The 72089-nt window shown below is 40.5% G+C and overlaps 1 protein-coding gene across 1 annotated transcript; it reads right to left on the bottom strand.

Annotated features, from left to right (window-relative positions):
- Window positions 1-52273: 52273 nt before the first annotated feature.
- Window positions 52274-58590, bottom strand: LOC133826517 (acetyl-CoA acetyltransferase 1-like). Its single transcript, XM_062258802.1, has 6 exons — window positions 58468-58590; window positions 58197-58267; window positions 55015-55114; window positions 54829-54939; window positions 52660-52746; window positions 52274-52363 (listed from the first exon to the last, which is right to left on the bottom strand). Exons 1-6 carry the CDS (start codon window positions 58588-58590, stop codon window positions 52274-52276), a joined length of 582 nt encoding a protein of 193 aa, XP_062114786.1.
- Window positions 58591-72089: the final 13499 nt, after the last annotated feature.

Here is a 72089-nt window from a genome sequence, read left to right as displayed (position 1 = left end):
TTGATTTTTTTTTGTTTCCTTTGTTTTTTTTAACTTTTACTTAATTATATAAATTTAATATTTACTTTTAAAAAAATACTGAAAGTTCCATGCATATATTTTTGAGAATATTACATAAAGTGACAAAAAAGCAACTTTTTTAATATTTGACTGACACATAGGTTTTTAAACTTTTTTACTGTTCATTGTTTGTTTATCACACTTTTACGGACTCATCCCTGCAACCTCAGGTTTCGTGTCTTCGTCCCTAGCTCTGGTGCCGCCCCAAATCACTACCCAAGCAAACCCTCCCAGTTCAGACCTTGCTCACCCAAGCAGTTCGCACAGCATCGACCTCTCCCGCGATCGCCTCCTCGCAGTCTCCAGCTTCGTCGCCTCTAGCTGCAGATGTCATGATCTATGATCGCCTCGACAAGGCCATCAAATCCAAGCTCCAGCAGCTCGAGAACCCCGACCCTTGTTTTCTCAAGTACGGGTCGCCACACCCGACCATCATTGACCACACACAGATCCTCTTTGCTCTGAAGACTAAGATCACCACTTTGCAGATTTCTTGGAGCACATGATCTTCAAGGGGACCGAGAAGAGGACGGCGCGTGATCTGGATGAGGTGATTGAGAACATGGGTGGACATTTGAATGCCTACACATCGAGGGGTGCATCTGGGCTCGATTTTGGGGCTTCAGAAACGATGGAGGCTAAATGTTATGGGTTGATGGCTGTTGGGCAGTGAGGGATGGGTGCAAGTTCTAAGTTTTTTCAGTGTTGTTGTTGTGAGAGTATTGCATTTAAGTTTATTTCTTTTATATTTGTATTGCAGTGTGCTTTTTCTTTAAAATGTCATGGGTTGCACTATGTTGTTGTGGGGTTGTTGTTTAGCTTGTATGTATAGTTGTTTTCATGTTGGTTTTTAGTTTAAGTTTATATATAGTTGTTTTGTTGTTGTGTTGATATCTAATTGTTGTTTAGTTGTTTTCAGATATATTTAGATTTTTTTTAAAAAAATATTAGCATGCAGTGGGTTAATGTTTAGTTGTTGTCTTATTGTTGTTTTTTAGTTGTTTTATTGACACCATATTTTTATAAATATATAACCTTAAAAAATGTATTTTCTAAAAACTGAAGGCAGTATTTTTGAAAAAAAAGAATGAAGGACCATAAAAAAGTAAAAAAAAAACACCAAAAAAAGTATACTTTTGAAAAAAAAAACTCTATATTTTTTTGTAGTGCTTTGGAAATACTTATCATGTTTATATCATGAGATTAATAACAATAGGTGCACACCCAGTGCACCCATTTGTTGATTTTGGCTTAGGAAGTATTTTTTGCGAATTTTTTTTGATGACCCTTATATTGTAGTAATTTAGAATATTATGCAAATTTTTGAAATTTTTTGAATAATTTATAGTGCCAAAAATAAGGTTTAAACAAGTTACTTTCCACCTGCACAAAAAAAATAGTCATGCGTGCAACAAATTATTTGAACTTTGTTTTCTACACCGTAAATTGAATTTCTCGAAAATTTGTAGAATGCTCTAAATAACTATAATATACATGACCATAAAAAGAATTTGCACCGAAAATACTTCTCAAGTCAAAACTAGAGGGGATGCACCAATGTGCCCTTTTTGGGGTGCACCAAAGAACTACCCATAATTTTATATATTCTTTATATTTTGGAATGTACTTATGATTAAATATAATTTTTTATTGCTTTAATTTAAAATGATTGGTATTCAATTTTTAATATATTTTTATAATAAAAAATCATATATTATGTAAATATAAATATTCTATATCAATTAATTCAGCTTAATTTAATAAATATATATTTTAATTTGGTCTAAATGACACATGATACAATTAATAACTTTAATTTATTTTACCCCACTAAAAAAACTTTATTTTATTGTAATACAAATGTCCTTTTTTTTCTAAGTTAGAAAACACATCAATAAGCCATTCATCATTTTTTTTCCCTTTTTTCTAAGTTACTTTATAAATTTGGATAAATACAAAAGTCATCCTTTTATATTCTTTTTAACTTTTCTTTCAGTTTAAAAAACGGGGACATAAATTTTAAGTACATCTTACTTCTTTAATTGTTTTAATTTACTAATATCAGATTTATCAACCAAAATAACATATTCTCATCCAATACAATATATTTTTTTTTCAAATTCACCTCTATTTTTTTTAAATATCCAAACATGCATCAAATGGATTTTCTCACTTATTGGACTTTCCATTGTTGTTATTTTTTCTTTAATTTACTTTTTATTAGTATTATTCCTATCAAAATACACTTATCTATTTGATAAAACAATATAAAACACCACTTAAATTAAATTTTGATAAAAAAATTATTTTAAATTTCTAAATTATTTATACATATTTTTTAAAGGAAAAAAATACCTACTACATTTAAGAAACTAAAAAAATATACGTATTTAGTATTGTCTAAAAAAAATGAGCAAATATAGAAATAAATATTATATTAGGATTTATGAAACTTGAAGGGATATATAAATAATAAATTAAAAAAAAGAGAGAAATAAAATAAACCTTTTAAGCCATACATATATATATAAATATTGTAGAACTACATAAATATTTTTTATATAAAATAAAAAAATAAATTGATGGAAATAGACTAAAAATTAATTTTTATATACATTATATTACAATTAATGGGATGCGTGCCCAAAGCTGTATTCATATAAATATATATATATATATATATATATATTTTCTGGATAAAAGTGTTTAGATAAAGAAATTTTTTAGTTTTAATAATTTTTTTTAATTTTTTGCCTTCAACTTTAACGAAATATTCTTATGTAAATAAAATTAAACTTAAATAAAATGATTTAAATTTAAATAAAATTAATTAAATAAATAATTAAACAAATTAAAATAAAATATTTTTGAGATATTTTACAATGATAATTATTTAAAAATAATAAAATAATATATTTTATAACTTAAATAAAATTTAATTAAACTTAAACTTAATATTATATTAAACATATAATATATAATGTTTTGTTGCCACTGTCAACTCCAAAAACTAAAATAAACATAAACTTAAACAAATATAAAGAAATAAATAAATTAATTAAAATATGATATTTTTAAGATATTTAATGATAATTTAAATAATTAAATCATATTCATTTAAAAATAATAAAAGGCATACATATTTTTTTTTTATCTTATAAATTTGTGTGATAGTTTGTTTTTTATCAAGTGATTGAAGACATTGTGAGATACATTATAAACTAAAAATAATTGACGCATGTATACTACTATCTACACTATAATTTTTTCTATTCTTATTTTATTTCTATTATTAATTTATTTTTAAATATTATTGTATTTTATATATATATCATGTAGGCATGTAAATATATCTATACGTTATGTTTATATGTCATGTATGTAAAGATTATTGTTATGAATATTTATATATACTATAAAACTATAATTCATTCTATTGTATAAATATTTTTAAAAGTAGTGAACCATTTTTATTAAAATTATAGACAATGTTCACAACTTAAAAACTAAGCAAATGTGTTTTGCATGTTGCTTCTACTTAGTATATATATATATAAATATATATATATATTTATGTTGACGGTGAGAACTCGTCAACTAAGTTGAGTTGGAAGAAACTATCAAATTAGGATTGTCAATAAAAAAGCTATAGAACTCAAAGCAATAACTCAAGAATTATGACAGAATAACAATGGAGAAATCAATCAATCTTTCATTAACTCTCCAGCCTTTGCTACAGTAAAACTTCCAACAACCTTTCAGGTGGTGTTCCAGTTCATTTTATAGTAGGCTCTAATGGCCTTAGGTGCATGGTGGTCCAGGAGACTAAATGGTACATAAGTACTATGTCAGGGGAGTGGCTTCAGTGGTTGTGGTCGTACATCAGTACAAGAGCAGGTGTCAGGAGGATGTCTCCACTACTTGTCTGTACCCATGTCTGATGAGTGGTGACAGGCATAGTGGCGCAGGTGGTAGTGGTGTCGACTCTGACTCCTGGCCGTAGACATACGGGCCATCACTCTTATTCCAACACTCCCACTGGTATGGGTGTCCGTACTCAGTACTAGATCGTACAAGTACGTTCCATTCGACTCATACCCGGGCCCCTAAGCATTGGGGTCCCAAGGTATAGGGAATGGGACACTAGGCGTGTGCACATGTGATAGGCATGGGTCCTTGATGGATGGGTGCGAGGTGAGATGACTTCCTCGTGAGCCCTTAGGTGGCGAGGTTCCTTTGACGTGTGGCCCCATTCGCGTGGCCACTCGGTGTTGGGGCTAAGTGAGATGGGTGTGCCGCGCGCCTGGGGCGTGGCTAGGCGAGGCCACCCGTGTGCACCAAAGGTGGTGTCCGAGCGAGGCGGTTGAGGCCACATGGGCGAGACACACGAGGGTGGCGGAGAGGGGTCGAGCGAGGCCATGGTGCCTCTTGCTGAGGTGGCCGAGCGAGGCCAGCCGTGTGCACCAAAGGTGGTTTCCGAGCGAGGCGGTTGAGGCCACATGGGCGAGACACACCAGGGTGGCGGAGAGGGGCCGAGCGAGGCCATGGTGCCTCTTGCCGAGGTGGTCGAGTGAGGCCAGCAGTGTCGTGCCTAGGCGTCCAAGCGAGGCGGTTGAGGCCACATGGGCGAGACGCACCAGGGTGGCGGAGAGGGGCCGAGCGAGGCCATGGCGCCTCGCGCCGAGGTGGCCGAGCGAGGCCAGCAGCGTCACGCCTGGGCGTCCGAGCGGGGCCGTGCGTGGCCATGGCGTTTTGGCGCCTACGTCGTGTAAGTGGGGGCTTCATGTCATAAATCTCATATTTTCCCTTGGTGAGATTTTGTGCATCAACACTTCCCCCCAGTCTAGGAGAGTACCTTTAGGTGCTCTTGTAGACTATTCAACTTAGTTCTTATAAATAGGCCTTCATGCATGGCTTAATATTTCCACCTTACTTCCTTGTCTTAGTGGTTTAGAGAACCCTTCCTTTGTCAAGAGGTAGGGGTTCAATCACCCACAACCCCATTTTTTCCATAGTTTCATTTGTTTTATTTTTTCACTTCATTTCATTTTTATTTTTTACATATGAGCTAATTCTTGGTGTGTCTATTTAGTGACTAACACATCTTTCTGGTCCATTCTTGCAGACGCGCATTTTCGACTCTTTGGTGCTTTTCGCTCCTCGACCTCCTTTGGACCCCAACTTCGCTCTCTTAATCGCTTGGGGTATATTTTCTTTCCTTCTCCCTTTTATTTTTTATCAGGTCCAAACTAGCAGTACTCGGGATGGGGTACCTTAGCCTGAGCTTGTAGTGAGTTTGACCATATGCACGCCCCTCCTCTTCTTTTTTTTTTTTTTTTTTTATATATATACCCAGTAGTGGGCCATTTAGGGCGTTTGCATCTAGAGATATTAAGCCTATTCCTTTGTGTTTTGTAGCCTTTCCCTCGTTTATACTTGAACCCCTTTTTGCTGTTGGGATGTGGTTTCATGGCCAGTGACGGCCCGTCCGACATACCCCCAGGGGTTGAGTTTATTGACCTGTCCTCAGACTCAGAGTCCCCTGAGGGCAACCCTCACCAGGACTATGACTCCTTAAGGCAAGCCCGCATCCACCACCTTGAGTGCATGGCTGAACTTAGGCGTAAAATTTGGGTGGTGGAGAGCGAAATCGACTCGGTGTCGAGAGGAGACGGAGGACCTTCCCCCCCAGACCTTAGTGACCACGTAGTGAGCCTTAGGATGACCCTTTTTTAATTGCAGTGGGAGTTAGAGTTTATGGAGGGACACCTTCCGCCTGAGCCTTCCAGCCCACCTTCGCCTGATGACCGTCAGGGGCTGCTTATGCTTCTCCTCAGCCCCTAGTCTCAGTTTTTCCTAGCTTAGAACTTCCGCCGTCGCTCCCTCGATGGAAGACTCTTGCTAGGAAGAAAAAATGGAGGGTCAAGTACTCTGTCTCTTCCTCACATTTTTCTTTTGATTTTGCAGATATGCCGAAGGCACGCCGACAGGTGTCTACTCACGAGCAGGACGACGCCCCTTTACTAGCGTCCGAGCTGGTGTCGCGCGTGTCCGAAAACAAACTGATAAACATCATGAATGATTATTGCGTCCCTCCAGATTATGCTCTATATGCCCCTTTGGAGGCGTGCCGGGCCGACCGCCCTAGGCTCGGCTTCGTGGCCCTCAACGAGCAAATTCTAAAAGCGGGTGGCACCATTCCGCTGCACCCGTTCTTTGTTGCAGTCCTCAACTACTTCGATCTTGCCCCGCTTCAGCTGGCACCCAATGGCTGGTTGACTTTGAGCTGCCTTTTCATCGCATACATGAAACTGTTGAAACGTGCCCCTATGGCCACTGAGGTACATTTCCTCTACAACCTCATGCCCCTCCACAATTCAAAAGGCTTTTACTACTTACAAAAAGCCAACAGCGGGGCCTCTTTGATAGAGGGTTCGGTGTCTAACCCGGGTGCTTGGAAGCGGGACTTTTTCTTCGTGGAAGGCCCACTCTCTGTCCGTGAGGAGTTCCGGAACACTCCCAGTAAGTACTCTGAGCATCAATTCCTCTTTTTTTTTTTTTTTTTGCAACTTATGGTTCCGTGCCTTACAATCACACCGACAATGGCTCGTATTGCGCAGAGCGATTCGCCGAACCCTCCGTCGTCGGGTTGGAAGCGAAAGACATGAGACGGTTCCTCACCGCCAACCCTGCCAGGAAAGAGGTGGCGCGCCTTTTCACCGTAAAGAATCTGAACCGCTACAAGCTAACTCCCGTCTCTGACCCCAAGTTGCCGTGGACCATCTCTGGGTCCACGAAGATGAAGGAGACCTTGGCTGAGCCTTGCCCGGATGACGATGAGAATGAGGAGGGCTCGGATGAAGCCCCTCTTGACCGCGGGGGATTCACCAGCTTCCCCCATCTCCTGGGGGGTGCCCCCCATGTGCTCCCTATGATCCGAACATAGCCCCTCACTCACAAGACCAGCAGGACATTCCGGGGTGTAGTGTTTACCCTGACCCTGAGGGCCATGACGCCTTCCCTCGGGCTCCTCTCGACCTTGGATCGCCGGGGGTTGATTACGTCGGCCTTACGGACCTCCCCCCCCCCCCCCCCCCCCCTTGGTCTATCAGAGCCTCGGCCTTCCACTTCCACCGCGCCTCCTCCTGCATCGGCAAGCGGGTCGTCTGTCCCCATCCACCCAGGTGCCCCTAGTACGGATGGGGAGCCCTGGGTGACTCGGATGGCAACGTCGTTCGGACAGCGATACATCCAGCTTGCCTCGGGCCTCCCTGTATCCGACTGGAATGGCCTTGGGAACGTGGCTCAGACGGACCTTGGGGAGAACCTAAGGCGCTCCATGGCTTGGGTGAGTCCCTGCTCCTCGCGTTGGCCCTATTATGTATAGGTGTTTATGAATATATTCTTTTTTTTTTCCTTTGTCACTTATTGCTGCTGTTGCTAACTTTTTTTTGTGCAGACCTATACGTTGGCTATGCAGTTTGTTGACTCGTCTAACAACCTCTCCGCGTCTGCTGCTGAGAGGAACTGCCTTACAGCCCGAGAGCAGGAGCTTGAGGAAGAGCTTGTCAGAGGTCCAGACCCAATTTGTCAGAGGTCCAGACCCAATTTTCCAACTTGTCATTGAAGAGGAAGGAAATAAGGGCCAAGACTAAGAGGTTAGAAGGCAAGGTCACTCGCTTGGAGCGTGAACTCCAGGAAGCCAAGGCCACTGCGGACGCGTCTCAGTAGAGGGTTACTCAATTGGAGGCCGAAGTCGAGGCCCTCAGGGCCGAGCTTCAGTCGGCGCATGAGAGGAATGCTTCCTTGGAGGCGGAGAGGGCCACCACCGAGCGCAGGTCCATAGATCGTGCCCTTTACAATGACGAGGTTCCTTTGACGTGTGGCCCCATTCGCGTGGCCACTTGGTGTTGGGGCTAAGTGAGATGGGTGTGCCGCGCGCCTGGGGCGTGGCTAGGCGAGGCCACCCATGTGCACCAAAGGTGGTGTCCAAGCGAGGCGGTTAAGGCCACATGGGCAAGAGACACCAGCATGGCGGAGAGGGGCCGAGCGAGGCCATGGTGCCTCTTGCCGAGGTGGCCGAGCGAGGCCAGCCGTGTGCACCAAAGGTGGTGTCCGAGCGAGGCGGTTGAGGCCACATGGGCGAGACACACCAGGGTGGCAGAGAGGGGCCGAGCGAGGCCATGTTGCCTCTTGCCGAGGTGGCCGAGCGAGGCAAGCAGCGTCGCGCCTAGGTGTCCGAGCGAGGCGGTTGAGGCCACATGGGCAAGACGCACCAGGGTGGCGGAGAGGGGCCGAGCGAGGCCATGGCGGCTCGCGCCGAGGTGGCCGAGCGAGGCCAGCAGCGTCGCGCCTAGGCGTCCGAGCAAGGCGGTTGAGGCCACATGGGCGAGACGCACCAGGGTGGCGGAGAGGGGCCGAGCGAGGCCATGGCGCCCCGCGCCGAGGTGGCCGAGCGCGGCCAGCAGCGTCGCGCCTGGGCGTCCGAGCGGGGCCGTGCGTGGCCATGGCGTCTTGGCGCCTACGTCGTGTAAATGGGGGCTTCATGCCATAAATCTCATATTTTCCCTTGGTGAGATTTTGTGCATCAACAATTTATATATATATATATATAAATAACCACATATGGGTCTTTCAACCACCTATGGCCATATTATTAATAAAAATATTAATGTAGTTTTTTCTAGGGGTACTCAGGAACTAAACCATTTTAATTACTCCAAACCATTCTAATTACAAAAAGTTGGATGTACAATTACAATTGGATTGGAATAAATTTGTAAAGTTGGATGTTAATTAGATTGGATTAGATGACGGATGAGACTATGAAAATCTAATTAAGAATCGATCAAATCCAATTACAATTAAGAAAATATATATTTTTTATATATATCATATTAATTATAAATGTATTTAATTTTCTTATCTTTTTTCATAGTTTTTAGCACTTTGGAAATGTTATTGTTGTTGTTTTAGTGTTATGTTATTATGACACTTTAGTTATTAACTGTGAGACATTAGTAATAATAATTTAATGGACTTAATGTTGTAAATTTAATATTTCAAAGACTTAATGTAGCAATTGTAAAGACTTAATTTAGTATTATCACTACACAGTGTCTAGTTTTTTTTTCTTGTTCATTTCTTTAATATTAAAATTTAGGTTCAAAGATAAAATAAACAATTCAATCCGATTATAATTAGATTGTATTGGATTTTTAGGCTAAATTAGATCGGATTGAATGATGATTTCTAATATCCAACTTTTAATTGGATTAGATTGGATTGGTTAGGGATAAAAAATATTAGAACGGATCGGATGAGCACCCCTAATTTTTTCTATTAATTTACTCAAAATTTATCCAATTAATTTTGATAACTAAACAATTATGTATTATGTATTTTCCTAGATCCTCACACATTTGATTTATATTATAGTCACTCAAGGAGTCATGATAGTTGGATAGGAGGGACTTTTTTTATTAATTTTTAAATTAGTTGGTTGTTCCAGCCGTTCTATATTGTGTTTGTGTTCTATTATTATTATTATTATTATTGTGTGTGTGTTTTTGTTGATAATATAATATTCTAATATTGATATATAAATATATATGTATAAACATTACAAACATTTACAAAGGACTCGGTTCGAGTAGTTGTTCTCTTATTCTATTATATATAATATTTTTAAAATATAAAAAATTACCCTAAAATATTTAAATAATATTATTTGTCAAACATTTATATAAGAAAGTAGTAAAAATAATAATGAATTATTCCTAAAACAAATGAAATTCTCTACTAGTCATAAATAAATGCACTGAATTGTAGTGAGAAAAAAAATATATTAGTGCTTATAATCATTTTGAAAACTTTTTCATAATAAAATGCTGCATGCATCCCTACTATCATGAAACTTTATGTCAATTTGGGTTTGAAATCTCACACTACTGGATCGACAAAAAGTGACTAGATTCATTGCATTGCAACAACCTTTGCAATACTACATACATACATACATACATTATTATTAAACTAATTAATGTTTAATAGCATTTTTTTAAGAGAGTTTAAAGGGAATATATTATTTTGGTCCCTTGGTTTAAGCAAAATTCTAGATATGCTTCCCAGTTTTCATAAATGTTAAAAAAAAAAAAAAATTATTGTTCATACCAAAATGACACCCTATACTTATTTTTAGTTAAAATTATTTTTTCAAAAATACTTTTACCTTCATTTATATATTTTGTTTATAATTAAAATAATTTGTAGTAAATTAATAATATTTAAACTTTATTTTTAAAAACATATAACAAAAAAATGAGAATAAAATATATACTTGATTTTATTAATTGTAAGTATTTATATTATTCTATTTTACAAAAAAACGTATGTATTTTTGTTGACGACATTTTTCGTCAACTAAAATTAAACAAGGGCAATTAAGCGTTTTTTAATAATCAAAGAAGAAAATAAAAGAAAGAGATTTTTTACGTGGTTCAGTAGCTAAATCTACCTAGTCCACAAGTCACTTTTATTAATATTCTGCGTTAAAGCCTAAAAGCAATTTTACAGAGTTCTTGAGTACAAACAATTGTGTGTGAAAATAAATGACTACCATCCATGTAACGCCCTACTTCCTTAGAGCCGTTACTAAGTGAGTTTTAAGGCAAAACAGTGCAATGAGCTCGCTAACCGAGGTTTTGAAACAAAAGTGTGACTAATAAAGAAAGTTAAGGCTGTAATCTTTAAAAATGCGTTGACTCAATAAAAACTTCTAGTAATAGACAATTGGGATCCCAAAATAAGGTTTGAAAACCATTTACATCTTGAAATAAGTTTACAGTTGATCAGTTACAAAATCATAGATTATTACAGCCATTTTCAAATAAACCCCCAACCAAAGCAGTCGGGCAGGCCGAACATGTACGCGTCGCTTCACGCTCTCCGTATTCATGGTTGGTTGACTCAGTCATTGCCCTTACCTGCAACACAGAGCACCCGTGAGCCGAAGCCCAGCAAGAAAACTCATGCAAAACATAACATATGCAATTTATACAATTTATCATAACAGATAATCCACACATAAACAAGTCAACCATTAGACTAAGCAAACACGGCCATGCCGTCCCCGAAGCCTTACCGAAGCCTGGGGTCTCGGTCTTCACCGCAGGATCTTACACATATCCTGTGGGTCCCGAGCCCTGCCCTGACCATAGCATCCCATGTGCTAGGTGTTACTTCCGGCTCCGCTGCCGTACCCGGCCTACGCCGCACTCGGCCCTTACCGTTCATTTCATTATAATCATACAAAGCATAAATCAAACAACAATCATACAATTATCAATACATGTAAGTCTACACCCTAACATGTAATGCAATATAGGGCCATGCCCGGCAATCATCTCATCATGCAATATAGGGCCGTGCCCCGCAATCACACTATGGGCCCACGCCCTATCCTACGGGTGTTATAGTTTTCTTACCTTTCCCTTCAATAGCTTAGATCACCTGACTCCTTGAGCACGATCCCACTCGAGCCTAAGCGCACACCTAGGCACAAACATAGGTCAAAGTCAACACTGAACCCCAAGTCCGAATACCTAGCCTCGGGACCAATCCCGAGCCCCCGGGAAGTCCTAAATCCCAGAACAAAGTGGCGGAGCCGAGCCCCGAACCCTAGGTCAAAATCCCTCATCAAAACCCAAAAATTCCCTTCTGTGAACAGTGCAGCGCTACAGCGCTCTAAAGAGGGCGCTGTAGCGCTACAAGCAGAATGCACCCCCCCAGAAACAGGGACTAGCGCTACAGCGCCCACTGACTAGCGCTGTAGCGCTAGTTGCAGCCCAGAAATCCCAAAATCGCATTTCTGCGATTTCTTTCACCCAATCTCAAACCAAACTTCCCCAAATCTTTACCAAACTCAAAATCAAGCTTATGAACACTCTCCATCCATCCCAAGCATCCCAAATCCTCAAATCCCAAGAACATTTATCCAAAATCTCAAAATCTACCATGAACAACCCTAAACTCAGAAATTCAGTCAACAACAAGTTAAAGGCTTAGAATTCTTACCATTGATGCAAATTTCGACCTTGATTCAACCCTAGACCTCCTTAGCTTGTTCATCATCAAAGCTTGCTCAAAAAATTCCCTAAAATTCCCATCAACTCAGCTCAAAACACAGCTCAAACCATCAAAACCCTTAAAACTGAAATCTCTTAAAACATACCTCAAAAGTTGATGTGTTCTTGCCAAATCTTCAAGTCTAACCCAAGATCCTTGATGCTCAGCCTATCCTTGCTCTCCACTTAGCTTTGCTCCAAGAAAAATGGAGCGGAATGGTGCAAGAATGCACAAACCGACCCTTGCAAAACCCATCAGTTTTTCTCTCTTTTCTTTCTTTCCTTATTCTTTCTTTTCTTTTCTTTCAGCATTCCCACTCTCTATAAAGCCTTATAAAGACCTATCTCCAAAAGCCAAATGACCAAAACGCCCTCCCTATAAATTCTAAATCCTTTTGTTCAAGTAGGGCCATTTTAGTCATTCACCCATTTCCCGCTAATCCTCAAGTGTCTCTAGTATTTTCCCGTTGCTCTCCAACACCCGATAAACCACCAAATAAATATCCCCCATCATCAAAATAAATCTCAATCTATTCTCTGAATTCCTGTTCATACCCCCAGGCTCGCCCCGAGCCGGGTATAAATTCCCGTCATCACTTTCCGCTAGCCTGCTCACTGGGATCGCCTCGAGTCACAAAGCACAGATACACCCACATACCACTGGGGTCTCAACAATCAACACATATCAATACAGTTATGCCCAACATGGCCAAAATTACAATTATGCCCTTCTAACACGATCCGGGCCTACATGCATACTAATATACATAGTCATGCATCTCAGATAACAAATAGTCATATAACATGCTTTAACTCATAACCATGCATTTAATTCATAAAATAATCACACATAAATTCCATCATGCCCTCCTGGCACGCTAATCAAGGCCCTTAAGCCTTATTAGCTATTTTGGGTCGTTACAATCCAGACTATTTATAGACCTGGTTTACAAATATCTCTTCCTTTCATTTTAAGGGAGTTACATTAATATCTAATTTGAATTTAAAGATAAAAAATAAATCAAAATACAATATGATATATTAAATATCAAATATCCCTTAAGAATGGGGTTGTTTAATTGCAGCTATAACTATTCCCACAAATATAGGCGTGTTGTAACCGCCTACTATTCTCCATGTTAACGCTTTCGAGCTTACACCATGGTTCGAGCTTACAGTCACATTTATATCCGCTTCTTCATCTTTCAGGCTTTTCGAGGTTGACCCTCGGAGTCGACCGTCCTGTTCGAGCCTACAAAATGCTTGAACTGCCCTAGTGACATTACACATGGGTTCGTGATCATTTGTGTAAATGATCACACTTGCCTTACTTTATATATTCGATCTCAATTCTTGCGAGCCTATATTTCAAGATTAATAAATGTGTCTTGAAATTTGGGGCGTAACATTCTACCCCCTCAAAAGTATCTATTCGAGCCTTGAGAGAGAGAAACTTTTGAATTCTCTTTCGGGAAGTGTGCCCACCTACCATACTCGAGTGAGTATACATGTCAATTTGGGAGTGGTTATTAAAAGTACTCAAGTACTGATCCTTCTGCCCACATCTTTTCAACTTCCCAATTACCGCCCCTTCTCGAGATTAAACACGAACCCTTTGATCAGACGCCAATTTAATTTTAAAGGGCTCGGATCTCTTTTCCACTCACCTCCTTTTTGCCTATTTAAGCCCCATTTCTCCCTCATTTCACCATCTTCACTTTAAAAAAAATAGAGCTTTGTATGTTCTCCAAAATTAAAAAGCAGACACTCTTCAATCCCACGATTCAACGAGGTCTTCTCTTTTCTCGATTCTTCAATCGTCAATCTGCTCATTTCCTTGATCAACTTTGTGCAAGTTTCTTCATTATTTTTTCATAGCCTCTTCTATACATGCCCATGGATTGAGTTTCTTTTTCTTTTATCTTTGTTCTTGACATGTTCTTAAAGTTTTCCTTGAAAATTTATGGAAAAAGAGGGCTTTCAATCCATTTGAATGAGGATTTTATAGGAAAAAAAGAGTTCTTTATGATAAAAATGGCATCTTTCTGATTTGTAAAGTAATAGGTTATAGGTTCCATCTAGTACAAGAAATAGGGTTTTAGAAGTAGCGTTTAAATGCACACAAATCGATAATATCCCTTTTTTAGGACATTGCCCATTTTCCCTAGAAAATCGCGATAGCCCAAATTAGAAATTAACTCTCTATTTTATGTGGAGATAATCTTGATACTTCGAGCCTAAATTGGCTCGAATTACTCGAAACATTCATCTCATTACATCAAGCCTGTTCAAGCTCAAATTTTCAAGATATTTTCCCAATTTAGTTCTTTTTTAAATAATGGGCCCTCACCCTTTTCTTTACTGTTAGATGATGCAGTCTTCCGAGAAGAATTGGTGGGGGCCCGATCTTGCCATCCCTTACCAACCTCCCTCTGTTCGATTCGAATCTCCATTTACTCAAAATCAAAGGTTAGTACGTGAGCACAAGGAACGAACTGAACGTGAGGACACCAGTGCTCACTTTCGACGCCAGGTTGTCGAGGTCCAAGAAGGTAAAAGAAGAAGATTGGGTCTAGCAATTCACCCCGAGAAAGACTCGTATATCTATCCCATTCCTTTGGACCCCAAACTCAAAGTAACCCTAGCCTTCCATCCTAACGAACTCTCCTTCGAGATCATGGAGAGTTCTTCAAGAAAAGCTCCAAGGTCTTCAGCCCCTCAGGCGTTGTAATGCCCTACTTCCTTAGAGCCATTACTAAGTGAGTTTTAAAACATGCTATTAACTCGCTAATCGAGGTTTTAAGTTAAAAGTGTGGCTAAACTGTAGTAAAAAATGGTTTAAAGACATCTCATATAAAAATGTAGTAATTCATTGAAAACATAAAGAGTTACACGTTTGGGTTCCCAAAATACTGTTTAGAAAATAATTTACATCTCAAAATACATTTAAGGTCGACTTAGGCGACAAATATATACTGATACATCACATCTTTCCAAAATGACCTTGATCGTGGCAGCCAGGTAGGCCAAACATGTACCCATCGCTCCATGCTCTCCATACTCATGGTTGGTCAACCTTTCCTTTGCCCTTACCTGCACCATAGAGCACCCGTGAGTCGAATCCCAGCAAGAAAAATCAACACAAAATAGATAACATACGCATATCTATCAACTTCATATAACAAAGCAGCCAACAGGCTAAACAAATAACGGCCATGTCGTCCCAGGCGCTTTACCAGGCCCTGGGTTTGCGGTCTTCATCGAGAGGATGGCTTCTGCATACTAGGTGGGTCTCACCCTAATGACTTGCACTCCACGTGCTCAACGTTGTTCTTGGCCCCTTGCCGTGCTCGGTTTTCTACCGTTCTTGACCTTCGTCGTTCCCGGCCTTTGCCGTTCATTCACAAATATGCATTACACAACATAAAAATCAACATATATTCAAACATATACTAAACATACACAATAGGGCTACACCCTGAAATTCAATTGATAGGAGCGTGCCCTGCAATACAAGCAATAGGGCCTCACCCTGCTCTACGGGTATAACAGTTTTCTTACCTGTGTCCCAAGCTATCTGAGCACCGCGATCACGAGCACAGTCCTCTAACCCGAGCCTTGATGAAATCCTAGTCACAACACATGAATAATAATCAACCATCATGTTCTAATCCATTAACTAACCTCATAATATAAATCTAGCCTCAGGGACCTTGGATTCTACCAAACTAGGTAGTAGAAACCTTCCCGAGCCTTAGCATTTGAGTTCCCGAGCTAAAAACCCTCAAAAAGCCAAAATTCAGCATTTGCGCCGTGGCCCAACCCCCTTAAGGGCCACGACGCACCCCAAGTCAGAGGCAAAATGCCTCTCTGTTGAGAGACATGTGCTACAGTGCCCAAACTTGCGCCGCGGCGCCTGGGTAATTTTTCCCGAAGTCCCCTGGCCTATAAACTCAAGCAGGACGTGGCACTGATGAACAGGGTCGTGGCTCAAGCCCGGAACCCATAAATTCCCCTGCATTTTCTCGAGCCAATTCCTCTGAAAATCAACCCAAAATCCTTATGCCCAAAGTCTAAACACCCTAACCACCCCATAAACAGCCCCAAGACTTCTCCAAATAACCAAAAAGTAAAACACAATTTAGCTCACATGCATATCACTTCCCAGCAGAATTCAACAGAGTGAGTTAAGTTTAAAATCCTACCCTTGAACTTACCTAAACCTCTGAATGAATTCCCAGAGTTCCAAGCTGCTAGCCTCCCAAATTCCATCCTTGAACCCCTGAATTTCTAGCCTAAAATCCTTCAAAAACCAAACACCATAGAGAGAGAAGGTGAGCCGAAGGAGACAGAGAGAGCTGTGAGTTCTTTTGATTCTTTTCCTTCCTTTCTTTCTATTTCATCTAAGTCTTTCTAGAGTCTTAGCTCCTAAACAAAGTATATCCTCTTTCCAAAAGGTTTAAATTGCCCCTTAAGTTAATCTAATTCCTCAAGTACCACCAAGGGTAATTTAGTCATTTGCCAATCCCGTTAAGTCCCCGAGTATTCCTATAAATCCCATATAATCCCGACATGTCCAAATCATTAATAAATTACTAACCGTTACTCGATAAGTCCCGAACACATATTACGTTCCCAAAATACCTCTAGGCTCCTCTCGAGCCAAGTATTTGACCTCGTTGTAACTTTCTAGCTAATCAGCTCCCTAGGACTGTCTCGGATCTTACATCACAAATATATCACCACTCACATGTGGTATCAATCATAATATACACAAATAATGCATTTATGCCCTCAACGAGCTAAAATTACAAATATGCCCCTACTAGCCAAATGGGGCCCACATTCATATTTAATCCACCTAAACATGCATTTCTAATCACATAATTATCAAATTCACATATTAACATAATTAATTCAATTATTACCCTCCAGGCACGCTAATCAAGGCCCTAAGACTTATTAGCAAATTTGGGACGCTACAACTATCCCCTCCTTACAGAAATTTCATCCTCGAAATTACCTGAATAACTCAGGATACCGATCCTGCATATCTGACTCAAGCTCCCACGTTGCCTCTTCTACCTTGTTGTTTCTCCACAACACTTTCACCAAGGCGATGGTCTTGTTCCGCAAGAATTTATCCTTCCTATCGAGAATTTTAACCGGCTTCTCATCATATGACAAATCCTAGTCATGCTCCAAGTTCTCATAGCTCAGTACGTGCGTAGAATCTGATACATACTTCCGGAGCATGGACATGTGAAATACACCATGAACCCCTAATAGAGCTGGAGGCATCACCAATATGTAAGCTACCTTTCCAACCCGTTCTAGAATCTCAAAGGGGCCAACAAACCTAGGGCTCAGCTTGCCCCGAACACCAAAGTGTTTTACTCCTCTCGAGGGAGAAACCCTGAGAAACACATGGTCACTGACTTGAAACTCTATGCTCCTGCGTTTCAAGTCTGAGTAGCTCTTCTGGCGACTCTGGGAGGTGAGCATTTGATCTCTAATATTTTCAATCATCTCATTGGTCCTCTGAACCATTTCAGGACCCAAGTATCTACTCTCACCCATCTCATCCCAATGGATAGGTGATCTACACTCCTCCCATATAACATCTTATACGGAGCCACTCCGATAGTCGCCTGATAACTGTTATTGTATGAAAACTCAATCAAAGGGAGATACTTACTCCAAGATCCCCCAAAATCCAGCACATAGGCTCGTAGCATATCTTCCAGTATCTGAATCGTCCTCTCAGACTGTCCATCCGTCTGAGGAAGATAAGCGGTACTAAACCGCAACTGCATGCCCATAGCCTTCTGTAGGCTCTCCCAAAACTTAGAGGTGAAGGTGGGGTCCCTGTCGGATACTATCGACCTCGGAGCCCCATGAAGTCGAACAATTTCATGTACATACAGTTCAGCGTACTACTCCACAGTATAAGTCGTCCTAACAGGAAAAAAGTGGGCGGACTTGGTATACCTATCCACAATCACCCACATGGAATCATGTTGTCCCACGGTCTTCGGCAATCCAACCACAAAGTCCATGGTGATATCCTCCCATTTCTAATCTGGAATCCCTAGAGGCTGCAACAACCCTGCTGGCCTCTAATGTTCAGCCTTTACATGCTGACAATTCAAACACTTGGCCACATAATGTACCACATCCCTCTTCATCCCCGGCCACCAATACAGAGTCCTCAAATCTTGCTACATCTTCGTTGTACCCGAATGTAAAGAATAGGGAGTTGTATGAGACTCATCCAGTATCTCTCGCCGAATACCCGAATCCATCGGAACACAAATCCAGCCTTTGTACTTCAGTTGTCCCATCTCTGAAATAGAGAAGTCTTTAGCCACTCCGGCTAAGACACTCTCTTTGTGCTCTCTCAACTGGGGATCCTCCCCTTGTGCCTCCTTGATCCTCTCAAGGAGCATAGACTGAAGAGTGATGTTGGCTAACCAACCCACCACCAACTCTATACCCGCTCTAGTCATCTCTTCAGCTAACTTATTTGATATCTGCCTTGGACTGAATAACTGTCCTGGGCCCTTCTGACTCAACGCGTCGGCCAATACATTGGCCTTCCCAGGATGATATAGAATATCACAATAATAGTCCTTCACCAATTCTAGCCAACGTCTCTGGCGCATATTCAGATCCTTTTGAGTAAAGAAGTACTTCAAACTCTTATGGTCGGTGTATATTTCACACTTCTCACCATATAGATAATGTCTCCAAGTCTTAAGTGCAAATACCACCACTGCCAATTCTAGATCATGTGTGGGATATCTCTGCTCATATTCCTTCAGCTGTCTCGATGCGTAGGATATCACCTTTCCAGGTTGCGTCAATACACATCCCAAACCCTGTCTGGAAGCATCACAATAAACCATAAACTTCTAATTGTCTGGCGGTAGACTCAATACTGGAGTGGTGACCAGTCGCCGCTTTAATTCCTTGAAACTGTTCTCACACTTGTCTGTCCACACATACTTAGTCTTCTTTCGTGTCAATTCGGTCAATGGTGTGGCTATCTTGGAGAACCTCTCGACGAACCGTCGGTAGTACCCTGCCAATCCCAAGAAGCTCCTAACTTCTGGTACATTGCCTGACCTAGGCCAACCTCTCACTGCCTCAATCTTGCTTGGGTCATCCAGAATCCCCTCCTTACTGACAATGTGACCTAGAAACGTTACTTGCGGTAGCCAAAACTCATTTTCTAAACTTAGCATATAACTTATGCTCCCTCAACCGCTGTAATACCAAGCGTAAATGTTTCTCGTGCTCTGTCTCTGACTGGGAGTACACCAATATGTCATCAATGAACACGATCACAAACTTGTTTAAATAGTCCTTGATGATCCTATTCATCAAATCCATAAAGGCTGCTGGGGTGTTGGTTAATCCAAAGGACATAACCAGGAATTCATAATGTCCATACCTCGTGCGGAAAGCAGTCGTTGGTATGTCCTCCTCTTTAATTCTTAATTGGTGGTAGCCTGACCGAAGGTCAATCTTAGAGAACACCGTCTTCCCCTGTAGCTGGTCAAACAAGTCGTCGATCCTAGGTAGTGGGTACTTGTTCTTAATGGTCAACGTGTTCAGCTCTATGTAGTCAATACACATCCTTAAGGACCCATCATTCTTCTTAACGAACAACACTGGAGCACCCCATGGTGAAAAACTCGTTCTGATGAACCCCAAATCCAGTAACTCTTGCAACTGAATCTTCAGTTCCTTCAACTCTGCCGGAGCCATTCTATAAGGTGTCCTAGATACTGGCTCCGCCCCCAGCGCCAACTCTATGATGAACTCAATCTCCCGATGTGGCGGCAACCCTGGCAAGTTTGCGGGGAACAAATCTGGAGACTCACATACCAGTCTGGTCTCACTCAGTCCAATCGACATGACTCTAGAGGTATCCACAATGGTTTAAAATTTTCTGCAAAGCTAGTCTATCGAGCTCCCGTTCCTAATGAGAAAATATGTGAGGTGAAGGCAACCCCGATAAAAATATAACCTCGCGACCTAGAATCGTGAGCATATGCAAGTTGGGGGTCTTTTTCCTTGAGAGATTACTTCAAGAAGTTTATCGACTGGGTCGATATAGCTCCCTTCCAATTACAGTCCAATTTCTATAGGGTCCTATCGACATTAAGATCGATGTATCATAAGGTGAATTGGGAGGGACCCTCAGCATATGAGATTATTTATCTCTTTTGCCTTAAGAGTAACCCCATGCGAACCAAAGGCAGAGATGGATTCTATTATCTATCGAGCTAGCCTTGAGAAAGGATGATCTTTGAAGATATTCACAACCATCCTCCCAACTTTAAGAAGCAATTCTTCTAGACCAATGGTCTCGACCCTTCCAATTTCTATTCCTTCCAACGCATACATAAGTTCCCGACTTGGTATTTTTAAGACTAAGTTTTATTTTCTTTAGCTCGAACACTTATTCACACTCTTTTATGTAGAAAATTTTGATAGCCCAAAGCCCTCCAAGGAGATGGTCGATCATCGAGAGGATATTTTGAAGCTCCCATATGGCAAACAATCTTTAAATTATTTACTTCAAAGATATAAACTCCATTTATGTAGTCTCCTCAAGGAAGGAAAAACTACAAATGATGCCGGGACTCGCAAATATGCATCATGGGAAGATGTCCCAACCCCTATTCCTTCCGACCCTTCTTGGAAAAAGAGGTTTGAGCTTGAGTCAAGATATTTGCTACCCTGGCGAGCCTTTTGGTTCAGGGAATGATGCTCAGGACAAAGCGTCCTAGAGCTCAATTGAATGAGGTAAAGTTATCCTCAACCAATCAGGTTGGTCTCCCACTCTTTTCAAACGGGAGCCCAACGTTTTATTTTCCTTTCTAAACCCCGAGAACAATTTTATGACTTTTTCGGGGTAGACTTTTATGTACATAGGGACGATAGTTGGTTTTTAGAGCCGCAAACTATGAATAGTATAAATAAGATGTGGGAAGGTATAGGATCACAATATGCCTAGAATGAGTGGCGAGATCTCTCCAAATTATCTCCCACATTCCAAGGTGAAGTGTAACGCCCTACTACCTTAGAGCCGTTACTAAGTGAGTTTAAAACACAACTGTGCAACTAACTGACTCTACGAGGTTTTCAAAGACCAAAAGTGTGACTAACCGGAAGCTAAGGCTGTAAACTTTGAAAATACTTAGTTTCATTGAAAACTTTAAGTATCAACATCTCGGATCCCAAAAATAAGGTTTACAAAAATATTTACAACTCAAAAATAGATTTACACTTGATTGACTATCAAAAGAACAAGTTAATACAGCCATATTCAAAATGCCCCCAACCAAAGCAGTCGGGCAGGCCGAACATGTACGTGCCGCCCCCACGCTCTCCATACTCATGGCGGGTTGACTGACCCTTTGCTTTTACCTGCAACACAGAGCACCCGTGAGCTGAAGCCCAGCAAGAAAACTCATACAGTAAATAACATATGCATATAATATAGTTAACATAAAATCCACAGATAACCAGGAAAACCATCAGACTGAACAAACACAGCCATGCCGCCCCAGAGGCCTTACCAAAGCCTGGGGTCTTGGTCTTTACCGTAAGGATAACTCATGTATCCATTGGGTCCCACCCTGACTATAAGCACCCCATGTGCTAGGTGTTACTTCCGGCCCCACGGCCGCTCTCGGCCTTAGCCGTTCATTTCATTATAATCACACATATAGTACATCTCGAAATAATCATGCAATCATATAATAATTCATTTAAGGTTATACATTAGCACATAATACAATCTAGGGCCATGCCCTGTAATAACACTATGGGCCCATGCCCTGTTCTCGGGTGCTACAGTTTTCTTACCTATATCCCGAGCTTTCCGATGCACCAAGGTTACAAGCACGGTCCTCTAGCACGAGCCTCTCCGAATCCTAGTCACAACACACATAAAACACTATTAATACAAACCAAACCCAAAACCACTTCCCGGGACCAATCCCGTACTCTCGGGACCTCTAATTCCTTAAAACAATACATTGGAACCATCCCTCGTGTCCCCGGGCAAAAGCCCTAAAAACCCAAATTTTTGGCTGCCAAAATGGCCTAGGGCCGCGGCACTCCCCTCAAGGGCCGCGGCGCCCAGCGGCTAGGCCATTTCCTAAAGCAACCTCGCGCCGCGGCGCCCAAGAACAGGGTCACGACGCTCCTTCGCGAACCCAGATTTTATGGGTTTTCTCTTGCGTTTTTCCCGAGCTACAACCTCTCCAAATCATCCCAAACAAATACCTATACCCCAAGATCAATTTAAAACTTCAAATGAACCATCTAACAACCCATAAACACTAGTATCAAGATCAAAACACAATCACACCCAAAAATCCACCCTTTGATTTCTAATTTCAGCAAACTCAAACCAAAACTTAAAAACTTAACTCATGCTTTAAATTTCTCAAATCGAAACAGAAACAAGCCTTAAATTTGCAATAACTTCTTACCTCAAGTGGAGATTTCACCCCTAAGCTCCCTTGATTCTCCTCCTAAACTCCCACTTCAGCCCCTTCTACTCTTCTTCTTCTTCTTGCCCTAGCTTTTCTCTTCTCTTCAAATTTTATCAAAACCATAATATGACTAAGCCTAAACCGTATACCCCAATATCCCAGCTGAAATTTGTCTAAACCCCCTGCCAAATGACCATTTTACCCCTTCTAATAATCCTTTCTTAACTAAACCTTCAAGGGTACACTAGTCCTTTCACTTCTATTTCAATTCTACCATTTTCCATCTAAAACTTGTTACCCTCAGCAGTAACTAATGGTTACTCAGGTTACTCAAACACCAATAACCAAAACCACTCATTCTTAACTCAACTAATAAGATTCCCAAAGTACCCCTAGGCTCCTCCCGAGCCGGGTACAAAATCCCGTTGTGACTTTTGAGTTATCTAGCTCGCTAGGACCGTCTCGGCACGTGCATCACATTAATACCACCACACCCACGTGGTACGAACCACAAAATATAATTATCACATTTATGCCCTCAACGGGCTAAAATTACCAGTTTACCCCTAACATACAAACGGGGCCCACAAGCATAAATATACAACCTAATCATGCATTCTAATCACATATTCAATCAAATTCATATAATAACATGTTTGTTGACGCGGTTCTTTGCCAACAGGTAATTAAGAAAAGGAGAGAAAGGGATTAGTGCTTTAAGTTGAACTGAAACATATATATGATCTTAGGAAAATGAAATGGCTACTCAAGGCACGTTTTTTAAGTGGTTCGAAGGTTAAAATCCTTCTACTCCACTAGTCAATATTATTGCTATATTCTGGGTATACGATTACAGGGTATTTTTACAAGAGAGGACCCAACCCTTTTTAACTCCCAGGGTCTCCATATTTATAGGAGAACGCACCTAGGAGTTGGTAAGAAGGTCATCCCGTGACCTTCTTACCTATCATATCAACTCTGTGACATTCATGATTAATTCCTAAACCTGACACATAAGTGTGGTCAAATCAATTGGTAAGGAGATAATGGGCCGCACGGCCCAGCCCAATCGTGGGTGTCTGAATACGCATGTTCCTGCTGCGTGTCCGAGAAGTCAGGGATATATCAGACACGTGATGTCTGATATATGCACGTTTACCTTGCGTGGCTGACTTTATAAAGGGTCAGAGCCTTCACCCCCAGCTCGTACTACGGGCTGGATGCTTGACTCGACCTTCGGTCTTCAGAGCCCGGACTCTGTCATTAAGCAACCAGAGGCGACTCCTTAGATTACCTCGAGCTGAGGAGATATGATCTTACGGCCCAGCTCCGGTTGCAGGGGCGTCCACAAGATAACCATGATTAGGCCCGCAGCTCAGCTCGCTAATCAGCCCGTGGGAAAAACAGGGCGTACAATGTTAATTCACTTATTTCCCTCCAGGCATGCTTAAACAAGGTCTTAAACCTTATTAGCAACTTGGGGTGTTACATGAAGAGTCAAGCATATCTGAGGAACCTACTCAAGTCATCAAGATATCCTCGGATGACTTAGTAATTTCCTTAGCTTCCAGTTCTTCTAGTTAGGTTTCCCCACTTACATTGCAAACTTTCATTTTGGTTAACCATAAAAGATACTAATGTAATTTTCTCCATTATACAAGTGGCATGGACTCAGACCCCGACAGTCTCCTCGGCAATCCTCCCAAAGCTCGAGATGGAAAACGAGGACGAGTTTCCTCGAAGAAGGATGGACCTCCACCTCCTCCTTCTAAAATTGAGAGGATTACCAAGAACCCCTCCTCACAAGATGCCTCGGGGCCTCCTACCACCTCGGGGCAAGTTTTGCCTCTTGCCCCAAAGGCGAAGACCCATCCTCCTCCTCCTCCTCCCAACAAGGTCCTTTCAGTGGACAAGGGGAAGAAGATTGCTAACCTCGCGACTTCGAGGCCAAGTGGTGCCCTGACCTTGACTCACAAGTTTGCTGACTTTAGTCATGAACGAGATTTCATATTGGACAATGAGGATGGTGCGTTTGGAGCCGATCTCTCTTCGGACCTCCTGACTCGAGTGGGTCAAGCTTGCAGCAACATAGACGCACCAATCTGGAAATTTTTTTAAGGGTGAAAACTCCACCACTTTCCTTGACCAGAGTGTGGAGTTAGGTGTCTTAGTGAGCACCTTACGAAGCTCGAAGATTACATTATTATGTGTGTATTTTATTAACACTTTGTCTATTTCAGGTGTTGCTTAGCCTCCTGCTAAATACACTCTCCGGACAACCCAGTTGGCCATTAGTGATTTACAAGCTCACGACACCAAAGAGGCTTAGACTAGGGTTGAGGATGCTCTTAAGGAGGCCAATGGTAAATTGCCAACTTCGGAGGCCGAGTCTGGGCATCTAAAGATCGAGCTCGACTGGGACTAGACCGAACTCGATGCTGCAAATGATGAGCTTAATAAGAAGAATGCTGATTTTGACGCCACCAATGCCGAACTAGAAGCCAAAACCATTGAACTCAAACGACTCCAGTCACAAGTCCTAAAGCTCGAGGAAGAGAAAAAGGCAACTTTTGACATCATGGAGGAGAAAAAGAATCACCTCACAAAGGAATTTAAAGTCAAGAAAAACCATTCAAAGGACATGACCATGTATTGCATATGGTCCATGAATCCTGAGATTGACACCTACTTCTTAGAGGACAAAGAGGAAGCCTTCTTGGAAAGGTGGCGAGTTCGCCTTGCTGGGGAAAAGGCAGCCGAGGTAACCACAGTGGAGGATGGGGTTGATGAGGAAAAGAGCGATGATGTCGAGTCTGATCCTTCGAAGGAGTAAACATTTGTTTCTTACACTTTTGTAACAAGGGCTTTGTAACGTCCCAAATTTGGTAATAAGGCTTAGTGCCTTGATTAGTGTGTCGAGAGGGCATAATTGGATATATATATATCTATGTAGAGTTAATTGATTAAATATGTGACTACGTGGCATACATGATTTATATGGTAATATGAATATATGTGCATGTTTATGAGTATTAAATATGGACGTGGGCCTGTTCTTGTTAATAAGGGCATATTTGTATTTTTTTACCCGTTGAGGGTATAAATGTGATTATACGTGTCAAATGATTGAGACCACATTATTATGTGGATATATTTGCGATATTTGGCTCGAGGCGATCCCAGTGAGTGGGTTAGCAGAATAGTCACAACTGAGTTAAATACCCAGCTCGGGGTGAGCCTAAGGGTATTTTGGGAATTTAGTGTATATTCGATATTTATCGGGTAACGGGTAGTTAATTGGTGATAAATTGGGTATGTCAGGATTAATTGGAAATTTATAGGACTACTTGAGGATTAGCGGGAAATGTGGCAATGACAGTATTGCCCTTAGGGGCGTTAAAGGGAATGTTTTGATCCAGGGGTATTTTGGTTCTCTTGATGCCAAGGGTTAACTTAGGAAGCTTGAGGAATAGTTAGGAAGACTTAAAATATTCTCAGACTTCCCCTCAGCTCTCTCGTTTCCCTCTCTCTCACTCCCATTGTTGAGGTTTTGGAAATTATAAGGGGGAAGGCACTGAATTTTCTGAAATTTAAGGAAAGAATTGCTAGAGATTGAAGTTCAATTAAGGCTGGGAGCTTCTAGACTTAAAGGGAGCAGCTAGGATTAATTCAACCAAGGTTATACCGCTAAGGCTTGGGATTAAGGATCGTACTTGAGATCACCTTATACTTTCAGCTCAAGACTCGAGGTAAGAAAACTACACCCGGGTTGTGATCGGGGCTTGTACCCTTGTTAACGAATATGATTATATGTGAGATTGTGATTATATTTGTATTTGAGAATATCTGGATAGGCATGCTTGTTTATGCTGCAACCGATTGCATGTTCGACAATCTATTTGTTGGTTTATATTTGATCTGAAAGTCCGGCCTAAGGGAGTCGGGGCTGACGATAGGCATGCGGAACGTAGCCTGGCCTAAGCGTGTCGGGGTCAGCTATATGACCAGAGGACTCGACCTAAGGGCGTCGAGCTTGAGCATCACTAAGTAAACAGAAGTGTTGTTTGCACTTAACTAACTTTATTGAATGCTGAGATTGAATTATATGTTGGATTGAGTAGATTATCACTACCAAGCTTATTGCTTATGTCCTATTATTATTGAATTGAACGATTTAAGTTTACTGTTTATATATTGTTGTTCGTTTGTGTTGGTGAATTAAGTTTTCTTGTTGAGCCTAGGCTCATGGGTGCTATGCGGTGCAGGTAAGGGAAAGGGAAAGCTGGATCAGCCGTGAGTTGGAGAGCTTTAGGGGCGGCATGTACATTTGCAGCTGCTCGACCGCCACGGTTGAGGGATCAATAAGGATTAAAGCCAACTTAATTTTGCCGCTTAGGCCAGCTTACCTTGTAATTATTTTGGAAGTTGTATATGCCTTGTAAACACTTATTTTTGGGATCCCATGTACATACTCAAACTTTTTAATGAAAACAACTATTCCTAGGATCAAAATATTTTAACTCTTATCTGTTAACTAACCTTAGTAACATGTTTGTATCTAAATGACTTTATTAGCAAGTCCAACACCATTTAAAATACACAGTGTAATGGTCTTGGCTATCTAGGGCTTTACAACTTGGTATCAGAGAGGTCTAGGTTTAAGGGTTTCTAAAGATTGACTGGGCATGTACACTCGTCGCTAAAGACAAGTTCGACTCAAGGTTTGGTAACTATATATGTGATTATATGTTTGATTGTTCAAATGAAATATGAATGCTTTATTTGCTTGTTTAGTAGGAAGCATGAGATATACTGATAGGGTCTGGCCCTTGACTGCTTTGTGTACATGATAAGGCATGCTTATTAGCATTGCTACTGTATGTGGATAATTGTTGAAATTTCTGTTTCCATTGTGATTTGATACTGTTGCTCGATTATTAGCAATAGACCGTGGGGTGATTTCAAAAACTTGTTATCATTGCCTGATAAGCCGACTCGTTGATTGTAGATATACTGGGAGAGTTATGCCTCCAAGGTGATCAGTTCGACTAGTCAGTGCTGAGATCGAGGCTAGAGATGATAGCCAAGGTTAGAACCCTCCACCAGTCCCTTAGAACTGGCAGCAGATGCATGCTGATATGCAAGCTAAACTTTAGAGTCAAGAGGAAGAGATTCTCCTTCTCAAGCAGCAAGCTCTTCCAGGGAATGCTACACCAGACTTGCCACCTATTGTGGCGCCAGTAGTATAGCAGCCTGAGATTGGGAAAAGGTGGGAGCCGGTGTACGAGCGATTCAGGAAGCAAAACCCTCCAATTTTTGAGGGAGGACCAGATCCACTTAAGGCTGAACATTGGATGAGCCTAACTACCTCCATCCTGAACTTTATGAGGGTGGTAGGTAATGATAGAGTGGCTTGTGCCACCTTTATGTTTCGAGATGATGCTCCCATTTGGTGGCAGGTGGCATCTCAGACTAGAGATGCATCTACTATGATTTGGGATGAGTTCAAAGACTTGTTCAACTAGAAGTAGTACAATAATGTTGTTAGGGCGGCGAAGGTGAATGAGTTCACTAGTTTGGTACAGGGAAGCATGACGGTTACTAAGTACGCACTGAAATTTGATAGGCTAGTGAAGTTTACACCTGATCTAGTGCCTAAAGATGCAGGTAGGAAACACAAGTTTATTTGGGGGCTGAATGCTCTGATAGCCCAGGACGTGCGAATTACATCAGTACCTGGGGAGACCACTTATGCCCATGTGGTTGAGAAGGCTCTCATAGCTGAGGAGGCAGAGAACAGGATATTGAGGGAAAGCACTACAAGATGAGATGTTCGGAGGGCAGTACCTCCATTTATGGGATCAAGTAGGGGCGGAGTCCCCAGTGATCAGAAGAGGAAGACCTCTGCCACCTCGATCACTACTAGTCCTGATAGGAGGGACTGGGGTGTCCAGGGCGGCAGTGAGGCATGGAGAATTTACCCAGATTGTGCTAGATGCAGGAAGAGCCATCTGGGCGAATGTCCAGCAAAAGCACGCTACTTGTGTGGGGTGATTGGGCATCTCAAGAAAGAATGCCCGACTTTGAAGAAATAAGAACCAAGGAAGGTGGATAGCTTGACTCATGCTCGAGTGTTCGCCTTGACTCAGGCAAAGGCTGAGGCTAGTCCATCGGTGATGACAAGTCAGCTTTCTAGTTCTGGCACCTCATATACTGTATTGATTGACTCTGGCGCTATGCATCCATTTGTTTCTAGCAAAGTGATTGATATATTGTGTAGCCTGTGATTATTATACTGCGGGATTTGGGACTATACTGCCTACAGGGGAACTGGTAATTTCAAGGAGATGGATTAGGTCATTGCTAGTGATGGTGGACAACAGGGAACTATCAGTAGACTTGAATGAGTTGGGTATGGATGACCTCGACATGATTTTGGGGATGGATTGGTTAGTCAAGTATGTGGTGACTATAGACTGCAAGGAGAAGATGGTGACATTTGAGCATGAGGGTGAAGACCCCTTTGTTTTTGTTGGTACTGTGCATGGACCTTACATTCCCATGATATCAGCGTTAAGGGCTAGATACCTATTATAAGGAGGTTGTATAGGTTTTCTAGCCAGTGTGGTGGATACCACTAGGGTCATGCAAGTGGCACCAGGGGAGACCAGACTGGTATGTTAGTTCTTGGATATGCTCCCTGAGGACTTACTGGGACTGCCACCGCACCGGGAGATCGAGTTCGTCATTGAGTTAGTGCCAGGTACATAACCGGTGTCAAGGGCACCATATAGAATGGCTCCAGCAGAGCTGAAGGAGTTGAAGGTACTGTTACAGGAGTTATTGAACCTGGGATTTATCAGACCTAGCTTCTTACCATAGGGTACTCCAATTTTGTTTGTGAAGAAGAAGGATGGGACCATGAGGATGTGTATAGATTACAGGGAGTTGAACAAGCTGACCATCAAGAATAAGTACCCACTACCAAGGATAGACGACCTGTTTGATCAGTTGCAGGGTAAGACAGTATTCTCAAAGATTGATGTAGTGTCCCAAATTTGTTAATAAATAAGGCTTAGGGACTTGATTAACGTGCCTGGAGGGCAACAATTGATTTAATTACGTTAATATGTGAATTTGATGATTATGTGATTAGAAATGCATGTTTAGGTGAATTAAATATGCATGTGGGCCTCATTTGGCTATTAGGGGCATATTTGTAATTTTAGCCCGTTGAGGGCATAAATGCAATATTTGTGTATATTGTGATTGATACCACGAGTGAGTGGTGATATATTTGTGATGCATGATCTGAGACAGTCCTAGGGAACAGATTAGCTAGAGAGTCACAATGGGGTCAAATACCCGGCTCAGGAGGAGCCTAGGGGTATTTTGGGAATATAATATGTGTTCGAAATTTATTGAGTAACGGGTAAAAGGTTAGTAATTATTTGGAATGTTGGGGTTAAATGGGGATTTATAGGAACACTCGAGGAATTAGCGGGACATGGCAAATGACGGAATTTCCCTTGGTGGCACTTGAGGGTTAAGGATAGGCTTAGAGGTACTTTAGACTTTTGGCAAGGGGCATACACAGTTCTGGAGGGACTTAGAAAAAAAAAAAAACATAAGGATAAACATCTCTCTCTCTCTCCTTTGATTCCCTCTATCTTTTCCCTAGGTGTTAGAAGGCTTTGAGCAATTGGAGAATTTTGGAGAACCTTGAGGATTTGGGTTGAAGAACTGGTGGATTGGAAGCTTAAGGACTTGGGAAAGACAGCCCAGGGTTGAGTTCAAATCAGAGGTAAGCTCTTAAACTTGGTTTTCAAGTTGAATTCTGTTAGAGTTATAAGCTTGCATGAGAATGGGTTTAAAGTATGATCTTGGATGTTTTCTGGGTATATGGGGTTGTTTATGGGCTTGTTATGGTTTCTAGGGTATGTGAATAAGGAATCCAAGCTTAAATATGGGTTTAATTGATGTTTGAATTATGGAAATTGAGGTTTAGGCTCAAGGAAAATGCAGGAAAAATGGCAATTTTCTGGGTTTGGAGGCTTGAGTCGCGACCCTGTTCTTCAGGCGCCGCAACCCGTGTGTGTCGAAGAGGCTGGAAGCCTCTGTTTGCCCAAGTGCGTCACGGTCCAAGGATTGGAGCACCATGGCCCGTGTCCCTCAACAGAGAGGCATTTTGTCTCTGACTTGAGCACGCCGCGACCCTTATGGGGCTGGGTCGCGGCTCAAATTCAAAATATTGGCTGTTTGAAGGTTTTTAGCTCGGGAACCCAAATGTTAAGGCCCGAGAAGGATTTTACCACCCGGATTGGTAGAATCCCAGGTCCCGGAGGCTAGAATTATGTTTCGAACTTATTTATTGGATTAGAACTTGATGGATGGATATTATTAATGTGTTGTGACTAGATTTTCAGCGAGGCTCAGGTTAGAGGACTGTGCTCGAGATTGCAATGCTCAGGAAGCTTGGGACACAGGTAAGAAAATTGTTGTACCCGTAGATTAGGGCATGGCCCTATTGTTTATGTTGCAGCACATGGCCCTATGTGATTGAATTGCAAGGCGTAGCCCTATTGTTTATGTTTATTATATGTTTAAATATTTTTTGATATTATGCTATGTAGTGCATATTTGTGAATGAATGGCGAAGGTCGGGAACGACAAAGGCTGGAAACAGCGAAGGCCGAGAACGGTAGGAAGTTGAGTATGGTAAGGGGCCGGGAATGACGTTGAGCATGCGGAGTGCAAAGCCGAGTACCACAAGGGACCGGGAACGATGTTGAGCACGCGGAGTGCAGGCCGTTAGGGTGAGACCCTCCTAGGATGTTGGAGACATCCCCTTGGTGAAGACCGCGAACCCAGGGCCTAGTAAAGCGCCTGGGACAGCATGGCCGCTATATGTTTAGTCTGTTGGTTGTTTTGTTATATGTTGTTGATAGATATGCATATGTTATTTGTTTTATGTTGAGTTTTCTTGCTGGGCTTCAGCTCACGGGTGCTCTATGGTGCAGGTAAGGGCAAGGGAAAGGTCGACCAACCATGAGTACGGAGAGCGTGGAGCGATGGGTACATGTTCGGCCTGCCTGGCTGCCACGGCTAGGGTTATTTTTGGGAAAATGTACTGTAATAGTTGATTTTTCGCTTAGGTCGACCTTAAATGTATTTTGAGATGTAAAGTATTTTCTGAACAATATTTTGGGATCCCAAATGTTTAACTTTTTATGTTTTCAATGAATGACCACATTTTTATATAAAATGCCTTTAAACGACTTTTTAGTACAGTTTAGCTACATTTTTATCTGAAAACCTCGATTAGCGAGCTAATGGCACATTTTTAACTCACTTAGTAACGACTCTAAGAAAGTAGGGCGTTATAATTGATCTTCGATTTGGCAATCACCAGCTAAGGATCAAGGATGAGGATATCCCGAAGTTTACCTTTCGCACGAGGTACGGGCATTATGAGTTCCTGGTCATGTCATTTGGATTGACCAATGCCCTAGCAACATTTATGGATCTGATGAACAGGGTGTTCAAGGATTATTTAGATCAGTTCGTGATTGCCTTCATCGATGACATCCTGGTTTACTTCCTTTCAGAGGCAGAGCATGAGCAGCATCTCTGATTGGTATTACAAAGATTAAGGGAGCATTGATTATATGCTAAGTTTAAGACGTGCAAGTTTTGGCTACCACAGGTGACATTCAATGGTCACATGGTTAGTGGAGACGGGATTAAGGTAGATCTGGCCAAGGTAGAAGCAGTTAGAGATTGGCCGAGACCAAGCAATGCCTCAGAACGTAGGAGTTTCCTTGGGTTGGCAGGATATTATAGGTGGTTTGAGGAAGGGTTTTTGAAGATTACCACAACATTGACTGAGTTGACGCGGAAGAATCTGAAGTTTGCATGGTCAGAAAAATATGAGAGTAGTCTCTAGGAACCGAAGCGACGATTGATTACTGCTCCGGTGCTAAGTCTTCCTTCAAATGGGGATAAGTTTGTAGTGTATTGCAATGCATCGAGACTGGGGTTAGGATGTGTGTTGATGTAGAGTGGGAAGGTTATCGCTTACACATCACGATAGCTAAAGGAGTATGAGAAGTGGTACCCTACTCATGATTTGGAATTTGCAGCAGTGGTATTTGCACTGAAAGTGTGGCAACACTATTTATATGGAGAGAAGTGTGAAATATACACTGATCACAAGAGCTTGAAGTACTTCTTCACCTAGAAGGACCTAAACATGAGAGAGAGAGACGTTGGCTAGAGTTCGTAAAGGATTATGACTATGAGATCTTTATCTCCCAGGGAAAGCTAATGTAGTGGCAGACGCTTTGAGTCGGAGGGGCCCGGGACAATTATTCAGTTCAAAGAAAATATCTAAGGAATTGGCAGAAGACATGACCAGAGCAAAGATAGAGTTGGTAGTGGGCCTGTTGGCCAATATTACATTGCACTCCACCCTCTTGAAGAGAATAAAATAGGGTCAAATGAGTGATACACAGTTGAAGAAGATTAGAGGGGATGTCTTAGCTGGAGTAGCTAAGGATTATTCCATTTCAGAGACAGGTTTGCTGAGATACAAGGATTGGATCTGTGTTTTGATGGACATGGGTATCAGACGAGAGATCCTCAATGAATCTCATATCACACCATATTTCTTACATCCAGGCATCATGAAGATGTATCAGGATCTAAGGTCATTGTATTGGTGTCCTGAGATGAAGAAGGAATTGGTCGACTATGTAGCAAGATGTCTAACCTGTCAGCAGGTGAAGGCGGAACACCAGCGGCCAGCAAGGTTGTTACAGCCTTTAGGTATTCCTGAGTGGAAGTGGGAAGACATTACTATGGACTTTGTAGGAGGCTTTCCCAGGACAGTAGGGCAACATGACTCTGTATGGGTGATAGTGGACAGATATACGAAGTCATATCATTTTCTGCCAATGTGGACAAACTATACTTTGGACTAGTATTGAGAGTTGTATGTGTGGGAGATTGTGCGTCTCCGTTGGGTTCCGAAATCTATAGTGTCGGACTGGGATCCCATTTTTACCTCCAAGTTTTGGGGTAGCTTACAGAAGGCTATGGGGACTTAGTTGAAGTTTAGTATAGCCTTTCATCCTCAGACAGATGTGCAGACTGAGAGGACGATTAAGATATTGGAGGACATGCTTAGAGCATGTGTGCTAGAATTAGAGTGATCTTGGAGTAAGCATCTCTCATTGATTTAATTTTCATACAATAACAGTTATCTATTGATGATTGGAAAAGCTCCATATAAGATGCTATATGGAAGGAAATGTAGGTTGCCCATTAATTGGGATGAGATGAGGGAATGGAAGTGTTTGGGTCCAAAGATTGTTCAAAAGACTAATGAATCTATTGAGAAGATCCGAGCTTGATTGCTCGCCTCGCAGAGCAGGCAGAAAAGCTATGCTGGCCTTAAGCGTAGGGACGTAGAGTTTCAGGTAAGGGACCACGTATTTTTGTGAGTTTCACCATTGCAGTGAGTAAAGAGATTTGGAAAGAAGGGCAAGCTGAGCCCTAGGTTCGTAGGACCTTTTCAGATCCTGGAGAGGATCGTTGTAACGCCCTGGTTAGCCAAGACTGTTACACTGTGTGTTTAAAATAGTACTTAACTCGTTAAGCGAGTCATTTGGACTTAAATGTGTAATTAAGGACTAAGTCAATGTTTGGTATTAAAAATTTTGGTCAACAAAGTGATTATTTTTCATTAAAAATATTAAGTTTATACACGAGATCCCAAAAATCAGTTACAGACTTATAAAAGACAAATGGAATACAAATTAGCCGTCCTAAGCGGGAAAACATGGTTCAACCCTAGTTCCTCCCAGGCTATCCCAACCATGGCGGTCGAGTAGGTTGCATATGTACACACCGCCCCTGAAGCTCTCCAACTCAAAGCTGGTCCAGCTATCCCTTTCCCTTACCTGCACCACATAGCACCTGTGAGCCAAGGCTCAGCAATAAATCTTAAATCAACATACACAACTGAGCAATAGAATAATAAAAGTAAACTTAAATAAAAAAATTCAATCAACAATAGGATATAAGCAACCATCTCAATAGTAACATTCATCTCAATCACATGCATAAACCACTCTCTTCAATCAGTACAAATAATTAAGTGCAAACATCACTTTGGTTTATTGTATAATGTTCAGGCTCGGTGCCTTTAGGCCGAGTACTCTGGTTTTATAGCCGACCCCGGCACGCTTAGGCCGAGCTGTGTTTCACATGCTTGCTATCGCCTCTCGGCACCCCTAGGTCGGCCTTTACAAAAAATTTAATCACAAATATACATTGCACAACAAGCAATCAGAGATAGCATATACAAGCATGTCTATCAAGATATTCTCTGATACAGATATTTTCACAATTATAAAATAATCATTAACAGAGGTCCAAGCCCCGATCACAACCCGGATGCAGTTTTCTTACCTCAAGTCCCGAGCAGCTAGCGTATAGCCTAGTCATCCCTATCCCTGAGTCCTAGCGGTATAGCCCCGAGCACGATCCCTATCCCTGAGTCCTAGCGGTATAGCCTAGTCATAGCATAATAACAAATAACCATTAAAACATAAATCAATTACAAAATTCAAAATAACATACTAGCCTTCAAGACCTCGAATCCTACTAAACCGGCTAGTGGGATCCTTCCTGAGCCCTTAAATTTGGGTTCCCGAGCTTAAAATTTTGTTTTAGCTATTTTCTTAAATTAGAGCTGCGACCCAGCCCCCTAGGGCCGCAACGCGCTACAAGTCAGAGAGTAATCTTTGGCAGCTTTGCTCGGCGCCGCAGCGCCAAGACGTTTAAGCAAGCCCTTAGCCTTTCTGGCTTCATGCGGGTCACGACGCTCAAGAATAGCGTCGCGGTGCGACCTTGCGAACCCAGAAACTTCAACATTTTTCTGCATTTTTCCCCAGCCAAACTCATCAAACCTCATTCCAAATGTAACCCAGAACCACAATTGAACCCCTATACCTCAATACTACACCTAAGGCAACACAATCACAGCAATAACTAAACCAAAACTCCATTACAACTCAAAATTCATCTCTTGAGTTCAAAACTCAAGAACACCAAAATAAACAAATCAAAACCTAATCAATAGTAGGAATTGAAGCTTACCTCCTTGAGAATCTTGACCTCTGAACTACACCTCAATCACTCCCAGCTCCAGCCTTCGTTTTCCTAATCCAAACTCCTCCAAAAAGCCTCCAACCCCAAATAAGTCTCAAGGGGGGAAAAAGGAATGTGTGAGAGAGAAGGAAATGTTGAGAATGTTCCTTCTAAATTTGGTTTGCCTTTGTAGAGAAGTCTAGAACTTAGTCTGAGTCTATCCTTTGATAAAAACACCATAATTCCCCCTTAGTCACAACCTTATCCTTTTATGGCCCCAAGGCCAAAATCATCATTTGCCACATTTCTCGCTAAACCTCTAGTAGCCCTATGAATTCCCAATCAATCCCGACATAACCAAATAATGATCAAATAATTACCCGTTACCTGAAAAATTCTAAATACCCACTAGGTTACTGAGATACCCCTAGGCTCACTCCAAGTCAGGTATTTGACCCCGTTGTGACTATTCTGCTAGTCCGCTCCTAGGATCACCTCGGACCACACATCTCAAATTGTCCACATAATAATGTGGCCTCAGTCATTTAACACATATAATCACATTTATACCCTCAACGGATGAAAATTACAAATATGCATGTCTTGACAAGAACGGGCCCACATGCATATTTAATACACATAAACATGCACATATAATCACATTACCATATAAATCATGTATGCCAAGTAGTCACACATTTATTCGATTAATTCCATATATAAATCCAACTATGCTCTTCAGGCATAGTAATCATGGCACTCAGCCTTAATAACTAATTCAGGATGTTACATTTGCACAGGTAGCCTATAGATTGGCCCTGCCCCCGTCATTATCAGGAGTGCATGACGTGTTCCACATCTCAATGCTTCAGAATTATGTGTCAGATACAACCCATGTATTGGGATATGAGGATCTGGAGCTATAAACGAACTTTTCCTATGAGGAGCAGCCAGTGCAGATCCTAGATAGAAATGACAAAGTTCTAAGGAACAAGATGATTCCTCTAGTTAAAGTCATATGGAGGAATAGCAAGGTCGAGGAAGCGACCTGGGGGTTAGAGTTGGTTATGCAGGATCCACATCCCGAGTTATTCAGGTAAATTTTGAGGACAAAATTTTCAGTAGGAGGGATATTTGTAACGTCCCGGATTTGCTAATAAGGCTTAGTGCCTTGATTAGTGTGCCGAGAGGGCATAATTGGATATATATATATGTGGAAGTAATTGATTAAATGTGTGACTATGTGGCATACATGATTTATATGGTAATATGAATATATGTGCATGTTTATGTGTATTAAATATGCATGTGGGCCCGTTCTTGTTAATAAGGGCATATTTGTAATTTTGACTCGTTGATGGGTATAAATGTGATTATATGTGTTAAATGATTGAGACCACATTATTATGTGGATATATTTACGGTATTTAGCTTGAGGCAATCCTAGTGAGCGGGTTAGCAGAATAGTCACAACGGGGTTAAATACCTGGCTCGGGGTGAGCCTAGGGGTATTTTGGGAATTTAGTGCGTATTTGGGATTTACCGCGTAACGAGTAGTTAGTTGGTGATAAATTGGATATGTCGGGATTAATTGGAAATTTATAGGACTACTTAAGGATTAGCGGGGATGTGGAAAATGATGGTATTGCCCTTGGGGCGTTAAAAGGCAAGTTTTGATCTAGGGGTATTTTGGTCCTTTTGATGTCAAGGGATAACTTATGAAGCTTGAGGAATTGTTAGGAACACTTAGAATATTCTCATACTTCCCTCAGCTCTCTCTCTCTCTCTCTGTAACGACCCAAATTCGCTATTTAAGGCTTAAGGGCCTTGATTAGCGTGCCAGGAGGGCATGATGGGATTTATGTGTGATTTTAATGATTTAAATGCATGGTTATGATTTAAAGCATGTTATATGACCATTTGTTTATCTGAGATGCATGACTATGTATGTTAGTATGCATGTAGGCCCGGATCGTGTTAGAAGGGCATAATTGTAATTTTGGCCATGTTGGGCATAACTGCATTGATAGGTGATGATTGTTGAGACCACATTGTGATGTGGATGTATCTGTGAATTGTGACTCGAGGCGATCCCAGTGAGCAGGCTAGCGGAAATTCATGACGGGAATTTATACCCGGCTCGGGGCGAGCCTGGAGGTATGAACAGGAATTCAGAGAAATAGAATGAAATTTATTTTGATGATGGGGGATAATTATTTGGTGATTTATCAGGTATTGGGAAGCAACGGGAAAATATTAGAGACACTTGAGGATTAGCGGGAATTGGGTAAATGACTAAAATGGCCCTACTTGGGAAAAAGGGTTTAGAATTAATAGGGAGGGCATTTTGGTCAATTGGCTTTTGAAGATAGAATAAATAAGGCTTTATACACTTAGTGGATTTTGTAGAATAGAGTAAAGGGGCTGAAAAAGAGAGGAAAAAAAGGAAAGAAAGAAAAGAGAGAAAACTGATGGGTTTTCTAAGGGATCGGTTTGGGGGTTCTAGCACCTCTTCTCTTCATTTTTCTTGAGGTCAAGCTCAGTGGGGAGCTAGGATAGGCTGTGCATCAAGAATCTTAAGGTCACACTTGAAGACTTGGCAAGGATTAGCAAGAACATCTGAAACTTGAGGTAAGTTCTTGAGGATTTCTGTTTTAGGGTTTTGGTTGGTTCGAGCTGTGTTTTGAACTGAGTTGTTGGGAACTTTAGGGGATTTCTGGGCAAGCTTTGAGGATGAACAAGCTAAGGAGGCCTAGGGTTGAATCAAGGTCGAAATTGCATCAATGGTAAGAATTCTAAGCCTTTAACTTTGTTGTTGATTGAATTTCTGGTTTTTGAGTTCATCATGTTAGATTTTGAGATTTGGGTTGAATGTGATTGGGTTTTGAGTTCTTGGGATGCTTGGGATGAGTGTGGAGTGTGTATAAGCTTGATTTTGGGTTTGGAAAAGGTTTGGACAAGTTTGGAGTTGAAATGGGAGGAGAAAATCGCAAGATGCGATTTTTGGTTCTGCTGGGCTGCAACTAGCGCTACAGCGCTAGTCAGTGGGCGCTGTAGCGCTAGCCCCTGTTCTGGGGGGAGTGTTCTGCTTGTAGCGCTACAGCGCCCTCTTTAGAGCGTTGTAGCGCTGCACTGTTTACAGAGGTGAATTTTTGGGTTTTTATGAGGGATGTTGACCTAGGGTTCGGGGCTCGATTCCGCCGCTTTGTTTTGGGGATTTAGGACTTCCCGGGGGCTCGGGATTGGTCCCGAGGCTAGGTATTCGGACTTGGGGTTCGGTGTTGACTTTGACCTATGTTTGTGCCTAGGTGTGCGCTAAGGCTCGAGTGGGATCGTGCTCAAGGAGTCAGGTGATCTAAGCTATTGATTGGGCAGGTAAGAAAACTATAACACCCGTAGGATAGGGCATGAGCCCATAGTGTGATTGCGGGGCACGGCCCTATATTGCATGTTGCATGATGAGATGATTGCAGGGCGTGGCCCTATACTGCATTACATGTTAGGGTGCAGATTTAATTGAATTAGCATTTGTTTGAATGTTGCTTGATTTATGCTATGTGTGATTATGATGAATTGAACGGCAAGGGCCGAGAACGGCGTAGGCCGGGTACGGCAGCGGGGCCGGAAGTAACACCTAGCACATGGGATGCTATAGTCAAGGTGGGACCCAAGGGATACATGAGTTATCCTCGCGGTGAGAACCGATACCCCAGGACTTTGGTAAGGTTTCTGGGGCGGCATGGCCGTGTTTGCTTAGTCTAATGATTGACTTGTTTATTTGTGGATTATCTGTTATGATAAACTGTATACATTGCATATGTTATGTTCTGCATGAGTTTTCTTGCTGGGCTTCGGCTCACGGGTGCTCTGTGTTGCAGGTAAGGGAAATGACTGAGTCAACCAACCATGAGTATGGAGAGCGTGAAGCGACGTGTACATGTTCGGTCTGCCCGACTGCTTTGGTTGGGGGTTTATTCGAAAATGGCTGTAATAATCTATGATTTTATGACTTCTCAACTGTAACCTTATTTCAAGACGTAATTAGTTTTCAAACCTTATTTTGGGATCCCAAATGTTTAATAATAGAAGTTTTAATGAAATGACGCACTTTCAAAGATTACAGCCTTAACTTTTAATTAGTCACACTTTTGTTTCAAAACCTCGGTTAGCGAGTCCATTGCACACTGTTTTGTCTTAAAAAACTCACTTAGTAACGGCTCTAAGGAAGTAGGGCGTTACACTCTCTCTCTCTCTCTCTCGTTTCCCTCTCTCTCACTCCCATTGTTGAGGTTTTGGAAATTATAAGGGGGAAGGCACTGAATTTTCTTAAATTTAAGGCAAGAATTGCTAGGGATTGAAGCTCAATTAAGGCTGGGAGATTCTAGACTTAAAGGGAGCAGCTAGGATTAATTCAACCAAGGTTATACCACTAAGGCTATCGTGCTCAGGATCGCCTTATACTTTCAGCTCCGGACTCGAGGTAAGTAAACTGCACCTGGGTTGTGATCAGGGCTTGGACCCCTTTTAATGAATAGGATTATATGTGAGATTATGAGTATATTTGTATTTGAGAATATCTGGATAGGCATGCTTGTTTATGCTGCAAGCGGTTGTGTGTTCTGCAATCTATTCATTTGTTTATGTTTGATCTGAAAGTTCGGCCTAAGTGAGACGGGGCTGACGATAGGCGTGCGGAACGCAACCTGGCCTAAGCGTGTCGGGGTCAGCTATATTACCAGAGGACTCGGCCTAAGGGCGCCGGACCTGAACGTCACTAAATAAACAAAAGTGTCATTTTCACTTAACTAACTGTATTGAATGCTAAGATTGAATTATATGTTGGATTGAGCAGATTATCACTGCCTAGCTTATTGCTTATGTCTTGTTATTATTGAATTGAATGATTTAAGTTTACTGTTTATATATTGTTGTTCATTTGTGTTGGTAAATTAAGTTTTCTTGCTAAGCCTTGGTTCACGAGTGTTATGTGGTCCAGGTAAGGGAAATGGAAAGCTGGACCAGTCGTGAGTTGAAGAGATTTAGGGGCGGTGTGTACATTTGCAGCTGCTCGACCGCCATAGTCGAGGGATCAACAAGGATTAGAGGCAACTTAATTTTTATGCTTAGGCTGGCTTACCTTATAATTATTTTGGAAGTTTTATATGCCTTGTAAACACTTATTTTTTGGATCCCATATACAAACTCAAACTTTTTAATGAAAACAGCTATTCCTATGATCAAAATCTTTTAACCCTAATTCGTTAATTAGCCTTAGTAACATGTTTTTATCCAAATGACTTGATTAGCAAGTCCAGCACTATTTAAAATACACAGTGTAATAATGGTCTTGGCTATACAGGGTTTTACAGGCTTCGACCCTTATTTTTTATCTGTAATTAATTAAGGCCCTCGTGGCCAAGACAATCCTTAGCTCGACTTGTTGAGCTAATTTATTTATATCTTTAGTAACTTTAAATTAGTTTTCATTTAAATTTCTTAAACAAGAAAATTTATGCACATGCCTACTTTAATTCTGCTTTCATAATATGTCTGATGTTTGCTAGTGCTGAAATATTTCGAGCCTACATTATTCATAGCAGTTTATTTAACACTTGTTTATCCATACAAGTACTCTTCAAGCTTACTTAGAACTTCCATACATTATCATGTACGATTTATTTGTTCATTTTCATTTGGTTCGATCTCATTTTATACGAGAACAACTACTACTTCAACCAATATTTTTATTTTTTTGTAAAAATATTAACTAATTTGTGGTATAAGTTTGTCCAGTTATTTTCCATTAGTTGGTTATTGTGAACTTATTATATGTATTCCCGTGCTAGGTTAATTGTCCTAGCACTTAACACTATCATTTTTTTACTTTGTTATTTTTTTAAGCTTATGGTATCATTGGCAATACCATATATGCCCCCTTAATTCTTACAATTGTGAAATCTTAGGTTGTTTTATTCTGAGTGCAAGCAAAAAATTATCAAATGAAAATGAATAGTACTTTATTGATAATACTGAAAATAAATGCAAGATTTGTTACAACTAAATAAACATCTTCCAAGATTTATTTATAATACGGTCGTAGATGTTCATCATTCCAAGCCCGTGGGACCAATTCTCCATTTAATCGAGCTAGTTTATAGACATCAGGTCAAATGATGGATTCAATTAGGTAAGGTCCTTTCTAATTAGGCCCGAGTACTCCTGCTGTTGTGTCTCGTGTGGCCAAAAATACTCGTTTGAGTACTAAGTCTCCCACTCCAAAGTGTCTGTCTCGAACCCTTTTATTGAAGTACCTTGTAGCGCGTTGTTGGTAGGTGAAAATTTTAAACTGAGCTTCGTCTCACTTTTATTCTAGTAGGTCTAAGGATTCTTCTAGCTGTGACTGGTTCGAGTCTTGTTCATATGCCTCGCGTCGTACTATTGATACTTCGACCTCGATTGGCAACATTGCCTCCCAGCCATAGGCTAATGAGAAGGGTGTATGCCCTGTCAAGGTTTGAGTTGTCATTCTATAAGCGCATAGTACTTGTGGTAGTATAACATGCCATTTTCCATTTACCTCTTCAACCTGCTTCTTCATAGAACTCTTCAACATTTTGTTTACAGCTTCGACCTAACCATTTGCCTGAGGGTGGGCCACCAAGGAGAAGCTCTTTATGATCCCATTTCGTTCACAAAACTGAGTGAATAATTTACTATCGAATTGGGTTTCATCGTCAGAGACTATTTTCCTTGGTATCCCATATCAGCCTATTATATTTTTTACCACGAAGTCTAGGACCTTCTTCGAGGTGATAGTTGCTAAGGGTTTAGCCTCGGTCCATTTTGTGAAATAGTCAACAACTACTACCACATACCTAACTCCACCTTGCCCCATTGGTAAGGACCCAATGAGGTCTATGCCCCATACTGAAAATGGCCATGGGGATGTTAACCTTGTGAGCTCAGCAGGCGGAGCTCGGGGTATCGACGCAAATCGCGGGCATTTATCACAATGTATATAACATATGTGAATGCGTCAGGCTTTAGTGTGGGCCAGAAATATCCTTGCTTTATGAATTTTTTTCGAAAGCCTATGCCCCCTGCATGATCTCCACAAAATCCTTCATGGATTTCTTCAAGGATACTTTTTTCTTTAGGAGGGGTTACACATCGCAGTAAAGGCATGGAATATCCCATTCTATACAACTTTCCTTCCAAGATAGTATATATGAGAATCTTGTACATCAATTTTTGAGCCTCATTCTGGTCTTTAGGGAGATTCTCAGCTTCGAGGTAGTCGATTATAGGCGTCATCCATGTTGGTTGCGAATCAATAATGCCGACCACGTTCGTTTCCAGTTAGGAGATACTTGGTTGTGGCAAAAATTCTACTGTAACCACATTGAGTGTTTCGACTTCCCTAGTTGTTGCAAGTCAAGCCAGGGTGTTAGCATTCGAGTTTGGATCTCTTGGGACTTGTTCGATTGTGTAATACTCAAAATGTTTGAATGTTGTTTTGACTTTTTCCAAGTACGCTGCCATTCTAGTTCCTCGAGCATGGTGTTCCCCTCACACCTGGTTGACTACAAGCTGTGAATTATTGTAGTAGTGTATGGCTTTGGCCTTTAGTTCACAAGCCACTCGAAGCCCTGCTAGTAGTACTTCATATTCATGCCTCATTGTTGGATGCATCGAATCCAAATCTCAACACAGAATGGAATCTATGTCCTTCAGGGGTTAATAGTATGAGACTGTTGGTAACTAGTTTACCATGTGCGCAGTGGAAAGCACGGGGTGGTGGACCCAGAGATTTCAAAAAAAATTATCTAAAAAATCTTTAAATAACAGATCCATTAATATGAAAAATATTAATCAAAGAGAAAGAAATGATAAGGATTTACTAGTAGAACAATCAAGAATCCTTGTTATCTTTTAGTAACTCTAACGAACATCCAATCCAAAGCAGTCTTTTGAGTACTCAGACCAAGATCTTTCAAGATGTATCTCTACATCTCAAGACGTGCGTGGGCACGTAGAGTGATGGTGGGAAAAATTCTAATTCACAAGAAGTACTCAACTCGTGAGATCTTGGAATATTAAGTCTCAGACAGTTTTCAGGGATAGAGAAAAATATATCTTTGTGAAAAGCTTATAATTTTTTTCTCTGTTAAGCGTATTATGAAACTGTTTCCATATGATAGATTTATAAAAGAATTAATTAAATTTTCAAATTCAAAATTCAAAAATCAAAACTCAAATTATAAATCAATTATTAAATAATTAAATAAATCAAAGAAATATCCAATACCCATTCTTGGACCTTATTACACGCCAACTACAGTGCATGCACTGTAGTTGGCGTGTAACACATCCCTGATTTCAGGGATCTATTCCAACCATTTTCTTTTAATTATTATTTTATAGTTATTTATTCAAAAATATCTAAACCTGGTGACTTATCTTATCAGATTAATTATAGAATAAATATCATTTCAAATTTAAATCTAATTTGAATTATCATAAATATATTTTCACATTATTTAAATAAATAAAACTAATTAATTATCTTTATTATTTAAATGCTATTTTTGAAAATACCATTTTATTTAAAAAATAATTTTTGAAAAATATATTAATTAATTAATTTGTCTCAATTACATATTTGACCTTGAAGATTGTTGACCCTCGTTTTGGTCAACTGACACAGAGTCAGATAATTGATATGACAAAAGGTATTGAAACAAATCTAATGGAAAAACAGTAAATAACACAACGATATTATAGTGGTTCGGCCCCAAGAATTGGTAATGACCTACGTCCACTTAAGTTATTATTAATATAGAATCTCAAAGGAGTGATCAAAGAACTAGGGTTCTCCGAGTTTCACAGACCTTAGAGAGGTGAATCATACAATGATAGCTCTAATTCTCTTGTAAAGTATGAACTCAAGAATCAGCCAAAAAAAGTCATCTCCTTGAGTTATTTCTATCTATTTATAAGCTCAAGGAGGATTACATGAATCAATTACAGATATTCTCTCCTAAATAATCGGATACTCAGGAAATCATGGGAGATAATCTCGGATATGATCATAACTGCATAAGATTTTCTCCAAATATATCGAGTATACGACCAAGCTGATCGTATGTAAAGTTCAAATGTTACGCCATGGGAATCTCTCTGGTCGATGGTCGAACAGGACTTTCGCTAGGTGCCAGCCACGTGTTTAAAACGCTTACCACGTCACCCATACCTGCTTTTTTGATAACATTTGCCCCCCAAGTTTATTTATTGCGACCAGCAATAAGTAAACTTAGGAAAACAACTGTCCATATGCCCCACGAAATCTGTCAGAGCCATCGTGCGTTTTTTAAAACTGTGACCTAATTATGTCTAATCAAGCCTTTTCAGTTTTCAAGAAATCATTCCGACGGCTTATACACTCCCCCACGCTTCGAAAAAGGGAAAGTCATGATTGCCACTTTTTGTTACACTTCAGCCTTTATAAGTAACGTCCTTATCTCCCTTATAATCTTTTACTCACCATTTTCTGCCAAGAACTCTCAAGAGCTTTATTCCAAAGCCCAGAATTTCAAAAATCTCAGACGCCCTGCTGAGGATCTTTCAAACTCAAAGCTTTCATTTTTCTGAATCTCCAACCTTCGCTTAAGTAATTTCTTAGTCTTTTAAACTCTTCGTGATGCCATGCATGCTGCTACTGTGCTCTGAAATTTTTTGCGTTCTTGAGTAGAAATTTATGAGGATTTTGTATAAACCGTTTGATGCTCTATAGGGTAGTGTATTTTTGCTTTATATAAGTTAGAAGTTAGTTTGATAGTAAGGATCATAGATTTAGGGCGTAAAATCGACGTAAAAATTCAATTTTTAGGCTAGTTGAAAAACTGGGTTTTTCCCACCCCTTAGGAGTTGAAAAAGCTTCTTTTCATAAAACTTTTACTTTCCTTTTTGATCCATTTTTCAAACTGCTAGCATAAAACTTAGTGTTCGGTTAGAATGCTGCTGGTCGATAGACGTGAGCAACGTTATCCCAACTTCCCACATAAATTCCTAGGCTATGCGTCTTATCTCCTCCTTTGTCTGTTTGCAGTTCATATGCAAGACCCTTGGGGAGGAGAAAGACCCATTAAAGACGACCTCCTAGCTCAGCTACTTGAAGGCGAAGAACATCCTTCTACTTTGATACCAGATATTCCTTTCTCTCGCCTTAACCCAAATACTTCTTCAGTTTCGACCCAAAAAATGGCTCGCACCAAAACTAAAGCTCGAAAAAGAAAAACTCCCAACACCTCCTGTCAGCTTACTGCTGCGCCCCCTCGACCAGTGGTCGAGGCGAAAATATTCCTGATACCAATGTGCAAAGGCATGCCTGTCCTCGACACACTACTCAGCCGGATATCGAGTGGCATGTTGTCGCTGAGAGTAGAGTGACGATTAGGATGATCGCCAACTACTTAAATAAATACAAACTGACAGGGGTGACCTTAGTCAAAACTAACCTCGACCAAAGGGCTAATCTGCCTGGGGGTGCTTACAGCGCCTGGTCGCGGTTCCACATTGAGGCAGGCGCCACTTTGCCTCTTCACTCATTCTTTCAGGGGGTGGCAAACTACTTCGGAGTTGCCCCCTTCTAAATCACCCCAAACGGATATAGAATGCTCTCTGCACTCTATATCCTGTATAACTAGAAAAATTGGCCAGCACCATTGCCACATGAGGTCAACTTCCTATTTGACCTCAAATCTAACCCCAACCAAGAAGGTACGGGGTTCTTCCATCTTTGTCATCAGGAAACCGGATGCACTTTCCTGACGGACACCACCCATATCTCCAATGTGGGGAGTTACCACCAGGAATACTTCCTTACGCCTGACCTGGTCGCAGACAACTTGGCTTTCACACGAGGAGGTAAATTTTTTACGTCGCTAGCTTCTTCACTTGGTGTTTCATTGCCACAATGTCTTGAACTTTCAAAGTGTTTCAGGCCCATGGTTGCGACCAAATCCAACTCTGGGGATGGAGTCAAGGGCGGCACTCTTAGCTAGCTTTCCAGATGCTAAGAAGAGTGTCAAAAATTTAGTTACAGAGGCTAACCTTAGGTTGGCTGGCCTCTGGAGCCCTCAACCAGTGACGAGTAGGCCTTCGGCGGAAAATGCTCACCACGAAGTGGAACCCGAGCAGCAACCCCAAGCATCTTCTCCACAAAGGAGACCAACTGGGGTTGCAATCAGGGAACCTGTCGACACTCACCGAACGGAGAGGCCCTTGGCTCCCAAGGGAAAAGGGAAACAAACACTACAAGAAAAAATGCTTTTAATAACACCGAAAATGTGTTATCAAAACATACAATAACACTTTTTGATGTGTTAAGAACGACTATGTTATCGTAGGTCAAGGTACTTGACATAACACTTTATCAGTGTTATACAGATGTGTTATTATACAGTCAACGATAACACACTTCCTGTGTTATTTTAATATATAGATAAGTGTTTAATTATGTTATTTATAGTCAATTATATAACACATTTGAATACTTATAAATTTGTGTTATACTACACTTTAGTATAACACTTTTTTTGTGTTATACTACACTTTAGTATAACACATTTTTTGTGTTATACTATACTTTAGTATAGCATAGTTTTTGTGTTATACTACACTTTAGTATAACACATTATTTGTGTTATATAATGAAGTTTGCATAACACAATTCTTTGCATAAAAAGTGTTATTGTAATAGATATTATAACACAATTTTCGTATTATTGTTATATTTAGATATGTTTAAATTCTCATTATATATTTTATTTATATAACACTAATTTATTCTATTATATTTTAATTTTTTATATATAATTAAAATTAGCTTTCTAATATATACTAGTATCATCAAATGAACTTGATTTTCAAATAACAAAAAGTAAGAACATTCAACATTGTATTTGTTGGGGTTTTATGCCCTAATTAAAACCCAAATTCTTTGTAATCGCATTTTATTATCAATAAAAGAATAAAAATCATTTTTTGACTTGGTCAATCACTTTGCTCACATGTTTTATTTTCGTGATTATTTGTTTAATATAAACTTCTATTAAATCCCGAGCATATAGCTAATCTTATTTATAGTGACGTAATCACAGTGGAATATAAATATGATTATATGTTCAAAAATAAGTTAGTCCTAAGATTAGTCAGTGCACCGGATTTACACTGACTTGCCAATCTACGATATGATCTACTTACACATTACAGTGTTATGTTCTTTCCAGAACATTAGCAAAGTAGATAAGATCGGATGTATTTGTTACATCGGACAGGACCGATATTGACAGCTGATAAGATAAGTAAACATACCGTTATTATCTATTCTAGTCATATCATATAGTTGACCATAGGTCAATTCAATCTCAATTCTGAGTGGTTATTATTCTAACTGATTGTATTATTTGAGTTCTTTGACTTGTTCGTTACCAGCTTACCCTACGGACTAGCCCATACTTACATCTTGGGAACTCGGTAGTATAATTGAGTGGGAGTGTTAATCATAGATATGAACATCTATAGCTTCTGATGAAGAAGTGAAACGATGGTTTCCTTTTAGTTTGGTTCAAGGTGTTAAATGATAGAGATCTCATTTCAGTAATTAAATTAGTTTACTGAAATATCATTTACAAGGAACTAAGTGTTTTAAGGATAAAATACAATGAGGGGTAAAACGGTATTTTAGTCCTATCTCATTGTAGACCGTCTATAGAGGATTGAGTGACAATTATGGTTGTAAAAATGGATAATGAATAGCGTATCTATATTTGTTATAGAGCGTTCTATGAATTCAAGAGTTCAATTCCAAGTCTATAGTGGAGTCACGAGGAATTAATAAGTTAGTAAATTTATTTGTTAAATTTATGATAACTTATTGGAGCTTGATTTCATAGGCACATGGTCCCCATTGTACCTTGGATAAAATCATCTAGATAGTCTCAATTAATTGATTTAATCATCAATTAGAATTATCAAAGTTGACCAGGTCAATTTTGGATAGTTTCACAGAGTTGTGTAATTTTGAGAAGAAAAGAGAAATTATGGCAGATTTATTAATTAAGATAAATTGGTATCTAAATTAATAAATAAATTTAAATCAAGGTTCAAATTATAAATAATTAATTTGATAAAGGATTTAATTAATTAAATCAATAGAAAATAATACAGGCCTTGATTTTAAGTCTAATGGGCTTATAATCAAATGAGAAATTTCACGGGCCTATAGCCCATGATAATTTCGACCTAGGGCTTCAAAATGGCTGTTATTTTATTGATTTTTTAATTAAATTAAATGGCCTAATTGAGTCTATAAAAGGAGTGCTTAGAGAGAAGATTTTAGAGACGACAGATAAGTCACAAGTCAGATTTTCTGATAGTTTTATATTCTCTCTAAACACAAGTTCTTTTCCAAGCCTCTTTGTTATTTTCTCTTCTTCTCTCTATATCTATCTCATGTGTTGAGAATTGCCCACACTAGTCTAGGTGGTTCTAAGGATACATTGGAAGATCGTGAAGAAAATAGAAGATCGATTCAGTTTCTTGATAATACTCTGCGACAGAGAGGATACAAGAGTTAGAGAAACTGAAGGAAGGACTCTTAATTCCGCTGCGTATACTGTAAGTATTATATTATTTGTTTCTCTTTGAATTCAATTTTAGAAACATGTTTTAGGCTATCTCGTATTAATTTGTTTAATATTAGATATACATGAAAATAAATAAAGATCCTGTATAAGATTTTTCCAACAGTATTAACAATCCACAAATTAGTTTAAAACATTCAACACTGTCATCATCAACAAAATGTTCTTTAAGTATTCAAAGAGTCTTAAATATTCAACATAGTTAAAAGTTACTACTTTCAAGGAGTCTTAAGTATCATTTTCTACTTCGCTTGTCATATCTACAAAATAAACAAAGAAATATTTTATGGTTATTATCTAGCATCACAAATTACTTCAAGAAAAATGCTATGGAAATTATATCCAAGAAAGGACACCACATACAAAATAATGAATTCACAACTACACCAAAGCAAACAAAAACCATTCTAGTTCGAAACTACTCGGAAATGAGCCTTTTACTTAAGAGTTTCAAAAACCATAATTTCCAAGTCTCCACATAAGATATAAAGGAAATACTAGCAGTTTTTTCTTTTTTGGTTTCATCAGGTTATGACAGGTGGGCAAAAGAAACAATTAACTGAAGTCGCACAGAATAGATTAGCATTTGCTAGTTTGGTAAAGTTGAGTTCTTTTCACCATTGTCAAATCTACCAATAAAGCTAAGATCAAAAGATTTATACAATTCTAACTAACATAGCTAAAAGTCATATAGTTCTATTGTTACTGTCACAGTATATTCATTAGCAAAGCAACCATAAGCTTCTAGTGAATATTAATTAAGAAGTTCAAAAGCACCATCGCGAACTTCATCATATGCCATACAACCTTTAATGCATATACAACTCCAAAAGAAAACAAAGCAGAAACTAGAGAAAAACAGTTCCTCTACTTTCACATCTCTTAAATTTCTTTCACTGTATTGATGTAATCATGTGTTGGTTTCTGACAACAGTGCAAACTCTAAAAGTAAACTACATGGTCAAAAACTAAATCTCAACTTCTATTATTAGTTTGAGTATACAAAAATTGAGCTAAAAGTAAAAATGATAAAATAATTAAATAAATAGAGCTCCTATATATTAACAACATCACAATGAATCAACTTCTTTTTCTCCACATTGTCAAGTGAATTCTCATATTAAGAGATTTAAGCAAAACCTGAACCTAACTAAGAAACCCTTAAGATAATAGTCTTCACATCATGCCCCAGAAGTTTGATTTATGCCATATAACTACCAAATTACACAGACTAATTATATATCACATATTGAATAAAAAATTATATTTTGCACAGGAGATAGCATATGCCTAGAGAACTTTTTATTTTTATCAGAACTATGGTAATAGCATTTCTTCTCCAACTTGTCTACTCTTTTAGTCTCTCTTAACTTCTTAAGGAAAACTCAAACTGAGAAATTTTCTCAATGAGAAATTAAATAAAACAAGGTTTATAGGCATATCAAGTTAACTTATCCTTAGCACAACTCTGTTGGAACTGAACCCTCAACTCTGAGTTATTACTTACTAGACTTTCTTTATCATATATATAAAACTATATGTTGCTTACTGGCCAGGTCAGTCAACTAAAGGCTACTGTATTAACATGTGGCACAATATATGTAGTTTAAGCTAAACCCATGATATTCCTCCATGAGAAAATAGTTTATTGACAAAGTTATACATATTCTTATTCATTTCCATTTATAAAAATAATATGACCATATTAATAAGGAAAGCATCTCAGAAGATTAGAACCAAAGTTATATATATATAATATAATATCATTTCCTCTCAAAAATGCAAGAATAAGCAACAAGTTTTGCTATTCTATTGATATGAATCATGATTTTTTAAATACCATTTAGCAGAGGTTTATAATAGTATTAGTATAATATATATACATACATATAGATATATGGTGTGTCATTAAAAGGGTTTTTTTAATACCTTGGTGATGGTAGGCCGCCATTTTGTGAGTGACCTTATGCAAAGTGATGCAGCAAAGGCAAGTCTTTTCAGCTGAGTAATATCATAGGCCCCTTCGAGCTTTGGATCAATCAGTTTTTCATTTCTCCTTGTTTCAATATTAATTTGGCATGTTCAATTCATAATTAACAATTATTAAATTCAGTTCAATTACATGTGCTAAAATATTTTGTTACCAAGACTAAGCAAAGTCTAACACCAAGAGAAAACTCCAATATTAGACATTTACCAAAAAAATATGGCAAATTAGTAATATAATAAATCAAGTGGCAACTTTTTCATTGTATAATCATAAGGAAAAAATGGGACTTTCTTTCATTACCCAAGTGTGTAAGCTCTGGTGAGAACCATCTTTAATATGTCTCTAGTGTTTACTTGTATCACAGCAACACCACCGAAAAAGTTTGTAAGATAAAATACAAATAAATTAAGCTAAAACCACTCACACAATATCAATAGCCAAGAACAAGAAAATTACAACAAATCAACTAACAGAGAATAAAATTTAGTCAACCTAAAACTAACAAATACAACTACTGTTATATATAATAAATATACCTTAACTATCCATTATTATTTGGAGACACATATTAAAAATGAGAGAATAATGAGAAATTGATTCTTATTATTGAAAATGAACCAAGTGATGAGTACAATTGGGTTAGCCAATTAGCTTTATTTATAAACTGGCTAGCCGATTAAGAGAATTCAATCAAGATAAGCTCAAAAACAATTACAGGTCTTACATGAGCTCAAGAACAAGTGAAGAAGCTCCCCCACCACCGTTGCATATGGCACCAACCCCGTACTTTCCCTTTTTATGTCTCAATACCTGCAACAACATTATTCTTATTTCAAAAATTCCAAGTAAAATATATCAGAGAGAGCATAGTTACCAATGTCTCTTTTATTCCACAGCTAAACTCGCAACAGAAATTTAAAAGAATAAATGACAAACACGAGATCACTTCACATGAGTATATGTAGAAAGCATAAGCTTAGATATGACCACGAACTATGACTTTAGATCATTAAGAAAACATGTAAACAAAACCAGAGAACTATATAAATGATATTAGAATGTCAAACTAGGAATGCATTGCAAGAGAAGGGAAGCTTATAGATTACCCCTAACATTATGACCAAGATATGAGCTCCACTGCATCCTAATGGGTGTCCCAATGATACAGCCCCACCATGTACGTTAAGGCTTTCCTGAGATATTTGGAAATTTGAAGAGTAAAAAAATGTAGATAAGGATAGTGACAAAATGGAGCAAAGCTTAAATGCATTGTGGACAGATGAATGACTATACAAATTGCAGAAAATGGAAGAGTGATCACATTTAAAATAGCATACATTTTGTTGACGGTGAAATCTCGTCAACGATATAAGGTTAGGAAACTAAGACTATATTGCCAAAGGTATCTCAGAAGAAGATGGAGAAAACTTGAAAGAGTAAATATGTAGAACTCCAATGGAGTCGAAATTGTATATTACTTAACAGCCTTAGCATACAATCAATTTTTCCAACCCCTTTTCTAGAGGGGTGATGATCTATTTATACTGGAGCTCTAATGGCTCCTCATACATTGTGGTCCCAGGGGACAAGATTGTGCATAGGTACATTGTCAGGGTAGTGGCACAGGTTGTGGTGGAGCAGAAGGTTATGGTGTCGGCCTGGTACATAGTCAGAGGTATGCATGTAGTGCTTCCACTCTCTGTACAAATCCGTACCTCCACTACTTGTAGGACACAGATGTCACAGTCATGCCTTTGCCCTTTTTCAGGGTTGTACATCCCGTGCTTGTACATTTATCTCATCCCTAGTGGTCCCCTTTACATAAATATCTTCTCTAGGTTTCTTTATATTTTAGTAAGTGTCGATCCATACTTCTTTTATCCCGTCCTTACCTCCAGGTAGGAGGCCTGGAAATAGGCATGTACGAGGCTTGGGGATGGGTCTCACAAGGCAAGACCCTTGGTGCCTAAGCGAGTATCCAGGCATGACTTGGGCATTCACGAGGCATGGGGATGGGTATCACAAGGCAAGACCCTTGGTGCCTAGCGTGGTGAGGTGTGTCTTGCTGTGCGAGGCATTGGCACGCATCTGGGTCGCGAGGCGCCCGGGTGAGGGCAGCCTCGCATAGTGAGACCCTTGTGGCCTTGGCAGGCGCATGCGGGGGAAGGGTAGCCTCTCATGCGGGGGAAGGGTAGCCTCGCATAGTGAGACCCTTGTGGCCTTGGCAGGCGCATGCAGGGGAAGGGTACTCTCGCATGCGGGGGAAGGGTAGCCTCGCATAGTGAGACCCTTGTGGCCTTGGCAGGCGCATGCGGGGGAAGGGTAGCCTCGCATGCGGGGGAAGGGTAGCCTCGCATAGTGAGACCCTTGATGCCTTGCCAGGCATGCGCGGGGGAAGGGTAGCCTCGCATGCGGGGGAAGGGCAACCTTGCATAGTGAGACCCTTGTGTCCTTGGCAGGTGCATGCGGGGGAAGGGTAGCCTCACATAGTGAGACCCTTGATGCCTTGCCAGGCATGCGCGGGGGAAGGGTAGCCTCGCATGCGGGGGAAGGGCAGCCTCGCATAGTGACACCCTTGTGGCCTCGGAAGGCGCATGCGGGGGAAGGTTAGCCTCGCATAGTGAGACCCTTGTGGCCTTGGCAGGCGCATGCGGGGGAAGGGTAGCCTCACATGCGGGGGAAGGGTAGCCTCGCATAGTGAGAACCTAGTGGCCTTGGAAGGTGCATGCAGGGGAAGGGTACCCTCACATGCGGGGGAAGGGTAGCCTCGCATAGTGAGGCTCTTGTGGCCTTGGCAGGTGCATGCGGGGGAAGGGTAGCCTCGCATAGTGAGACCCTTGATGCCTTGCCAGACATGCGCAGGGGAAGGGTAGCCTCGCATGCGGGGGAAGGGCAGCCTCGCATAGTGACACCCTTGTGGCCTTGGAAGGCGCATGCGGGGGAAGGTTAGCCTCGCATAGTGAGACCCTTGATGCCTTTCCAGGCATGCGCGGGGGAAGGGCAGCCTTGCACAACGAGGCCCCTTAGGTCATTTTGGGCATTTTCGCTAAGGGCTTCTATGCGACATGGGTCTCGCGTGGGGGAAGGTATTGGGCTGCTTTGCATGCCCGAGGGTAATTGAGGGTAACCCTCAATTTTTCTCTTGAGTGTTGACAATGGCTCTGGTCAATTTTTGGCATTCACACATTTCATACTTAAGAGTAAATCAACTTGAAAGAAATTATCTAGTTTTCTCCAAACTCACAGTATAGGGATTACAAGTACTAAAATCTTACAGAAAATGCTTCATTTATTTCATAGTAATCAATCTGAGAAGCATCTAAACCAGCATTTGAAATAGCTTTTGGTATCACAAGGGCTGGAGCAGTTGTAATGAATTCAGGTGCCTGCGAAGATAATCTTCTTTGAGTTATGTTTCAGCAACAGTAAAATAGAACTAGGAAGCCAATTCATTGGAGTACCTGAGCTGCATCAGCATAGCCCTTAATCTTTGTAATTACTTGCAATCCAAGTTGAAGTGCCTTCTCTCCACTCACTAGGACTAATGCAGCTGAACCATCACTATTCATGATAAAAACCAAACCATATTAAGGCAAACAATAATATCTTAACACATATAATGAAACTAGCTAGGAAAAGAAGAACCAAAGTCCAACAAAGCAATGTAGAGTCACAAGAACCCAACTAAGAACAGAGTCTCATACTAGTGGCAAACTAAGAATAAGCACAAGGGAACATAATCATAACATAAGTCTTACTCTAAACGAAACTATATCAGTACTTTAAAAAAAAAATGCTATATCACTCATAAGCATGGGAAGCACTTGCAAGGTCACTTTACAAAATAAATGCTAAATGATAATTTCTTTAATATGTTAAGATTTAAACTAGAAGTATAGAATAAGTAATGGAGAAAAAAAATCTTAATATGTTAAATTAATAATAAGCCCACATGAATATGATGATGGTAAAACAAGATATAAGATAACAGTAGTACAAATGCAAATATGTATTGACAAAAAATGATTTGGTGATCTATTTGCCTATATATAACATATACTTATATAACTCTATAGTTCAACTTTAAAGATGGATTGAGCTTGAAAATTACATATAAATAAATATAAAATTAATTATCACTTTCATAACTTAAAAGATATATGAAGATCCAAAATGATAAAAAAAAAAGACACTTAATATGAATAAACGGTGATGAGTAATTTTTTTTTTGGCTTTAATGATACTTTAGTATTAGCTTAATTTTATTCATAAGCTTTATTCAAAAACACAAATGCAAAAAATTATCAATAAACAGAACACATCTATCTGTTTATGAAAAAAAGAATTGCAATAAATATGATCAAGTTAATATCACCAGTTAATAGTGTTGAACATACCAGCACAAGAATTGCAGCCCCCTTCTATTCCAAATTCCACAAGCTTCTCATTTGGTTATGGTATTAAGTCAGGAAGATTTCCAAAACATTGAGCTGTTTATAATATCTTCAAATGATTATAAATAAGGTAAAAGTTCAGAGACAAAAAAAAATTGAATTTACCTAGCTAAACTAACATATACCTAGAGAGAATTCACAAGAATCGTGTAAGTCTTCAAGTCTGGAACAGAGCGTTATATAGCATGAGCATTGAATTTCATGAATGAAGAAACCTAACCTCAACAGAGCATTGTCTATCAAAGATAGTTAGAGCACATGTTTAGACTCTTCATAAGAAATATCATCAAAGAATTCCATTAAGTAACAAGGCACCAGCCAAATTTAAATCAGATTTAAACAACTATTTACTAGTAATACTTAAATTAATAAGATGCTCTGAGACTTGAGTACTTAGCTCCTAGATATTTAATTACTGGATATGTCATTAGCCAAGTTGATGAACCAGAACAAGTAAAAACATAGTCTAGTTGATTAAATGCAAAACTTTTCTCTAAACCAAACTACTGGTCAACATAGATTTGTGGAATTAATTTCTCGTTTATGAACCAATGACGGGAGTAAAACTAGAATTCATGTAAATAACAATGGTAAGGACATATAACAGTGGTAAGTCAAATTTATAGATTGATTGGATTTGGACCATATATACAATGACAAGGGGAGAATTCAAACAAATAATTGGCAATTGGTATAGAAAATTGCTTTAAGCAAATGAAAAAAAATAATAAGCAAAAAATGACAAGATTCCACTAATTATGATGGATCATAGGCCAATGACAGCAACAACATAACCAAATGCAAACATGTAATCCAAATGATTTTACTTCCAACACAGTTATAACAAAAAAAAAAAAACAACCCATGAATCCATGCCATTGTATTCAAAGTTTTAGTCCAATAGAAATATAGCTAAACATTTGAATCATGGGAAGTTTATTGGCTCATTACTAATATCAAACTTAAAAAACCTATTTCAAAATTGCATGGAAGAATTTAAGTGGCCTTTTTCCAAATAAGAAGAGATGACTAGATATCTTGTAAACACATAATATATATCACATCTCATCTCCCATACACATAAATATATTTGTGTCTCTCTACTCTGTTTTTAATGAAGAGTCCAATATGACTTGATCATTTTTTTTCTTCTGATGCTTGTGTCTTCAATTCATCATATATACAAGTCTTGGGGTAGAGATTAGCCCAATAAGAATAGGTACAAAAGGAAGCGCAAAATATATTAGCAGCACTCCAAAATTTAGCAAGTCTTGGAGAATGCAAAATTTTGTAGGGATCATAAAAAGGCTTTGAAAAATAAAGGAGTAGTAATTCATAGAAGTAGAGGGACACGACGAGAGTGGGCAGAAGGAATCGATACCCTATCACATAAGCAGATTAAAAAAAAGCTATAAAAATAATTCAATTCACTCATTTATCTCATTGAAGCATTCCATCAAACAATTATTATGTATTATTTGAGAAAATCTTAGTAATACATTCAAACATGCAAACAAGACCAACTTAAGTAGTAAGACAAACAAAACTTTCAGACAAATTGATACAAACATCAATTAACACAAATATACTCTATAGATACGAATTTAGCCTAAATACAAACATTCACTCTTAATCATTCTTATTCCCAAACAGTCCAAATCTGAACAATACAAGCTAGTTTCAGTTAAAACTAAAATACCACAATGTTATGTTGATGGCCAAAAGCTTTAAACATAGGTCAGCTAAACCAACAATAAAAACAAAATGCACAACCAAGTTTCAGTTCAATCAAATAATACGTGAATAAGAAAAAGCACAAGGTTTTATTAGATCCAAACATGAGTGAAAAGTGAAAAAAAAAATTAAAAATCAATGATACCTCAAGACAAGTCCACAAACTCGTAATGATAGTATGCGAATTCCCCAAAAGTCCTAGATTTCAACTATTTATAATCAAAGTTAAAAAACAGAAGGCACATTTATTTTCAAATAAAAATAGATCTGCATATTCAATCATATTTATAAAAGAAAGAAAACTTACTTGATCCATGGTTTATTGACTTAATAAGGTGACTCATCTCAGCTTTGTATCAAAAAACTAAGCCTCTTTTCTACTTAAGTCATCTAGCTGAATGTTTTTCTTCGAGACCCTGATCCTTTTCTTCTTGAAAATGATCTCATTTCCTTACCAGATAATTTCAGCAAGCCCTTCTTCGTATTCCCCTTCATCACTCTCATTACCCTCATGTGCAGTCTCAGCCTGTCATAAATTTAACAAAGCAAATATAATTTCCTTGCTAGAATTACATATTCTCTCTGCCAATCAGCGAAAACTCAAAACATTCTATAACAAGGCAAAAAAAGTTCTTCTTTCCATATCAATATCTCAAACCTTTAGGTATATTATATTAATTTGGTTAGTTTTTTATTCTTTTCTAGCAACCAAACAGCCGTTAAAACCAAAATACTCCGAGAAAGTAAAGAAAAGAAGAAAGTACCTGTTGTTTCTAAGACTCTTCGTGCCTTCTTTCGTTGTTTCTCATATTCTTCTTCTTCTTCCATCTTCTTCCAGTTCATCTCCATGGCCTCAAGTCCTGAACGAAAGAAACACTGAACGAAGAGTCTCTTTCCGTCTTCGTCTCTGTCTCCACCTCTGCAATCTAGTTGGGAGAGAATGAGCCCTGAACGCTGCTGCTACCAGTCCTCAAACCAGTCCTCATCATCAAGTCCCCTAACCTCAAAACCCCTTCTGGGGACCCAAAAGAGTCCAGCTTGGCTTGCTCTACTGGTAACCGGAACCGACAAACGGGACAGGAGTTATGGTGAGCGAGCCAGGGCAGAATGCAGTCGGGATGGTAGAGATGCTTAAAGGAAGATTTCAAGTAGGGAGAGGCGCAGATGGGTGCGAAGAAGAGAACGACGGGCTAGGAAAAAAGAATGGGTGCAGAAGAGAACGGTGGGCTAGGAAAAAAGAATGGGTGCGAAGAAGGGAAAAAAGAATTAGCAAGGAAAAAAATATAAAAAGTTATAGGCGGGCACCAAAATAAATTAGCGCCATTTTTTTTATTTTACCACATATATGTATATAATAATACTTTTTCAGTAGTATTATATTCTTGTGTTATGCTAGGGGTATTTAGTGTAGTGAAAAGGCTGCTGAGCCTATCGAACTCTCTGACGACTCGTCGGATGATAACGGTACATTAATTTCGCTTTTAAACCATTTGTCAATTCCTTGTCTTCTATTCGACGGGGACGGCAACTTTAAGAATGCTCCCTCCTTAAATTCAGATTTCTTCCAAGCAGTAGGTAGTTCAGTAAATAATGTAGCGACCAATAGTTGTAGCGCGGGTACTTTACTTGTAATCCTTTTATTTTCATTCTTTTGCCCTGCATGACCATTTAGTCTTACTGTTCGCGTTGTTTCCTTTTTTGCAGATATGGACTTCGAGGATATCTTCGAACATTACAAGGCTAATGCTTCCTCATCTGGCCAAAAGAAAGATAGCAAGAGGGCTCGAGGGGAGAGTAGTAAGACTCCCTCGAAGAAGGCTCGAACTGGCGATCCTCCAGCTAGCGCCTCCTTGCAGGACAATTCACCACCTACAACACCCCTCGAGCAGCCGTCCTCCACTCCCGCCGACCAGTAGCGGGCTCCTAGCAGGGAGGCGTTGAACACTCAGCCCGAAGGCTCCCTGCCTAGCTTCGTGGTCAGTTATGCCAGGGAGAGGATATACAAGCTCTCCAAGCATAAACGCAGCCAAGCCGCTATTACTGAAACTGCTTCAATGGAAGCCGATCAAGTCCTCAATAGAGGGCTGAACGAGATAGTTAGCGTAAGTCAACTCCTGCTGCCTTAACATTTATTTTTGATTCCTCATCCTTACCTTATCTTATTCTATCTGACTTCAGGGACTGCTGACCCTAACTGCTGGCTGGCGTCGTACTAGGGTGTTGGTGTCTCGGGGAAGGAACTTTGATTCCAGGCTCGCCGAGGCTAAGCAAGAACTCGAAGCTAAAAACCAAGAACTTGCTAGATAGAATGGCAAGCTGCTCGGGGTGAAGATGGAGCTATCCAAGCAGAAAGATGAACTGCTCGAGGACAAAGCTGCTCTAACTAAAGAGCTACTGGAAACCCGAGACACCTTGAGGAAAGCCAATGAAACCAAGGAAAAGTTCAAGGAAAGCGCCAAGCTCAACTATCAAGAATCTGTGCAGCTTGAGCTTGATCTGGTTGCCAGCAGGCAGGAGGCGGAGGAGCTTGGAAAACAAGTGCAGGAGCTCGAGGAGGCTGAAGCTAAGAACTTGGAGAAGTACAAGGAAGCCACTTACCTTTTCTTCTACGAGTTCTGGAAGCACAACCGGGAAGCTAACTTCACCTACCTGTCCGAACGCTTAAGGAGGACTCTGATGACGCAGTGCGCCATCCGCCTGGAAGAAGAAGAAAAGGCCAAAGTGCCTGCCTCTCCAGAGATCTCCCTGGCAGGGGGGATAGACGGTGCAGACGCTGAAGCTGGCCCTTCCGCCGACCAAGGCATTCCTCAAGACCCTCAGGACCCTCCAGCTCCTTGAAATTTTTTTATTTTATCCCAACTATACGACCCACAGGTCGTATTGTAAAGACAATTTATTTTTACTGCTGCAAGGGCAGCCTTTTTACTTTTATTTGAACAGTTACATCCGAGCAGTACTGCTCGCGGTGTAAAAGAATTCCTTTGACATTATAATATTTCTGCTTATTATAACATATGTTCACATGACCAAACTTAGCATAGTACTTTGACTTGATTTAACAAAATATAAAATTTGAAAAACACTCTAAGTACCGTAGCATGCTTTCACTTATTTTGTTCATGTGTTTACATACCTCTTGGTATGCTTTGCTATCGATGTACCTTATATGCCCCCCAAGTGACTGAGGAGCTTTAGGTCCTTGGTCACTTGCCTTGACCACGACCTGTGCGAACATTACTGCTCGGTATAGAATGCAACACTTATAATACAGCAAAACAACACACATAATGAACAAATACTTGTAAAAAAATTTTACAAAGGTTTGGCAAGATTGACTGGCTGCACACAGTCCCTTATAATTCTCATATTAAATGGAATAAACATGTCTTTACGAGTGATCTTTTAAAAAGATCTTACACTTATAAGTGATTAGCCATATAACATGACTAACCCTTTTTCAAAACTTGTAAAAAGTAAAAATTAATACAAGCTAGTCCTTTAAGAAGGACTATTTATTGATAATACTTGCACAGGTGTTCTCTGTTCCAATAGCGCAGAACGAGATCTCCATTTAAGAAGGACTATTTATTGATAATACTTGCACAGGTGTTCTCTGTTCCAATAGTGCGGAACGAGATCTCCATTTAAGTGTGCAAGTTTGTATATGCTTGGATGAAGGACTTCTTCAATCTGGTAAGGTCCTTCCCAGTTTGGTCCGAGTACTCCAACAGCCGGGTCGCGGGTGTTTAAGAAAACTCGTCGAAGTACTAGGTCTCCGACGTTGAATTTTCTTTCTTTTACTTTTGAGTTAAAATATCGGGTGACTTTTTTCTTGTACACAGCTACTCGGGGTTGGGCTTTTTCTCATTTCTCCTCAAGCGAGTCTAGGGACTCCATCAACAGTTGGTTATTCTGGTCTTGGTCGTATGTGATTCTTCGATGTTAGGGCGGATCTAACTTGACTGGCAACATAGCCTCATACCCGTATGCTAAGGAAAACAGGGTATGGCCTGTTGCTGTTCGATGAGAAGTTCTATACGACCAGAGTACTTCAGGAAGCTGTTCTGGCCATGCTCCTTTAGCTTCTTCGAGCCTTTTCTTCAAGGTATCCTTAAGTGTTTTATTCACTGCTTTGACTTGCCCATTTGCTTGTGGATGCGCGACTGAAGAAAGGCTCTTGACGATTCCATGCCTTTCGCAGAAGTCTGTGAATAGGTCGCTGTCAAACTGGGTGTCATTGTCTGAGACAATCTTTCGAGGCAATCCATATAGACAAACAATGTTCTTGATGACGAAGTCAAGAACTTTCTTTGTCGTTATGGTAGCGAGTGGCTCAGCTTCGACCCATTTGGTGAAGTAGTCGACTGCTACAACCGCGTATTTTACTCCGCCTTTTCCCATTGGTAAGGACCCAATTAAATCAATACCCCATACTGCGAAGGGCCACAGACTTTGCATCTGCTTTAACTCATTGGGAGCTGCGCGTGGGATCTTGGAAAACCTCTAACACTTATCACACTTTCGCACAAACTCCATTGAGTCTTCATTCATAGTTGGCCAGAAATAACCCTGCCTCAGAATCTTCTTTTATAGGCTCTGCCCCCCAGCATGATCTCCATAGAAGCCTTCATGCACCTCTTTCATTAGATCTTTAGCCTTTTCTGGTGTAATGCATCTGAGTAATGGCATGGAGTACCCTCTTCGGTATAGAATACCATCGACCAGTATGTATCTGGGAGCTTGTCTCTGAAGAGTTCTGGCTTTGTTTCTATCTGATGGCAGTATGCCACTAGTGAGACACTCCAAGTACGGTGCCATCCATGTATCTTCTAATTCGTATCTCCATACTGGTTTCATCTGCTCGTATGCTCGGTTCGCGAGCCTTTCTACTGGTACTATGTTTAAAGTGTCAGCATCTTTCGCACTCGCAAGTTTGGCTAAGGCATCTACATTTGAATTCTGATCTCGAGGTATTTACTAGAGGGTATATTTCTCAAATTGCACCAACAGATCTTTGGTTTTGTTCAGGTAGGCCACCATTTTCAGACCTCGTGCTTGATACTCTCCCAAGACTTGATTCACTATCAGTTGTGAATCACTGTAAATATCCAGCATCTTTATGCTCATGTCTTTGGCCAATCTTAACCCAGTGAGTAGGGCCTCATACTCGGCTTCATTGTTTGAAGCAGTGAAGTCGAACCTAATAGCGCAGTGAAATCGATGCCCTTCTGGCGTTATCAATATCACTCCTACTCATGCGTGAGATTCATTGGATGATCCGTCCGTGAACAACTTCCACGAAGGAGCTTCAACTTGGGGCTTAGGCGCACTAGGTTTTTCGCACTGCTCGTTGTCTGGGAGTTCAGTAAATTCGGCGATGAGATCAGCCAAGAATTGTCCTTTTACTGCTGCTCGCGGTGAATATGTTATATCGAACTGCCCGAGTTCGACTGCCCATTTTAACAGACGTCCAGCTACCTCCGGCTTTTGTAAAACTTGCCGAAGGGGCTGGTCAGTTAAGACTGTGATGGGATGGGCTTGTAAAACTTCCTTGAGGCTAAAATTAAGCAATAGGCTAATCTTTCGATGGGAGGATACCTCAATTCGGCCCCGATTAACCTCTTGCTAACATAATAAACTGCCTTTTGTACGCCTTCTTCTTCTCGTACCAACACCGCACTAGCAGCATATTCGGTGATTGCCAGGTAAATGAACAAAGTTTCTCCATCTATAGGTTTTTATAAAACAGGAGGCTGTGCCATGTGGGATTTTAAGGCTTGGAAAGCCTGTTCGCAGTCTCCGGTCCACTTGAACTTCTTGTTGCCTCTAAGTAGATTAAAGAAAGGGACGCATTTATCCATCGACTTTGAAATAAATCTACTAAGTGCGGCAATCCTTCCAGTTAAACTTTGCACATCCTTGATTTTCACCGGCGATTTCATGTCGATCAGGGCTTTGATCTTTTCGGGGTTGGCCTCGATTCCTCTTGAATTGACAATGAACCCCAAAAATTTCCCTGATCCTACTCCGAAGGAACATTTGAGAGGATTTAGCTTCATCTGATATTTGTTCAAAACATTGAAACACTCCTGTAAATCCTCCACATGTCCTTCTGCCTTCTTTGACTTTACCAGCATGTCGTCCACGTACACCTCCATGTTTACTCCGATCAACTCCTTAAACATGTGGTTAACCAATCGCTGGTAAGTCACACCAGCATTTTTCAGTCCGAAGGGCATTACTTTATAACAGTATAACCCTGGTCAACTTCTTTTAAGGCTTTTGATCTGTCCTTATCGAGTAGCCTTCTTTTCTGTTGCACGGGTGGAAAGCTTTTGTCAACGTTCAGGACATGGCTAATGAATGAAGGATCTATCCCATCCATGTCTTTATGTGACCAGGCAAAAACTTCCTGGTTCTTTCTCAAAAATTCCACCAGTGCATGCTTCGTTGTTGCTTCTAAATTTTTACCGACCTTTACAACTCTGGTCAGAATTTTTTTGTCAAGTTGGACCTCTTCAAGGTCCTCGATGGGTCCAACATCTTCCTCAAAATCCCCAAAGCGAGGATCTAAATCTCTATCCTCACTTTGGGCAACACCCTATTTGGTGACTCCATCACCGGATTGGGCTTGTGTATCAATGGCCATCTGCAACCTCTCTGAGGGAGTGCTCTTCGACGTTCCCTTCTTTCCCTTCGTGATCGAGGCATTGTAGCACTCCCTTGCTTCCCTCTGATTTCCCAACACACGTCCTACCCCTGCGTCTATCGGGAATTTCATGGCCAGGTGCCATACTGGGGTGACGGCCCTAAGGTCAACTAGTATGGGCCTTCCGATTATAGCATTGTACGTCAAAGGACAATCGACTACTATGAAAGTAGCGAGTAATGTCCTGGTAGCAGGCGTTGTTCCTGCTGTTACCGGAATTATGATTGACCCTGTTGGGGCGAGTCCCTCACCAGAGAAGCCATAAATTGTTTGGTTGCAAGGCTCCAAGTCCTTGACGGAAAACTTCATGCGTTCCAGCGAAGACTTGTACAGGATGTTTACTGAACTTCCTGTATCGACTAGCTCTCTCTTCATCATCATGTTGGCAATTTGAACATCCACGACCAGCGGATCGGAATGTGGGAACCGGACATGCTGGGCGTCGCTATCAGAGAAGATTATTTCACTATCCTCTGACCGAGCCTTCTTCGATGCCCGGTCCTCCACAGTCATCATCTCGATGTCCTGGTCATGGCGTAGGGTCCGAGCATATCGTTCCCTTGCCTTTCCACTGCTTCCCGAGAGGTGTGGGCCTCCACAAATGGTGAGTAAAGTGCCAGCTACGGGATCGGGCTATAAAGGTGGCGAGTGTTGGCATGTAGGTGCCTGCTCATTGCCACCTGGAGCCTCTCGTTGGCAAGTTCCCGAGGCCCGTACGTATCTCCTCAAGTTTCCTTGTCTGATAAGGAACTCAATTTCATCTTTTAGCTGGTTGCATTCGTTTGTATCGTGTCCGTAGTCGTTATGATAACGACAGAACTTGGTAGTATATCTTTTCGAATGGGAGCAGGTCTTTTGTAAGGCACACTAGAACTTGTGGCCTGATACACCTCTCCTCGAGACTCGATAAGGGCAGTGTAGTTAGTGAACCGTGGTTCATAACGGTTGCCCTTAGAGTGCTTATTTTCGGAGGTGGAAGGTTCATTATGGGACCGCTTCCCCCCATTCTTGCCATTGCCATTGCCATTCCCGTTTCCTTTTCCATTGCCGTTGGGTTTTGACCCATTGGTGGCTTTGGCGGGCTCTGCAGTCTCCTTATCTTTGCCTGGGGGCTTTCCCTCGCTGGCGATGGCATCCTCGAGCTTAATATACCTATCAGCTCGATCCAAGAATTCTTGAGTAGTCTTAACTCCATGCTTTCTGAGGCTAATCCACAAAGGCGTACGACGCCTAACTCTTGTAGTTAGGGCCATCATCTTTCCCTCATCTACCACTGTTTTAGCTCCAGCCGCTGCTCGCATGAAGCCCTGGACGTAATCCTTCAGTGGCTCTCCTTCTTGCTGGCGTATCTCCACCAGCTGATTCGCCTCAGTTGGGTGCACCCAACCTGCATAGAATTGTCCATAAAATTCCCTTACAAACATCTCTTAAGAAACAATACTTGCAGGAGGGAATTTGAAAAACCACTCCTGTGCAGCATCAGAAAGTGTTGCAGGAAAAATCCTGCACCAAACGTCTTCGGACACTTTCTGAATGTCCATCTGTATCTCAAACTTGCTGACATGAGATACTGGGTCACCATACCCGTCAAAGTTCGGAAGTGTGGGCATCTTAAACTTGCTGGGAGTTTCTGCCACAGCTATCCTTTGAACGAAAGGAGTGCCTCTTCTCCTGTCGTACTCGATATGAGACGTCCTTCCCCCGACCAGCTGTTGTACTGCCTGGTTCAGGGCATCTATTTGGGCTTGCACGGCGTCAAGAATCGTCGGGGCCTCTGGTGCTGGGGGAATGTACTCATCGTGCCGTTCCCGGCGGTCATTGAGTACATCCCTTAAGTCTTCATCTCTTTTCCATTGCTCTCTTGCTCCGAGCCGGTTAAAGACGTTATTTTTTCTGGGCTGCCCGCCAACGTTACGTCTCTCTGGTTGGTCTTTCCTAGGTGGTGGGCTTCTGCCCCCACCTCTTTCTTCATTTCTCCGACCGACATTTCCTTTGCCTGAGTCGGCCTCATTGTAACCATGGCCATCTCTGAACCTTGATTGGCTATGGTGGGACCGACTGTCCCCTTGGTTGCCTCCTCGGGCTGGAACTTCCCAAGCGTTAGAGGGTGGCCTGCGTTGGTCTGTAGGTCCCCATGCATTATCATGCCGTGGGGGGCCCCGGACCGCAAAGCTTATCTCTGAGTTCCTTTTGTTGCCAGACAGGACGCTGCCCCTTGCTCGGTGGGTTCGGTTCTTCGCCCCTATGGCGTCTAGGACTGCGGGGCTGCTGCCCGACCCTATTCTGCCTTGGCTGCGGGGGATTGCCTCCACCAGCCTGGGATGGAGGCTGCGTTTCAGGATCCCTTGGTGGGACGTCATCCTGACGCATTGGTGGCTGCTCGGGCCTTTGAGGGCTCGTCAGCTGGATTAGAGGGTTAGGATTAGGACCCCTTTGGGGTGGCCCATTCAAAGGTGCAGCCTGATTCCTAGCCAACTGCAGGGTTGCTTCGAGGGCTGCCATGGCCTCCCTCTGATGATGGTCCATCTCCGCCTGTCTTTCACTTAGCTCTTGGTGCTAACGCTCTATCTCTTGCTGTTGCCTCGCCATAATATCCGCGGCACTTTCTTGACTGGCCCTCAGGTTGGCCAATTCATCTTGCAGTACCCCAAGGGTATTTCTCAGCGTCTCGGAGTCCAGCTCCTCCTCATCAAAATCTAAGTGTGGCTCATTTTCAGCCATGTTTGGGGGAGGAGGAGGTTGAGATGATGCAGCGCCAGCCACCTGCCCAGTCTTCTTTGTTGTTTTCACCATTTATGCTTCAACAATCTTGAGTTCAACTCTCAATGAAAGCACCAGAATGTTGACCCTCGGTTTGGTCAACTGACATAGAGTCGGATAATTGATATGACAAAAGGTATTGAAACAAATCTAATGGAAAAATAATAAATAACACAACGATATTATAGTGGTTCGGCCCCAAGAATTGGTAATGACCTACGTCCACTTAAGCTATTATTAATATAGAATCTCAAAGGAGTGATCAAAGAACTAGGGTTCTTCGAGTTTCACAGACCTTAGAGAGGTGAATCATACAATGATAGCTCTAATTCTCTTGTAAAGTATGAACTCAAGAATCAGCCAAAAAAAGTCCTCTCCTTGAGTTATTTCTATCTATTTATAAGCTCAAGGAGGATTACATGAATCAATTACATATATTCTCTCCTAAATAATTGGATACTCAGGAAATCATGGGAGATAATCTCGGATATGATCATAACTGCGTAAGATTTTCTCCAAATATATTGAGTATACGACCAAGCTGGTCGTATGTAAAGTTCAAATGTTACGCCATGGGAATCTCTCTGGTCGATGGTCGAACAGGACTTTCGCCAGGTGTCAGCCATGTGTTTAAAACGCCTGCCACATCACCCATACCTACTTTTTGGATAACAAAGATCAAATTTCTTCCATATATGCAATTTTCCTGATTCTTCTCAATTTCAACTCTTACCTTGAAAAGTGTTGATAGAGCCATTTCAGGGACCTATGGGCCTATAATTTCAAGCTCTAATAATTTTAGATTATTAATTAAAACTCTTTAATATAATAACCTTAATATATTAATCTCAATATTATTCCACTAAAAATATGAGATTGCACTCTTGTAATTATAGACATTTATTTATTGAGTACTTTTAAATATAAAAAATGTCCATCGATTTAATCACTACATACAATTCAATCATCTAGTAAAGGTTCATAATTAAAGTAAGAATTAATTACCGTTTAACCTCTTCAATTGTATCTTGTTTCCTTAAGTACCATTAACTTTACTAATGAATGTTAATTCATAAAGCGATTTATGAATTTGAGCTCAATAACCTTTTAGCTCCAAAAGCCAACCCTTAAGAGAACTATTATTCAATTCCTCTCAGAAAGGTATAAATTTCATATCTGTATATTATGTCTCCAGCCATCTACACAATGAGTTCCCTAAACAAAGTTTCCAGCCTGATCATTCTGACAAACCATAACGAGTGAATCAAAGCTCATATGACATAAACATAGGTTCATAATAACTTCAGGATTAAGATCAATTCATATGTGATCATTGTATTGATATGTTAAAATAATACTTATAAAGTGAACTATATTATTAAGTATTAATAACATATCAGGTCTCATTCATGTATAAGCACTTTAAATAAAGTACCTCCACTAAGATGTCCTACTACATCAGTAATCCGGATCTAGATTACATGTATTCATAATACTAGTGAACCATACTTACAGTATTTAATCCAAAGATTCCGTATAACTTTGTTTTAGTGCGAACTATTTAAATTCATTCCCTACAATCTTAATCCTCTCGTACCAATACAAGATTGTAGTCACAATAACGAATTTGAGAATTTTGTGATATTCATATAATATTATTCTAATAATAATAATAAACAATAAATATACACTAAAATTCAGTTCAATTATTTATTTCATAAAACATTGCTCAATACATATGCTTTAAAGGGCACTAATCCCAATAGATACCTACCTCCAATCCATTTTCATTTGTAGGATGATGCGGTGTCGACCATTATGAATTCGAACATTCTCGTGATCAAGATAGGATATTCTCCCAAAGTTCTTGGAAGTTTGATTTCTCCTGTGTTGACTATCCATTCTCTTGAAAATCCATAAAGGGTTGTGCATGCTTTTAAGTCTCGAACTGATAGACCCTTTTTTTTCCAATGTCGCCTTGTAGAGGATATTTACCGAGCTCCCGTTATCAATCAGTACTCGTTGGACCCTCTTGTTCATGAGTTGGATAGTTATGACTAATGGGTCAATATGGGAAAATTGGACATGAGAGGCATCTTCTTCTGTAAAGATTATTGGCTGGGATTCAACCATTTGTTGCTTTGGAGCTCGAGGCTCTAAACATAGGGAGATCGATCTTTAGTTTTCAACTCTCGTACGTATCTCTTTTGAGCATTTCTGCTTGTCCCAGCTATGTGGGGTCCCACGGGGGTGGTTATTATGTCTTCTCCATCAATTGGAGGGGGTCAATTGTCCTCCCTAGCAAGGGGTGCTATGACTTTAGGTTGTGCTACAGGTTGAGCCAGTACCACCCTTTGGTTTTGTGGTGCCTGCCCCTGGTTATTGTTCTTATTTCAAACATATTTTTTGAGGTAGCCTCTCACGATCAAGCCCTCGATCTCGTCCTTCAATTGCCTACATTCCTCAGTCTTGTGGCCATTGTCCCCGTGGAATCGGCAGTAATTATTCTGATCTCATTTGGAGAGTTGATTGCACATTGCTTCAGGTCATCGAAACTAGACCTGATTCTCATTGGCCACATATATGTTCTCCCGAGTCTCTGTTAGCTTGGTGTACACTGTGTAAATGGACATGTATTTATCTACCCTTTTCTTCTTACCCCCTTCTACCTCAGGAGTATTTCCTTCATTCTTTTTCCGCTTGGAAGAATTATCACCAGAAGGTTGAGTCGTAGATGGTACTGCCGAGCTTGTCATAGAGTTGATGTTTGTCGTTGTAGTTATTGGGGAAGGACGCGCTAATTGAAGTGCTGACCTGACCTCCTCTACATTGATGAGCCTCCGAGCTCGAAGAGTGAACTTCGCTATAGTTCACACCGATTTTTATTGCAAATCATTCCAGAGAGGGCTTGTTAGAAATATTCCCTCTCGAATATCCATTAAATGGTTGTTGTCATCAACATGTCAAGCTCAAGCTGCTTCGATATTAAATCTTGCAAGATATTTCTTAAGTAACTCACTGGCTGTTACTTAATGTTTGTCAAGGAGGAAGCTTTAGTTTTGATGTTTTTTGTAGCCCAAAATTGTTTCTTAAAATCTTTCAATAATTGTTCCTATGACGAGATTGAATGTCTTTGGAACTTGTGGAACCAACTTTTTGCAGCTCTTGATAATGTTGTTGGGAAAAGCATGCACCGCAGTTCGTGGCCAACATTACTGGCCCTCATCACTGTGTTGAACGTACTCAAGTGGCTACTAGGGTCGGTATTCTTGTTATAGGTTGCCACGTGAGGTATCTTGATACCATGTGGGAAAAGCGTGCTCGAAATGTGAGGAGTGAAAGATTCGAGCTCCTCATCCGAGTCATATGCCTTCTCCTTATTTTTCCCTTCTCGAAGGAGTCTGAACTGCTCCTCAAGTGTGTTAATTCTTTCCTGGACGGGAACATACTGGGGTGGAGCTTGCACTACAGGGAGCTAGTTATTGTTCAAAGTAATTTCAACTCCTTGTTGTAGTATTGGGATGTAATTATTCTCGTAAACAAGTTGTAAGGGCTCCCTTTAGGCATTCAAGTGTGCCCTTAAGTCCGAATTTGGCTGGTTGTACTGCCCTTGGTTCTAGTTCAAGTGGTCTCAAATATCCTGACCATTTTTAGGATAGTTTTCATAATATCTCGGTTTGGTGTTGTAGACACTCACCAACCTACTATGATCTTGACTATCTTCGAGGAAACTGACTATCCTCTTCTACTATTGTTGGTCATGGTTTCTGTAACAACCCAAATTCGCTAATAAGGCTTAAGGGCCTTGATTAGTATGCCAGGAGGGCATTGCTGGAATAATTGAGATTTAATGAGTAATTATGTGTTTAATATTGTTTATATGATAATTGATTGTATTATGTGGTAATGTGATATGTGAGAACCACATTATTATGTGGACAGGTTCGTTGAGCACGACTCAAGACGATTCTAGGGTCAGATAGCGGGAAAAAGTTACAATGGGATTTAAGTTATGACTTTGGAGAAGTCAGGGGTTTTCTTTTAGATATCGGGTAGCGATTTGGACTATCGGGACATGAAAATAAATATATGGAGATATATTTGAGGTTAGAATGTCTAGGCGGGAATATTGGGGGATTTTACCATTTTGGCCTCGGGGACGGTTCCGGCACCCCGAGCCTCGAGATTAACTTAATAGATAAGTTACACTTAAGGAAGCCTTTAGAAGAAAAATAAACCGACTAAACACTTAGGCTCTCTCTCAAGCTCAAGGAAACACAGAGGAAACCAAGGGAAACTAGCTGGGATTTCTGAGTTTGGTGGTGAGAGTTTGGAGGTCTAGCTCAGGGATTTATCAAGCACTAGAACAGGGATTAAGGTAAGCATCTAACTCTGTTTTCTGTGGTTGAATTATGAGTTTTAGCTGGGTTTTAGTTAAGTGCTGAAACAAGTTTGGTTGTGATGTTCTAAGGCTGAATTAAGAGGGGAAACTTGGGAGCTTAGCTTGGTTACAGCTTGGTGAAGTGATTCTACAGCAAAGGTGAGTTTCAACCCCTGGTTTAGAGGCTTTAAATTGAATTTGATGACTGGTTTGTGTGTGTTTTAGCACTTGGGTTTCAGAAATTGAAAGGAAGAGATTGGAGTGTGTTAGGCTGTGTTTTCTTGGGAATTATGCTGTTTAGATCATGCTAAAGAGGTTGGGAATTAATTGGTTAAGAGTTGGGGAGTTTTGGGATGGTTTAAGGTGAGGTTTTGAGCTTTGAAATGGTGTAAAATCTGTTCTAGAGCGCTGCGGCCCTAGCATGCAAGAAAGCCAAGGGGGCTTGGCCAAGGGGCGCGCCGCGGCGCCCAAGGCAAGGGCCGCGGCGCGTGTATTGTT

This window comes from Humulus lupulus, chromosome 1 (genome assembly GCF_963169125.1).
Source record: "Humulus lupulus chromosome 1, drHumLupu1.1, whole genome shotgun sequence".
NCBI classification, from domain to species: domain Eukaryota; kingdom Viridiplantae; phylum Streptophyta; class Magnoliopsida; order Rosales; family Cannabaceae; genus Humulus; species Humulus lupulus.
Note: the sequence above shows the minus strand (reverse complement) of the source record. Positions and strands in the feature narration are given on the sequence as shown.

Excerpts from the sequence above, each read along its gene's own strand:
- LOC133826517 (XM_062258802.1), bottom strand. The coding sequence starts at position 58,590 with ATGGAGATGAACTGGAAGAAGATGGAAGAAGAAGAAGAATATGAGAAA. Across the intron at positions 58,268-58,467 it reads TACTTTCTCGGAGTATTTTG|GCTGAGACTGCACATGAGGG; the intron begins GTTTTAACGGCT and ends AATTTATGACAG. Across the intron at positions 52,747-54,828 it reads AAATAAATGAAGCATTTTCT|GAAAGCCTTAACGTACATGG; the intron begins GTAAGATTTTAG and ends CAAATATCTCAG.